The sequence below is a fragment of the Podarcis melisellensis genome (genome assembly GCF_964234715.1).
Source record: "Podarcis melisellensis genome assembly, chromosome: 8".
In the NCBI taxonomy this organism is placed as follows: domain Eukaryota; kingdom Metazoa; phylum Chordata; class Lepidosauria; order Squamata; family Lacertidae; genus Podarcis; species Podarcis melisellensis.
In genome coordinates this window covers 61906670-61967617 of record NC_138540.1, presented here as the reverse complement: position 1 = coordinate 61967617, position 60948 = coordinate 61906670, and the positions used below count along the sequence as shown (strand labels likewise).

General features: G+C 42.9%; 1 protein-coding gene across 13 annotated transcripts; it reads right to left on the bottom strand.

The window, feature by feature from the left end:
* Nucleotides 1-2656: 2656 nt before the first annotated feature.
* ZMYM4 (zinc finger MYM-type containing 4) lies at nucleotides 2657-52316 on the bottom strand. Of its 13 annotated transcripts, none has more exons than XM_081921172.1 (31): nucleotides 52036-52316; nucleotides 41604-41720; nucleotides 38419-38516; nucleotides 31907-31952; nucleotides 29882-30403; nucleotides 29149-29216; nucleotides 28487-28657; nucleotides 27740-27818; nucleotides 26712-26964; nucleotides 25654-25828; nucleotides 24407-24619; nucleotides 23530-23680; nucleotides 23299-23414; nucleotides 21888-22163; nucleotides 20711-20861; nucleotides 20106-20278; nucleotides 19220-19409; nucleotides 17844-17987; nucleotides 17595-17632; nucleotides 17208-17352; nucleotides 15989-16110; nucleotides 14934-15102; nucleotides 14062-14115; nucleotides 13328-13507; nucleotides 13048-13142; nucleotides 12293-12464; nucleotides 11071-11222; nucleotides 9784-9895; nucleotides 8524-8772; nucleotides 7760-7886; nucleotides 2657-4902 (listed from the first exon to the last, which is right to left on the bottom strand). In XM_081921172.1, exons 3-31 carry the CDS (start codon nucleotides 38485-38487, stop codon nucleotides 4695-4697), a joined length of 4620 nt encoding a protein of 1539 aa, XP_081777298.1. In that variant the 5' UTR covers nucleotides 38488-38516; nucleotides 41604-41720; nucleotides 52036-52316; the 3' UTR covers nucleotides 2657-4694. The 13 variants fall into 13 exon arrangements, with proteins under 13 accessions (XP_081777298.1, XP_081777305.1, XP_081777304.1 ...); XM_081921179.1 differs by lacking the exon at nucleotides 38419-38516 and adding an exon at nucleotides 33352-33469 and having other exon boundaries at nucleotides 52036-52315; XM_081921178.1 differs by having other exon boundaries at nucleotides 51940-52042.
* Nucleotides 52317-60948: the final 8632 nt, after the last annotated feature.

The window sequence follows — 60948 nt, the reverse complement described above, 5'->3', positions numbered from 1 at the left end:
CCCTTGCATGCATTGATGCAAAGAAGCACCTGGGAGGATCACAGAGCCATTTGCTAGCCTCTGACATCTGGGTACAGAGCAGGAAGGGGGGGTCATAAAGGGCCTTGTGAGCATCTCAACACCTCCCTTTTGCACCCTGGACATTGGCGGCACAAAGAAGAAATCCTTTGCAAACGTACTTGAAGCAGCTACCCACTTCCTCCATATTTTAACTGGGGTGGGGACTGCTGCTGCAGAGAATGCTCGTTAAAATGGAAGACTCGCAAAGCTGAACAAGGGATTTTGACAGCTGGGCAGCACCACCTTCAAGTTTTAGGTGTCTAAATATTAGGTAGGCAGCTGCTGCTGATTATGATGATGATAATAATGATATTTACTGTCAGTTTTTCACCATTGCTGCCTTTTCTGGTGGTAGCCTTTTTGGCATGTTCCAATTAAGTAGTACAGTATGTCCACCGTTTGCAGTGTTCCCCAACCTTGGGCCTCCAGCTGTTTTTGGACTACAACTCCCATCATCCTTGACCACTGGTCTTGCTAGTGAGGGATGATGGGAGTTGTAGTCCAAAAACAGCTGGAGGCCCAAGGTTGGGAAACACTGGTTTAGGGGACTGAAGCAGGGCTTGGGCTTCATCCACTCAGATTTGCAATTTCTAATCTCTTTTGTCTTGACTTCTTTTCATCCCAGGTGCTGCAGGGTCCCAGTAACACTGCAGCCACAATTGGAGTAGTAGTGCTAGATGCCTTACCTGAACCTGGGGTTTATTTTTTCTGCTAGTTGATGTGAAATGATAGCAACTCATGAACAGCCAGTTAAAAATTGAGATGTCCATAGCACATAGGATACACGCCAGGGGCAAGCAAGCTTTAATAGCAAAAAATATTTGCTTAATATGAATGTTGTTGGCCTGCCAGACAAACAGCCGGTTTTATCAGTTACCAGCCAAAAGGGCACAGTGATATCATATAATCCCAACAAATTACAGAACTTTTTTTATTGCAAAGCAGGAATCAGGCCATCCTGTAGTAACACTGCCAACCAAAATCATGTCACTAGACACCTATTTACTCATAGTCTTAATCAGTTGTTGCTTTCATGATGTCAGTAATGTTAACTATATGGACCACCTTGAGTGCTCAGCATCACAGAATAAGAGCTGCACGAGTGGTACCACCTACAGTCAAGTCTAGTCAGTGTCTCTTCTGGAACACCTTTTTAGCTCATCTTGGTTACTGTATTCAGCTGTTTTAATAAAACCTTCATTTATACCAGTGTATGGGTTGCTTTCAATGCATTAAGGAAGTTCATAATTGGTGAAGTACACAGTGACTATTCTCACCCACCCTTGATGGGCAGACACCAATGAGGTTTTGCGGAGTATTAACAAAAACCACACTGTTGAAGGGAGTATAAGTTGCGGCCCTCTTACATTCCCAACAGTATATTGCCTGCTGTGCGGTAAGCAGAGCCCTCCTTTGTGCTCCAAAACACAAAGCAGGCTTTTAACTTAACTGTTTTTCAAAAAGGCAGCCTGGAGGAATTTTGTCTGCTGTTGGTTTTGTAGGTGTCTTGAGAAAATTCAATCCCCTTCAAGTCTGCAATTACAGGATGAGAAGGGGACTGTCAGACTTGGGCTCCTGCCTACTCTCTCTGAGAGGACTTCAGCAGCTCTCCACACCAAGTTGCTGGCTTCTTAAAGCTCACCAGTTATGAATGATGGGGCCTGTACATGGGACCTTGCTGTCTCTTGTGAGCCCTGCTCTATGCTCTCACATGCTTTTGCCTGGCTAGAATGAACAGCCATAATGCCTCTTGTGTATATGGGTTTGTGAATGACTGTAAAAACAGTGTTCCTGCAAGGCTGGAATGTGGCCTGCTGCACAAAAGCAGTGTCACGGCTGCTGCACTACTATATCTGTCTCTGACCCCACATTTTGTCTGTCCCTCAAGTCTACTACTAGCAAACGTGGCCCTTTTTAACTGAAAAAATGGTTTTCCCATCCCTGTTTAAAAAGTGCACTCTCCGTGCCAGATAACATTAAATTCGAAGAGCTACCAAAGCCTTTCTCCCATCTGTAGACGGATCTCATTGTCTCTTCCTCCTGAAGCTTCTGCCTGGACAGAGACAGGGCTGTAGCTCTTAAAGAGGTCCAGGGTCCCCACAGCTCCAGTAGCCGAACTTCAAGGAGGGCCCTATGTTTTCCTTAAGAGTAAGAAACAAAAATTCCTCTGGGGAACTTTAGAGGCAGAAAGAAAACTTAAAACTCATCCATCGTATACAAATATACTGTTTTATTCTAGGGGAACCTTTGTGTTAAGTTTTACCAAGGGGAAAAACCGGGGAAAGATTTTTTTAAAAATTCAACAAGATGGTTTGGATATATTCCCTTGCTGCTTATTCCCTGCAGCAACAGAAAAACAAAGAAATCCACACAAATTTCTAAGGAGAACACAAAACAGTCTGACAGACAGATAATAGCTGCATGTCTGAGGGTCTTCCCACCTACTGTGGGCTTCTGAATTATAGACTCATAGGAGGACAATTTACATGCAACCAAGACACCACTTTAAAAAAAAAAATTCTTTTTTTTATAGCCACACAGTAAATTGATTGTACCTGTTTGTTTAAAAAAACAACAACCAAAAAAAGCTCTCATCTTTTTTTTAAAAAATGTGAGGGACTTTTATTTTTTTTTTTAAGTTCCAGAAAAACATATTTTGATGTTGTAATCCGTAACAGTGTATCTGCTATTCAACTACTTATTCATACAGCTACAAGGGGTAAAAAGGGATGGGTGGGTGGAGGAATTGGGGGGAAATTAGCGTTTTAAACACCTAGAAAAATTCATGTACTTCAAACTGTGGAAAGTTTACTGGAAAAAGGTCACAACCCAGTAACAACTTTTCCTCCCTTCCACTCTCCAAATTTTTACCTCAGGCTATACAGTGAAACATGGGATTTCTGTTCAGAAGCAACAAAAACATTCTGGGATGGGGAAGAGAGAGATAAAATCAGAATTATACAGAAATTGGGGGGAGGGGGCAGGTGCTTTTTTAAAAAAACCTTATTTCACACATTTTTCCGTATTTCAAAAATACACTAGTGAACCTCATTACAGGCAGGGGACAGGACTATCAAGTACACAACGGCAAAAGAGGACTACTTTCTGATCTTATTTTGTTGTTACCTTTGATACTGTTAAAAATAATAAACTCACACATACACACACACACACACACAAAAGGTGTTCAAACCTGGAGAGGTTTTCAACCAGAGGATTTCTTTTTTAAAAAAGGAAGGTGGTGGCTGGACAAAACTGCCAATAAAAACATACTATTTTCTGTTTTTAAAAAATAGGTTGGCTTTCCAACTGAACTGCAACACTTAGAAAATACAGTCTAACACATGAGGAGGGGACTGGTGAAATGTATTTGACCAAGCTTTGGAGAAGCACCCTGCATTTTTTATAATGCGGAAGGATTTTGACCGGGGTGGTGGTAAAAGCCTAACAGTCAGGATACCAGAAGTTCTCTTCTAAATTTGGGCCTCATGTCCTTTTTCACCGAAGGATCACCCAAGTATCATTTTGTAGCTGGGCTCCTTTTTTTAAGGGTGTGATAATTATAATAAAATAAAATTGCGAGGCCCACAAACCCTCATCCCTCCAGGAGGTATACAAAAAAAAAAAAAAATTGTCACAGAAGGGAGACAAAGAAGTGGAGAAGCTGCCACTAAGATGGGTTGGAGAAAAAACGAAAAGGGAGGAACAGAACAGGGAGCACAATTCCTCCAGAACCGTTGCTGTGTACCTTGGCATTTGATACCAGTATAATGGTCCGGTGTGGGGTGTGCGTGTTCCTGTGTCAACCCTGTTTGTTGTCGCTGGGAGTGCCTACATACACACACACACACACACACACAGGCATTTCCTGTCTCAACATAATTTGAAAGGATGCTGAGCTTTACTCTGCTGCTCAGTGAGGGATGCAACAGACCCACAGTTTCAAAAGGGAGGGAATTTCACAGCACCCCACTAAGCTTTGCCCCAGCTTCTGGCTGAAACCGTCTCTTTGATCATCCAATTTCTTTTTCCCTCTCTTGAAAAAAAAAAGAATATAAAAGTGGGGGGAGAACAATGATGGAAAATTGGTGTGTTTATCTTACAGACAGTATTTCCATTGGTTTCCACCTTACTACGTTCTGCTTCGCATCCTACAGTAAATGTTAGGAAAACCCCATACAGCTGTGGGCAGCAGCTACATTGCAAAAGCACCCAGGGGTTTAATCTAGCTTTCTTTGCTTCCATGGTTAGAAGGAAAGGATGTACACAACAGGATTCCCTCTAAGGGAAAAAAAAAATCCTTAATGGGTAACAACTGATACAAGCACCACTTTGTTTTGAGGAGGGGAGGAGGCGGGACAAGCATCAAGCTCATCTTAAGAAAGCGTTTTCAGGATCAAATGCAGCCCCTGAGCCCTCCGTTTTCTTGCGCTTTGGGCTGTTTTCTGTCCTTTGATTCTTATTTTCACTCTGTCACAGCTCGTGCTGCTCCTCCTGACGGTTTGTGTGATGTGACGGAGGAAGTCTTCCAAAGGATGGATGCGTTCACAGTTTGGTGCTTTTGCAAGGTGTATTGGAAAGGGAAAGAAACAAAAACAAACCCAAAAAGAGATAATGCCCCCCTTCGCCCAACTTTAGTCTGAAAGCTCAGGGTCAGAGTCCTCCGGTTTGACTTTGGCAAGTTCTTCGTGCACCTCCCTTACCATAAGGATACGCGTCAACATGATGTCCAAAGTCCCAGGATCTATTGGCATAGTGGAATACCACATGGGGCTATTGGGGACACACGAACGCTCTGGCTGGAGGTAAAAGACATCACTTCTCTGCTTCACGCTTTCAGAACTGTGGAAACAGAGGCTCATGTAAGAAGGCGGCGCTGAGACAGTCCACAGAAAACACAGGTTCAAGGAAGAATTCAGGGCAGAAAGCTAGGCAACAAAGGATGACTGAACGCAGAAGCTAGGAGTGGGAAGGACAACAGGAAGTGATGCAAGGATGGGAGGGCAGCCAATGAAATTAGCAGATTTTAAAGGGTATAAAGTATCTATTTCTCTTTCCCTACACAGCCAGTGCATGCAAGGCCTTCCATTATATTACGCTTTGGGGAATGTCTCAAATGCTTCCCATATTATTACCTCAGAAATCCTCCCCAAGGGCTTGCAAAGCAAGTGAGTATTAGCCCGGTTCATATGTAATGTAGAACATGTATATAGTTAATGCTTAGCTGTGTGCTTCTTTGGCAATTTTCAGTGCTGTTTTTTGCATTTTATTTCTTCACACATCCAGGCTGATGCAAGTAGGTTACGAGGTGGAATCCCAAACTACTCTAATCAAATGGGGGTGTGGTAGGAAATAGGGATGAAAGGGATACTGCAAAATGCCCACGACCAACAAGGCTAGGATGGTAGACACATTTCTACGTCATCTTTTTTCATGTTCAGAAGACAACTTAGTGCATAGAAACGCAGCTGTTTTGCATTCGTGAATTCACACCACAGAATGGGTGTGCAGTCAATACACATACAAATGAATGCAGAGATTGACACCCTGAATTTATTCAATAAACCCAGCCAAATGGGCGGAGAATGAATGAATGAATGAATGAATAAAGTCATCCTTATGACCACCTGTACATGTGCACAGCTCAGCATGAATGCACACGGGTGATATCTGATCAGGGTGTTTTGATCCCTTTACAGCATAATAATAATAATAATAATAATAATAATAATAATAATAATAATAATAATTTATTATTTGTACCCCGCCCATCTGGCTGGGTTTCCCCAGCCACTCTGGGCGGCTTCCAACAGAGATGAACAATACACTAAAATGTCACATATTAAAAACTTCCCTAAACAGGGCTGCCTTCAGATGTCTTCTGAATGTCAGGTAGTTGTTTATCGCTTTGACATCTGATGGGAGGGCATTCCACAGGGCGGGCGCCACTACCGAGAAGGCCCTCTGCCTGGTTCCCTGTAACTTGGCCTCTCGCAGTGAGGGAACCGCCAGGAGGCCCTCGGAGCTGGACCTCAGTGTCCGGGCAGAACGATGGGGGAGGAGACGCTCCTTCAGATATACTGGACCGAGGCCATTTAGGGCTTTAAAGGTCAGCACCAACACTTTGAATTGTGCTCGGAAACATACTGGGAGCCAATGTAGGTCTTTCAAGACTGGTGTTATATGGTCTCGGCGGCCGCTCCCAGTCACCAGTCTAGCTGCCGCATTCTGGATTAGTTGTAGTTTCCGGGTCACCTTCAAAGGTAGCCCCACATAGTGCGCATTGCAGTAGTCCAAGCGGGAGATAACCAGAGCATGTAACACTCTGGCGAGACAGTCTGCAGGCAGATAGGGTCTCAGCCTACATACCAGATGGAGCTGGTAAACAGCTGCCCTGGATACAGATTTGACCTGTGCCTCCATGGACAGCTGTGAGTCCAAAATGACTCCCAGGCTGCGCACCTGGTCCTTCAGGGGCACAGTTACCCCATTCAGGATCAGGGAATCCTCCACACCTGCCCGCCTCCTGTCCCCCAAAAACAGTACTTCTGTCTTGTCAGGATTCAACCTCAATCTGTTAGCCGCCATCCATCCTCCAACCGCTTCCAGACACTCACACAGGACCTTCACCGCCTTCACTGGTTCTGATTTAAAAGAGAGGTAGAGCTGGGTATCATCTGCATACTGATGAACACCCAGCCCAAACCTCCTGATGATCCCTCCCAGCGGCTGCATGTAGATGTTGAAAAGCATGGGGGAGAGGACAGAACCCTGAGGCACCCCACAAGTGAGAGCCCAGGGGTCTGAACACTCATCCCCCCCCCACCACTTTCTGAACACGGCCCAGGAGGAAGGAGCGGAACCACTGTATGACAGTGCCCCCAGCTCCCAGCCCCTCAAGACGGTCCAGAAGGATGTCATGGTCGATGGTATCAAACGCCGCTGAGAGATCCAGCAGAACTAGGAAACAGCTCTCACCTTTGTCCCTAGCCCGCCGGAGATCATCAACCAGTGCGACCAAGGCAGTTTCAGTCCCATGATGAGGCCTGAATCCCGACTGGAAGGGATCCAAATGGTCCGCTTCTTCACCACTTCTCCCTGCAGATGCAGGGAGGGGAGCGCTGACCCCATGAGATGATCGCTTGCCAAAGGATACCTGAAGCATTTACCTGAAGCATCTGGGGGAAGCTTTTAATGTTTAACAGACCATTGTATTTTAATATTTTATTGGAAGCTGCCCAGAGTGGCTGGGGAAACCCAGCCAGATGGGCGGGGTATAAATAATAAATTATTATTATTATTATTATTATTATTATTATTATTATTATTAGGCTACAGCCTAGGGTTACTGCCCAAGAGTTCAATTTGTCCTCCAAGGGCTTCCATTAAAAACTAAGAGAGCGCTGGCAAGGGCTGTAGAAACAAAAAGGCACAGGTTCCCTGACCTGTGCAGCTGACTGGGATCAGGGCAACGTGTAGTATTAGAGTGCACCTGCTCCCCTCCCGCTTACTGATTCAGCTTTGTTTGCAGTTGAGTTCCTGCAAGAGAAGGCTTGAATTTGCAGAGGTACATGACGGGAATTGATCCATTTCTTTGTAACCAACTCCCAACTCTCTCGCTGCAAGGGGAGCCTCTGAGCACTGATTTGCTGGAGGAGGAAAGAGAGGGAAGGCAGGAAAGAAAGGCAGCATCACTCACCACTTTGACAAGTAGAATTCATAGAGCCGAACTGGGCATCGCAAGGGGTTGTCAGTGTTCTCGACCATTTCCACCGCTGTTGGGACATCTTCGCCCTCGTGGCGTTTTCTTTTCCCTACTAATTTATCTAGAGATGGAGCAGGGAGGGAGAAGGGAGGAAAGAGGGCAATGGCACAAGAACAAAATCATTAGTTTTTGACACAGAAAACTAATTAGGAGTAGCAATTGCTTTCGTTACTCTTCCATGCAGGGTCGCCTTTGTAAGTGGCCAACGTTTTAAAAGGAGTACCGTATTTTTCGCTCTATAGGACGCACTGGACGATAAGACGCAACTAGTTTGGGGGGGAGGAAACAAGAAGAAAAAAATTCTGTACTCCAGAAGCCAGAACAGCAAGAGGGATCTGGCTTCTGGGATAGCCTCTTGCTGTTCTGGCTTCGGGGACAGCCTTTGAAGCCTTGCGGGGACAGCCTTGCGCAGCCATCCCCAAGCTAGAACAGCGAGATGGAGCGCTGCGCAGCACTATGTCTCACTGTTCGGCTTCGGGGAATGCAGCCTGCATTCGCTCCATAAGACGCACACACATTTTCCCTTACTTTTTAGAAGGGAAAAGGTGCGTCTTATAGAGTGAAAAATACGGTAAGCTGGGATTCTGTAAATTGTTGTGCTTGTACAGAATTTCAACGCGCCTGTGTGCAACACCCGGTAACCCAAGGAAGTCAAGCCATGCGCTGCAGGAAAAGAATGTCCACAACAGCTCACCCACCTGATTCTACCTCCTGCTTTTGGAAAGGAGGAAAGAAGCGTAAATAAGTCAGCTTGGTGTTGTACTTCAGGGTCCGTGTGCGTCGCATGACGTGGGCAAAGGACAACTTCATGTGCTCGCTGACATTCTTGAGCTGGAAGTATTTGGTGTTGAAGAAAAGCAGCGTGTTCAGGAGGACGATGGGGGAATAGGCACCCAGCTGCTTACACTCCCATAAGTGCTCCTCTTCAATTCTTGAGAACATGTAACCTGGAGATTAGATGATCAGGGACACACAACAGGAAGAAGAAACCTGGTCATTCCTTTACCACTGGCCAGTGGCTAGTGAACCACCAAGCACCTCCTGTGACTCTTGCACCAAAATGCTGGGCTAAAGGAAGTTGCTGCAATGAGAGCCGGGTACCAGTGCAGCCTTCCCCAACATGCTGAGCACCAGAGTTCTTGGAGTATTTGCCCCATGAACTGTCTAGGCCTGATGGGAGTTGTAGTCCAAAACCTTGAGAGAACACAAGGTTGGAGCAGAGTGCTCTAGAGAGGAGCAGGTAAGATTTTAGAGGGAAGCCCCCGCCCCCCCAGTGTATGCTCAATGGGCATAGCTCCTGCTTTCCCACCTGCTCCCAACAGAGAGGGGTATGAGATAAGCCTTTCAACTCTCTGCTTCTTTAATAATGTTTCCATTGTTACATTCTGCTCTGTACAGGCTCAGAAACCACACATGCACGGAGGCCACAACAAACAGGAAAAGCCAAAAACCCAGTAGAAATTAACTAAAATAGCACCAGCAGCCAACAGTCACACAGGCAAATGATCTATGATCCATCAAACGCTCTGGTGGGCAAAATGTAGAAAAAGATAACAAAGGTGGTGCCATGTGAATGTTCCTGAAATGAGGGTGTGCCACAAATAAGAGCATGGGCACAAGTAAGAGCATTTCTGCATCTCTGAAGGCAGGGGCAGCCTAGGCAGCCCTCAAGAGGTGCTCTTAAAAAGGAGAAAGGAAAAAAGAGGCATGTTCATATGGAAACAGTTTTGGCTTAATTGTTTTAAGAGATGCCAAGTTGGCATTCTTGCCTTATAAATACAGACTGTGACCGTGAATCAGAGGGACTGTAGTGAAAAAGAAAGAAAAAATACAATATAAGGCTAAAGACAGACCACCCCTCATTTATTAGAAGCCACCATCTCCCTCTCTGGAGTCTATGTTCTCCCTTCCGGTACATGCCCACATGACATTACAGACAAAACAAGTAACCTCCTTACCATTTGGAAGCGTTGTAGGCTCCCAGATTTTCAACAGTTTTGTAAGTTCGATCATAAACCTGGAGTAGGGCTCGGTAAAAATGTTATCTATTCTACCATTCTCAAATAGGTACTGCAAGAGAAGAAAAACGATGACAGAAAACTTGGGAGGTTTACATAGAAAGGTACAGACACAGCCTGCTGATTCAGTTCCATCCTCCTAACATTTTTTGGAGTGGGGTTCTGTATTCTTGGAGGTGATTCTCTTCTCCAGACTGGTTGGCTTTGGGCAACAGCCGGAAAATGGGACTGTTCTTGCAGACTTATGATACCACCTCCAGCCCTAAATTCCACCACAACTCTTGAAGACCATCCCACAATGCTCTCTTACATGCAACATTAATTTGACACATCAGGTATCTATATATGTGTGCAGAAGGGCAGTCTTAGAGACTGGCCCCCAACTTTATCTATCCCGGGAGACTGGTCAAAGCTTGAGGTTGGACAGCTTCCAGAAGTGCTGTAAGATGTTTTCATTCAAGCTGGCTTTGGTGCAAAGGGGGTTTGGTAGAATTATTAGCACACTATTTCCCTGAGTTCCCTGCTGCAAGTTCAATTAAATAAATCCACAGCATGCCTGCAACTCTCAGAAAGAACTATTGGCACCACAACCTCAGGAGAATGATGCTACGATAATAAATGTGAATTGTCTTACTCAGAGTCGAACTATCATTTCTTCCTATAATTTATATCCCAACCACCTATAACCATATATACTCAGGGCAGCTCACAAGAGCTTAAATCATAGCAACAAAACAAATCAAGCTGTAAAACAATGGGAATGATTTCAAAGAAGCAATCAATTTAGAAATGTACTGAGCCAGAACTAAAGAAAATAAGAAAATGCCTACTGAAATCAAAATGTTTTGAAAGCATGCCCAGAAACAGGCAGTGAAGGGACCATGTGCGCCTCTCTTCTGAGACCATTCCACAAACTCGGTGACATCGAAGAAGCCCACCCACTACACATCTATCAGATGAGAGTGAAGATCCTCAGATGTAGGTTGAAGTTCTCAGGAAGAGAAGAGGCAGAACCTAAGATATTTTGGTCCCAGAAATTTAGGTCTTTAAAAAGGTTAAAGACAACAGCTTGAATTAAACCTGGTAGCAGGCTGGCAATGAGGGAGGTTGACAAAGGACTGGTGTAGCATGAGCAAATCTGCCTAGGCTCAATAAACAATTCTTTTTGCTGGTCACTCTTTAAAAGAACAAATAAGGAAAGAAATATAACGCCAGAAGGACAATTACCTGCTGAATTCCAAGGCACAGGTATAAGATGCTGTCAGGGTCATACTTCTCACCATTTGGTCGTCGTACCTCCTGGATAAACTGGCATAAGCCAAAGCTCAGCTCCGAAAAAGAACAAGAAAGGATGTCCTCTTTGAGCTTCACAGGTCGAACTACAAGGAAAGCACCAAAAGAACATCAGCCTCTTTCACAAGCAGAAATATTTGAATACTCAACTCCATCAGAGTAATTGAGGGCACTGTCCACTCATAAGCAATTAAGGAATTCCCTTTCTTGTTTCCCAAGCTCCTGAACAGCAAGTTGGCAGTCTAAAAGGGAAGGAGGACTACTTTTCCAATAAGTAAATGAACCAATAAAAGAGCTGTTGATTCAAATACCTCCCCCTTCTGCAATATGGGGCCTATCTTAGAGGACTGTTGTCATGATAATCTATATGAAATGCTTCGAATCCTGAAAGTGCCAAATATTTTAACCAATAACTGCCTACACACTTTCAAACTTGTTTTTTAGAATGGGAATATTGATGGGAAACCTGCCTCCCACTCTCTGTAAATGATTTTTTAAAAAAAACCCAGATATTTGAGGGGTTTAGCTATCTGACCCTTATTGTGGGATGTGCAGTAGTACAGCTTTTAATTAGCTACAGCAGCTATGCACTAGCTGTGCAATAAAGGGGGGGAATGAATTCAATGCAAATAAAATCATATGCATGATCACTGCTGATGACATGTACTGACATCAGAGGGAGAGTCTGAGGAAATCTATTTCACTTCAAATGGTGGGTTTCAGAGGAAACTGGAACAGGAGAAAATTTGGAGGTGGCCTGTTGGTAGCTTGTGTGAATTAAACTTAGGTCTCAGGTTTGGGAACATAACAATCTTACCCAAACAAAGACCCAGAGTATTCTGCATAAGCATTCTTGTTGAGCCTATGAACCTCTATCCTGGAATCCCAAATCTCCAATACCCAATTAATTCATTGCAACTGAGCAGATTCCATTTAAATCAATAGGGCTTGTTTCCAAGTAGTGCATTTAAGGAGCAGTGTGTTAAAAGCCTTGTCTGGCACACTTCCAGGACCATGCAATACATACAATGAGATCTGATCCACCCATCCCATCCTTCCAGGATTACTCTGCTGAAAGACCCAGTTCAGCTCTTCAACCTCCATGGTTCAATGAAGCATAAAGAAAAGTATTAATTCTTACTTTAAAAAGCATTACCTCCAAATTTGAGGTCTCCTTGCTCTTCCTGTGTGTTTTTCCACTGGACCCAGTTCTTCCAGGCGTTCACCCCATACATATACTTGAGACTCATCCCGGAAACGGAACAGCCTGGGTATGAGCTCTGCACAAGCATCCGGGGCTCCACAGCTACTATGGACTTCTTCCTCCCCTGAAGGAAAACCAAAGTGTGTGCAAGGGCCCAACAAAGGCATTGCTTTGCTTAGTCACAAAGGGAGGTAAATGGTTTCTGGACCAAACACACCTCCGGTAAGCCATCTATATTCAGGATTGGCAAGCAGTGGCCAAATCAGGAGCATCATTTCTCCTCCTCAACATATGCTGATGAAATCAATGTCTATGGAACTTGATTATGTTTGGGGAATGAAGATCCTGGCCTGCCACTGTCCTTAAATCCTCCCCTGGAAGGGAGAAGGTGACCAAGAACCACATGACTGGGGATGGGGGAGCAAATGCATCAGAAGTTGCATTACCTGTTTCCTATTCCTGCTCTCAATTGAGACAGTTTTGTGGGCGAGAAACTAAAGAGACATATGCGATCTCCACACTCCTGACCTCAACTAGGGGCTTTTCTTTGAGAAGGGACAAATGAGGAAGGGAAACTTTGGGGTGGGATAGGAGAGAGTCAAGAAGCCTGGGGAAATGGAGGAAGGCCCTTCACCCTGAATACCTCACCCCAAAATGTCGTAGGCTTGTAACAAATAAGCAGCAAGAAAAGCAACGGCGCTCCTTACCCTCCTTTTTGGCTGTGGAAAACCGTCTCTGTGCCTCCGCCTTGCTCGCGCACGTGAGTGAAGACCCAGCCCTTTGCTGATCGGGTCAAAGGAGTCTAGTTTTTAAACAAAAGCAGAGATTTAGTAGGAAAGTTGCAGCAGCAAGAGCTGTGCTGCCAACTGGTATAGCAGGCTGCTCCCAGAACAGAGGGCGAGGGTTAAAAAGTTACCAGCAGCATGGGGGCAAAAGGCCCATAGCACATTCCACACCCAAGAGCCTTTTCTTCTGTGGCCGACAAACCTGAAGGGAAATCAGCCTCCAGATCCTGCTCCAGCTCTCCTTTGGAGAATTGCCTCGGCTCGGGCTCAGGCTCAGGCACCGTATTTGAGCGTAAGGCATAGTGGTTCAGCTCCTCCTCCCAGCTGTGAGGGGTCGACACTGCTTCGGACTCTAAGTCGCCACTGTATGTGCTGCCTTGGTCTGTAATTGAGAGGGGAGAGAGACAGGTGGTGCTCAGGAAGAGAAGCCCAGCAGGCAGAGACAGAGCACAGCCTATTAGGACATTCAAGGATGTGAGGAGTCACGAGCCCGGCTGCCTTTGGCAAGCAAGAGCCACAGAATTTTACAAGAGTCAAAAGGGAAGCATAGTCCACCCCCATGGCTCAATGTAGGAAAACTGACACCTAGAGGATCTCAAACAGGTGGCTGCCCAGTCTCTGCTTGAAGACCTCAAGCAAGGGAGAAGCCACCTTTGCCCCATGGTATTTCTTTTCATTGTGCTCTGCTTTCAAAGTGTCTCCCAAATGTTCAACCAAATATTTACCCAGCTGTAACTTAAGATAGGTTCAGTCTGCCATTTTGATTCAAAATAGTATCCAATTATATCCAAACATAGACAGAAGGCTGCTCCTCAATCTCAGGATCCATCATGCAAAATTTGGTTACAATACCTGTTCACATAGTGAACAAGCTACTTTCCAAAATTATACAGTAGATGTGAGTGTATTTGCTAAGTGGAGCAAGCAAGCACCAACCTTTTTCAAATATCTTAGGGTCGAGGAACAGCTCATGCTCAGATGTTTGAGAGCCTGAAACAAGTGAAGGAAAAAATACAGGTATACCAACACTGCCAGACCAAAAGCACCAACCACCGAAAACAGTGACTCCATATGCAACTACCATGTACTAAGACAGACCACTAGTACACCTATCCCACGACTGCCAACTTTGAATAGTAACAGCTTCCCAGGATCTCAGGCAGAGAAAGGTGCTCATGACCTTTATAGCTGGAGGTGGTGTGAACTGAACCTGGACTTTCCGCATGCAAAGCAGGTGTTCTAACACTGAGCTCAAGCCTGTTCAGGACTGAGTGTCAGTCAGGATGCCTAATCTTGCCTAATTTCCTTTATTTAAAACATTTATAAAGCAGCTTTCATACATTATTTCCAGGCATTTTACTTAAATGGGCTAGTGGTAGGCATGTAAAACTTCACGAGGGAGAACAGCTCCTACCTACCCCTCCCATAAAGCTATTTTTGTCCTCCTCCTTCCCCCACCTCAACACCCCCGACTCCAGATTCCCCTAGAATACGTGAGTTGTTGAAAACTGTTTAGTGACAGAATTGCTTCAATTCGCAAAACTGGAAGGGGGTAGATCACTCCATTTCAATGTGGCCTTCTCTTTGGGAGATTTATACAGAACCCTTCTGATAGAATCAAACAGAAAACCTAACACAGTCCAGGATAAGCCTATGAAATAGAAATCTGGATGTATAAATACAACTTCCCCAGGAAGGTTCCCTCCCCAACCCCTCCACTGCAGTCACTCTCCCCTCCTCTCTTTCTCCCACCCCCATTCACCAGTTCCTCAGGTTTCCTTTTTTAAAAAAAAAAAAAAGCCTTGCACCTCCTCTAGAGTGTTCTTTATCCTTCTCATCCTCTGCGATCATTTCTGCCATCTGGAGGAGATCTGCCTCAAATGCGTTGGCGGAGCTCTTCTCCTTGATGTCTGGAATGGTTTCTATTGCCTTGCCAGTATTCTCCGGGGCAGATGGAACCAACATAGGAACTGGGACCTGGGGGTGGGGGAGAGGTTTGATTTGTGCAGATGAAAATATCCTATAGCAGGGAACACACAACAACATTTTGTGGGTAGAACACACACAAAGAAGAAGTCTCCATGGGGAGGAGGGCAAGCTAGAGAAATATTCTCTGGGTGATGCATATCAGTAACAAATACACGCAACTCCCCTTGCATCCTACCAGCTTTCAAAGCTGTAATTGCCCATCTTGAGCCTCCTCAAACAAGGTCCTTGCCATCTCAAGAGAATCCTGTCTCTGATGGGTTATCAAGCAAAGGTAAACCTTTTTAAACTGTTGGCTTCAGTTAAGAGCCAGCCACTAACTGGGTGTAAGCAAGGCCTATCCCATGATCACTACTAGATGGAGGCCATGGTTTATTTTCCACCTCTCAGGCCCCTAAAGAAAAGGTGGGCAGAAGGTAATTCACAGTGCACCAACAAACCACTCACCAATTTCCAGATGACCTCTTAGTGCCTCTTGGTTACTGGGATTCCTTCAACTATGGAAACCCTGGCCTGATCCAGCAAGACAATTCTGATACTCTTTTGCTGGAGTACATAGCGTCACTTAACACAAATGATGCTTTTGGTGTTAGATTAGGAAGCTGCCTAATACTGAGTCAAGACCATTTGTCCTCTACTGTCTACACTGACTGGCAGTAGCTTTCCAAGCTTTCAGGTAGGTGTCTCTCCCACTGAGCTTTCCCCAAATCATGAGTGCAATGAACTGATTTGCACTGGACGTGGGGCTTACTTCAGCCCCACCACAGACACTCATGCTGAGACATTCGGCATTGTCCAGGCTGGCCACAAGCTGACCCAATGAGCTCAACCTTCAAAGCCACTGTCCGAAAGCCAAGGTGCCAAACACATCACTTACGGGTATTGGCATTCCCAGTGGAACTGGTGTGTATTGGGTGAAGAGGTGGAGAGGAACTGGCACAAACACTGGTACAGGAACAGGCACCATGATTATTTTGGGTGGAACTTCTTCTTCTTCTTCTGTTATGTTAAAAATAAAAGGCATGATCCTTGGAGAAGAGAAGCCTGTTCATTCATCTCTCTCAACAAGCTGTTAACTTTTCTTTGCTAACCACAACTGCTGCTCCTAACACACCACCCCTTTCTATGTGGATGCATCCACATATGTTCTCTGGGACTCTTCTGTCCATGCCATTCTTACGTAATTATTCCAAGCCAGAGAACGCAGCAGATGACCAGGCCAGCCTTTGTCAACCTAGTGTCCATCAGATGTTTTGGACTATAACTCCCATCAGTCCAAGGCAGCATGGTTGTAAAGCAAGTTGTAGTTCAAAACATCTAGAGGGTACGAAGTTGGCCAAGGCTGAAAGCCAGCTTGATTCTGTGCTGGAATTTTCACTTGTTCATGGGTTGCCATAAACAAAGGGGGAAGATGTGAGTCAAAATTCATTATGAGTTTGATTGCTGGGGCTGCCCTGTTCTCTACTACACTTATTCACACATACAGAAGATGGTTGTATCATACATAAGAAATGCATACATGGGATACAGAAGACCATTTACCACTAATGGTGGGTCTCTGCCTACAGAGGAAGATATGCCCTCCACGCACTGGCCAATGCCACCTAATTAGGCCTCTAAAATTAAGATACTACTTTCCTAATGTAAGGACCATGATGTTTCTCTTAACTTCTGCTTTCTGGCTTGCAAAGTTCCAGCATATTGCACTGGTAGAAATTCAGAGAATCCACTGAGAGAAATCCAAATAACTACTAGTTTTTACATTTCTAAAGGGAAATATATCATTGCTTCTTTCTCCCTGGAACCTTTAGTGCAAAAGAAAGCTCCAGTTCTAGACTGACTAATGCCTTGAACAGAAATACTCCCCTGGGTACTATACACTGCAATATGGTATTGAAGGTCTGTTATTTAAAACCATTGCTGAATGGAACTTTTTCATCTTCCACAGCTGCATCCAATACGCTCCCCTACTTGCTCACTACTTCGTGATATTTTAGCTGGTCACAACAAGAAGTGCTTACACAAGTTTTTACATTCACATCTCTCTGTCTCTGTCTCCCTCTCAAAACTGAACATGCCATTTCTGTATCACATACCTGTCTGGCATTCCTTGTGTTGCGTATGAGGCTTGCAAGAGGTGGCCTTGGTCTGTGTTATAGGCTTGCACAGTAAGGCTTTGTTCTTGAGAAGTCGGGGAGGCTGGGAAGGAGGAAGCTTCAAAGCATCCGTCTGAGTACTTGCCTGGTTCAGGGCAGAAAATGAGATACAATAACTCTTTGCTGCCTTTCGTAAATGTCATGCTAAGATCAGCTAGTCCTAGTTACCAGCCCACTAAGCCGCCACTTCTTTCACTTCCACTGCCTCTACACCTCCCCCCCTACATACAATGCAAAAGTGCCCAAAGACTTTGAGCAGTGAGTGTGTGGGTGTGGGTGTAATATATAAATAAATAGATGTCCCAGAAATTTTCTTGAAAAACTTACATCTCCAATAATTTTTGCTGTCACAGTAGGAACTGCACCTGTTAAAGGGGGAGGGAAAGCAGGAAATTTGTTTGCCGTTCTTCAGAATATCATGACTAGTTCTAGTTTCTGGGGATTACAAAAAGGGGGCATTAAGCAACTTTCTTAGGGCCATGCTTGTTGCTTTCCACAACAACAAAATGTAAGTTTGCATAGATGTGTAGCTGTGAGAGAGACACACACCAGGAAGTGTATTTATCGCTGCCTTACCTTGCAAAACATTATTGGAATTGGCTGTGGGCTGGGCAGCAGGAGCACTGGCCAGGGACACCACGTTTGCTATAACTGGAGTAGAATCCTTCCTGAGAGACGGAGGGGGCCCCACCGAGGACGTTGGTGCCATGGAAAGATTTGCTGGGTAGAGGAAGCAGAATGAGTTGAAGTAGTGTAATGTGAACGGCACAAGTAGACAATATTTATACGTCAATCACTCTATTTCTCTGCAGATGCAGCAGTTAGGTCATACGTACATTTGCACCCCTTAACTATACTTTACCCACTCTATCATACTGGCAATGAAAATAGTTAGAAATGAAATCTCATTGTTGCTAATTGTCAGTGACCTTCCCAATTTAGACCTATTTGAACCATATCACTGTGCATACTTGAGCTTTTTTAAAAATTAGCTTGTTTTGTCTGGTCACAAAATAACACACAATAGAAGGTTAATTAAATTGTAGACGTAGTGATAGTCAAACACCTTTTATCTGGAATTAATGGCAGCCTGCTAAGCACATTTCCTTGTGGAAAGTCAATTAAAATGTTTATCGGCCAAACCCTGTTATCTTTATAACTTTGAAAACTAAAATAGTGACTTGAGTTGGGGGAAAAGGAACTTTGAGCAGACATGACTTTATGCCAGGACTGGATGATTTTATCCAGGATGTGAGTCTCCTTTTTGTTCAGAAGAATACAAAATACCAATATGGCTGCAATCCTACACACACCTGCCTAGAAATAGCATACTGTCCCAATCAAGGGAAGTAATAGTCCTGCTTTTTAGACCACACCTGGAGTACTGTGTCCAGTTCTGGGAACCACAATTTAAGAAAGATATGGACAAGCTGGAACATGTGCAGAGAAGGGTTACCAAGATGATCAAAGGTCTGGAAACCAAGCTCTATAAGGAATGGTTAAGGGAATTGGGCATGTTTAGCCTGGTAAAGAGGAGACTGAGATGAGAGGTGATGGCCACCTTCAAATATATAAAGGGCTGTCAAATGGAAGATGGAGCAAGTTTGTTTTCTCCTGCTCCAGAAGCTAGGACCCAAACCAATGCTTTTAAGTTACAAGAAAGGAGATACCAACTAAACATCAGGAAGAGCTTTCTGACAGTAAAAGCTGTTCAACAGTGAAAAAGCCTCCCTTGGGAGGTGATGGATTCTCCTTCACTGGAGGAGTATTGGTTGCAATCTGTTCCTATCACCAGCCTAGTCCAGCTAGATTCATGTCCAGTCTGCTGTTCAGTTGAAAGAAACACAAAGGAAGCACCCCTAGGCATGCTTTTTCATTGATATGGGATTTGCCTGTAGCTGATGTCCCTACAGCTTCCCTGGCATCCATAATAGCAGTAGGCCTTCTTTTACCTGTATTGTTCTGAGGTGGGGGTAGGGGTGGCGGCGGTGGAGGAGGTGGAGGTGGCGGTGGATCTGATGCGCACTGCTGATTGCAAAACATCAAAATGCAAAGCAAGTTGCAAAAATGCTTAATTTCCCCCCGCCATTTCAAGGACTCGCCAAGTTTGCCCTGCCTTTTGCAGCTGTCACATTTGGACATCTACAAAGAAGAGAAAAAGAGAGTACAATGTGCATATTGTTATTTTTAAAAAGTTAAAAAAATATATTGTTCATACATGTCTGACTGTTTTTCTCAAATGACTTTCTTATTGTAGTTTGTTTGCATCCTGTGAACAATCCTGCTGACACAAATAATATATGGCCTCCATGCCACTGAGGTCACCTAAGCCTCAAGGGACAGCAAAGGATCCAAAAGTACCCTCAAGCTACATACCCACTCCTTCAGAGGGATCGTAGCCCCATCAAGAGCAGGCAGCCTCCCATCCATCCACTCTAGGAAACCACCCACTAACAGTGCTGCAACCTTATCTGGAATGAGCTTCAGTTTGTTGGCTCTTATCCAGTCCGTTACCAAGGCAAGACCATCGGTCCAGCACATCCACTGCCATCCCTGCAGATGTAAAGGAGTAGAGCTTTTGTGTCACCAGCATATTGCTGACAATGTACTCCAGAACTTTGGATAACTCCACTCAGAAGCTTCATGCGGAGGTTAAACAGCTTATGTAAGGAATTAAGGAACTGAAGATTGCTTTGAGGCCCACCAATAAGGCTGAAGCAAGCTCTGAAACCCCACATCCAAACTCAATACATCTGTACAACAGATCTCACATAGGAGACTTGCTTTCTATCTAGAATTTTAATTTTTAAGACATCTTTGAACTCCAGAGCAGCTTACCTGATAAAACAAAACTGTGAATTTTGACATGCAGTCTTCTGAACAGAACTCCTCCACCTTGCCCCCAAAATGATTCTGAACCAGCTTGGGAGATGTCTGCAAACAGTAGCTGCACATCTTACAGTGGTTCCCCCAACGTTTGGCTAAGTCGTGCTTATACAGCAGCTTGCAGCCTGGAACAGCATAAGAGAACAAACAGCAATCAATTAAGATTTCCCCTCTACTCCAGTTCTCAAAGTAGGACAATATACACAAATAACAGGCAGCACAGACATCCCTTGTGAACAAAGCAGCCACAAGCAGTAACATATGGCTACTGCCTAAACACTACTTTGTGACATATTGACTTAAAAATAAGCAACAGGTTATTTTGCCCTTGTAATTAACAGACTAGCTCCTCAATGAATTGGATAAATTTAGATCCCAAACCATGTGGTTTTACAACCCTTGTCAGAATGTAACCTCAAATTCACATTTCGGGATTGAGGATTGCTAAATCCTCAATAGAGCCCTGTTCCTGTGGCAATAGGAAGCTCCAAGGTCTTGGAACAAAATGCCTTAGGACTGAAGTTTGAAATACACACTCCAGATCTGTCCCTTCTTACCTTCACTACAGAATGACTTGTCAATGCCTGAGAATCGCACAGTCTCTTTGATAATCTTCTCAATCTTGCAGTATTCACACATCGACATGACACAATTAATCTTCTTATACTCATCGCAGCAGGTCTTGCCACAGAACTGGAACATTTTGCCCTGCAATTAAGCAAGAATACTTTGGTCAAACTGAATTCTCCAATGCCTGCCTGATTCAGGAGAGGACATGCCACCTCATCCTTCTTCAGTGGGAATGCAAATTTGCCCACTTCCATTAAATGCAAATCGGGGCTGAGTAAAAAGCCACCATCCCACAGAAGTGTGAGAAAACCCTAGAGTAGAATAGTGAGCAGGCCTGGCACCAGTGGCCAGTCAAGCTGGGCCCTGGCTGAGGCCTAAGAATTCACTGGCCCAACCTGCTGTCCATCTGCCATGAAACTTGGCTGGTGACCACTATGACTCTGCCTTTTCTGAGCTCTAAGAACCAAGGGGATCTTCTTTTCAGAGCCTAGCACTCTCAGGGCCAACATCTTAATGCCAGGCACTGCCTCTGTCATCACTGCAGTTTGTCAAAGCAACTACAAAGGCTTAAATTTATTTTATTTTTTTAAATCTACATTAAAAAAAATCTTTCTAGTGACTATGGTTGAGGCATGGGCGTTCTCTTGGCTACCTTGGTGATAGAGAAGCTGCTACTGCTGCTGCTGTCGTTTAAAGCCCATTTTTTCAAAAGTGGGGGACAGGGAGGAGTATCAAAATGTGCCAAGAGTCCCCTGAGGTCTAGTGCCAATGCTGGTAGTGAACGTAAATTCAAAAAATGCAGAAAATCTAGTTTCATATAAGAAAAATAACAACTTCCTACATCTTGTGGAGGTAAAGATATGCTCAAAAGTGTGTGGTCAATGTCTGCTGAAATCTCAGAATTCAAAGACATGGCTGAATCAATTTGCCCCAAAAAAGAATCATCAAAAAATTATACAAAAGGGGATACAGTGTGAATCAGCCCACTTTGCATTTTGTATACAAATGTCACCTTTCCTTGGCGCAGTGTATTTTAAAACTTATTATTAAGCATGGAATACACACAGCCTTGCCTGTCACTGGGCATCTGGTCCACAATTAGAGCACCCATGTGTCCGGCTTCAAGAGGTCTGTGAACAACAACAACTGGCAGGTGCCAATTACCCTGTAATCGAGCAGTTCAGGCTTGGTTGCAAACAGGCGGCTACAGTGTTGACACTTGAGTTTGACGACAGTGCGGGCAAAGGTAACTTGCTGGGACTGAGCGGCGAGTCTCTGGAGACCAGCTGCGGCTGAGCTGCTGACCGAGCTGGGGGAAACCGTGGAGGTAGTGCTGCCCGCTGCTGAAACCGTGGCTCCTGAGGGGATACTGACAATCACTTGGCCCTGTGACAAGGGCACCACTGACGAGTTCATTCCCGCAGGCTTGTTGAACAAGTTCTGTTAAAGCAACAGGGGGTGGAAAAACCTTGCATCAACAGGATTTTCTGCCAGGTTTGAGGGGTTCCTAGCAGAGGATCACCTTTTCAAATTTCCAGAGAGGAGCTAGCAATTTTAATAAGGATTGCAATAGCAGCCTGCTAATCTCTGGAGGTACACCCCACCACCCCAATTCCCTGCCCCACAGCCAACCTATCCCAAGTCTCCATGCTTTTCTTTCCTTTTAATTGTTCTCCATCTGTGGAAAACAGAACTCTTAATTCTTAGGAAACTGATCTCAGAAAAGAGAATCATGGAGAACAAATGAAGACATTGAAATCTGTGTTATATCAGAGAGCTTATACCAGTGTTATACCATCTCCATTGTCTTTTTGGTACCTTTTGAAGTTTTTCCTCTTTCAACAAACCTTCAAAGTGGAGAAGTTTTATCCTAGTTGGAATCCATGTTGGATTTGAAATTGTTTTTATAGAATGGTACCTCGGGTTAAGAACTTAATACGTTCTGGAGGTCTGTTCTTAACCTGAAATTGTTCTTAACCTGAAGCACCACTTTAGTTAATGGGGCCTTCTGCCGCTGCGCCACTGCTGCACGATTTCTGTTCTCATCCTGAAGCAAAGTTCTTAACCCAAGGTAATTTTTCTGGGTTAGCGGAGTCTGTAACCTGAAGCGCATGTAACCTGAAGTGTATGTAACCCAAGATACCACTGTATATGCAATTGTTTTTTCCCCAGATGCCCACCCCCTTTCTAATTTTTTTTTAAATGCCAAGTGCATAAAACTGAATGTGAACAAGTTAAATATGTGCAAGTTGAGAGCTTACTCTGTGTGTGCGTGCGCAGGTGTGCATATTATGAAACCGCTTCAAGATCCTTCATAGCAAGCAATTCTTACATTAAATATTATATTATTAATTATTATGATTATTATAATTTAACTGACACTTCTCTGTGCTACGTCTATTAAGTGTATTAGCACTCTTATCTGGATGAAATATAGCAACAGAGAAGCTAGTGGTCAAAATGAGAGGGAGTATGCCCAAGGAAAGATTGGCAATGGCCACAAGTCCAGGAAGGGGAATGAGACTAGCATATCTGACAAGCCAATTGAGTAACTAAACTGGAAAACAGGACATACCTGAAAAGCCACCACGCAGCTATAGCTGCAAAAATTGCGTATGCTGCCATCTGACATAGCGAGGTGATACTGAGGGATGGCTGAGGTCTTACAGCTGTTACACTGAACCTGGACACCTGCCAGACAGAAAAACAAACATAACAGAAAAATCATAATGTGAGAAATTGAATGTGCTTTAAGGTCTCTTGATTTCAGAAAATGTATATACGAAAAGGACAACACAACATTTACCTGAAGATGTGACCATTTTAACTCTGTGTGCTGACAAGCAGTTCACAGAACAAAAGAGCTCTGTTTTCCCCACATTATTTGTGCTTTCAATCATCTCAGCTGAAGATCTCAGAGATTTACACAGTGCGCAGGGAGTGATTTTTGCTGACTTCTGTAGAAAGAGAAACAACAGATTTTTCCCCCTTCTGAGAGCAGAAAGAGTTCACTTGCCCACATAGCTCACTTGCAGGTGAAAGAAATAGGTGTGTCACATACACAAAACAGAAGTGAGCTTAGTATTTATTTATTAAGTCAATTTACACACCGCTCACTAGACATAAAACATCTTCAAGTGGTTTCCAAAAAGGAGTCAAAGATGCCAAAGTAAAAAGTCACAGACTTGCAACAGTATCTTTTACAATAGGAAACAAGAATAGCCCCAATTTGCTTCAAGGGGCTGAACTACATGACTCTAAGACTCAGGTTTCCAGGTTTCTAAGACTTTCCCAGGAAAGTCACTTGGTGAGGGGATGTTCCTGCAGCAGGTTTAGAGTGCAAAATTCTCTCCCCTGTACCCAGAGCTGTTCGCCTGTGCAGCATGGCCAATACCCATCTGGCCCGGAGAAATAAAAACAACTGGTGGTAAGCTCCCCTTTCCTGCCCACTACAGGTTCTCTCAAATTTCCCCCTTGTCTCAATAGACAGGAAAGTAGAATTCTGGCCTTTATGTTGAAAGCACTCCCTCACCTCCCCTATCTGGCTGCTCTCCACAGACGCAACTATAAAACAAGTTTCATATTATTAGCAGTAGGGTTGAGGCTCCACACAAGCCTAGTGTGCATTAAAATAATGATTTAAAACAGTAACAGCAACACACACCAGGAACCAAAGCACAAACCTGTTTGTATGCAGTGACGCACGTTGAACTGCAAAACTTTTTGGACTGCCCCTCGATCTGAAGCATGTGGCACTGGCCTGAGGCACTATAACAGTAACCCCCACAGTTCTCACAGCAGTTCATGGTCAAGTTGTTTGCTGAGCGGAACTTGGAGAAGCAGGCATCACTGCAGAGTTTGTGCACAACATTCTGGTAATTCACTTCATGCCGAATCTGAGAGAGCAAAGAAAAACATTACATGGGAGTATTCCAAGGCATTCTTTCTCTCAAAATAATTATGCACTTTAAGAAATCTAGTGGATTAAAGCATTTCCCCCCTCCCACCTACCAACTCCCTTTGATTTTTTTTAATTAAACAAAATAAACTTACAGAAGTGTTTAAAAACTGGCAATCCAGGCAAGTAAATTTTGCATCTTGCAAATTTTGAATTTTCTTACAATTTACTTACTTAATTTGTATACTACCCTCCATCCATAGATCTCAGGGATCTATGGATGGAGAAATACTAGACAAGAGAAATACTAGGCATTGTGAGTGAATCATACTTACAATAGGCATCAGATTATCTGTCATGAAAATTAAAATCAATATTTTAAGATCCCCAAATGAAGTAACTTGTCAGACTTGCTACAAGTTTTGTTTCATCGTGAATTCTGATTAAAAATTAAGCAACCGAGCAAACCCATTTTTGCTTTTCTGAACCACAAAGGCAAAGAATTTCAGTGATTCAGGAGAATTCCACTGGAATGATGCAGTAGAAACTTGGGGGTAAGAGTGGGAAACAATACTATATCCAAGAAGTAGACTCTAGCACAGCCTTCCCCATCCCAGCTTGCTTGCTCACATCCTAACTCATTACTGATTCCAGACACTGGTTCAGAAATTCAATGGCCTCCTTGGTTTAAGATGCAAGTGATAAGAGGAGAATGCCATCTGCATACTGGTGACAGCAAACTCCAAAACTTCAGAAAATAGGACTCTTCTTTGGAACTGGATTCTATTGCATGGTGGCTATAACTGCCCTCACCCTCACAAGTGCAGATGTACAAAGTGCTCTTTATAATTTGCAACTTGGAAACCAAACAATGAAGTTAGACAAGCTAGTGACTTGATGAAAGCAATATGCAGAGCTTCATGGCTGAGCAAGCACTGAATGTGGCTTTTCCTGCACCCAAAGCTGATTCACTAATCACCTGGCATCCTGACCAACCAAACATTTAGAAAAAGGGTTTGCGATTTCAGTTACCACTGCATTCTTCTGGCACATGCTGCACTTGGTGGAAATACTGTTTGTGTGAATGGTGACGACAGGCTTCCTTTTCAGCTCGTACATGGATAGACACGACTGGCTGCAGAAGTCCTTGCTGGAGTTAGTGTTGTCAAACTGAGCGGTAATCACATCCTTTGGATTCAGAATTTCCCTAGGCAGTTTTGAAAGAGGAAGAAATCAGGTGTTCCAACTTTCACAAGCACAAATTTACATCCTCCACAGACCAGTGCGGTTCTCTACAATACCAAATGTCAGCATAGAGGTTGTGATCTGTCTAGCTAGCATGTTCCACTTTACAAATGGAGCAACTGGTACCAATGAGTGTGACCTGGCCTGACTACATCTGAATCACAGAAGTAAACCCAGGGCAAGCTTCAGTTACTTCGTGGGTACTTCCAGGGACACTCCCACAACCAGAACATGTCTGTGGCGCTCATCTCGCTTCAGGCCAAGGGAGCCGCCTTCCCGCTGCGGCGGTACCTATTTATTTACTTGCACTGGTGTGCTTTTGAACTGCTAGATTGGCAGAAGCTGGGACAGAGCAACAGGAGCTCACCACCATCACGCAAGTTCAAACCACTGACCTTCTGATCGAGAAGCCCAAGAGGCTCAGTGGTTTAGACCACAGCGCCACCCGCATCCCTTCAAATTACGTTCCCAGGGATGTTTACAAAATAATAATATTAGTGCTATGTTTCTTTCCCCTTTCACAAAAAAGAATGAAAAGCAAAATGGCTAAGATTTTTTCCATTTCTTCTGCTGATCATCAGTGTCAAAAGTCTGCTTTGAAAGCATTTGTTTCCTAGACCTGAGTACACTACCTTTGGGGTGGAATTCAATCACATACCAGCAAATCCAAGTTACAAAACTGAGTTGATGCTCTTATGCAACAAACCTCTCCGCACCCGCCCAAAGCGGACTTTCTGCAGCAAAGGGAAGTGTGGGATAACATGTACTTGACACAACACCTTCTAAACTCCCCACAAACGATTCAGAATTATTTGTAGCACATTTCAAAGCCTCAGAGCCCTTACTTTGAGCAGCTGGAACAGGTTTTCTTGGAAGAAGCTGGTGGTCGTGTGGCTGGTACAGTATATCCCGTGAGGCACAGTGTGGAGCAGAAGAGCTGAGTGGAGCCTTTCCTCTGATAGGCTGTTTGGCCCTTCTGTAGGATCTTCTTACAGCCTGAACAGGAAACCCGAACAGCCGTACTTGGGACTGAAGGAAGCAGTTTGTTCATGCCAGAGGATGGTGTGTTAGGTGGGAAATTGGAAGTCAGCTGTGGAGCTTACCAAGAAGAAGAGAGGAAAGAGATATGCTGCTAATGAGGTTATCTTCAGAGGCTCTCCTCTGTGTGCTCCATCTCCACCCGAGAAGCAGGTGGCAGCCGGAGGTGGGGAGGAGCTTCTTGGTTGTTGCACCTCATTTTTAGAAGTACCTCCCCAGAGAAGTTTGCCTGGAGCCAATGTTGCTATTTTTTTTTGTAATGTATTACTGACTTTTAATAACTGATAATACATAAAACATAAAAAAGAACTCTGCCTCCCTTCCTATATAAAATAAAAAAATCACTACTATTACCCTTCTGCTCATTTGCTCAAACAAAATACAGAACGCCATTTCTTCCAAGGTAATTAGTATATAGTATATAGTTAGTACATAACCAGACTTGTGAACAGGGAGAAGTCAAATTACTGGCCACCAATGCGCCATTAAATTATCAGTCTTCTGTCTCCCTTTCTGAGTCCTGATTTTCTGTGCTGAGTGACTTATCCATAATTAATAAATCCCAAACTGTCTGCACCCAATCCTCTTCTGCAGAGGATTCAATAGATTTCCATGTCTGTGCGATCACTAATCTGGCAGCTGTTAACAAATTATGAAATAATTTCTTTTGGCAAAGCCTTTTTAAAATGTCCCTAGGCTATTAATGCTATAATTTAAAAATTCTCTTTTGATTTCTGTTATTTATCTTGCTTTTGTAAATCTCCCTGGAAGCATTGCTGAAGGATGGCATAGCCTTATGAAGAACAGGAGGAGCAAGCGCAACCCTTTTCCTTACCAAGAGGGCTGCCACTGACTGAAAACACAGCACTGATCTTCAGTTCCCCTTCCTGAGTTTTTGGCTGCTGGCCATATTCCTGAAACAAAACAGCTACAGGTAAAATTCCAGCCACTGTGATCACCAGTACTCAATCTATCGTGTAAATCCTGGGTCACATTTGAAATAATTGTGCCCTAACTCCAGTACAACAGTAATAATAATTAACAATCACCTTTTGCAAAGCCCAGACTCACCAGCCCTAGAAAGAGGCTCCTCATCAGCCCGGAGGAACATCGTCCGGCTATTGTTTTATTGATTTCATATGCTGTAAACCCCTTTGAGATTTTTATTAAAAATTTAAAGCGGTATAGAAATTAAAATGAATAAAAATAAATAAACATCTCAAGGTGATGTATAATAAAATAATGCTCCATTGGGTTGGATGCCATGACAGATCACTTTTCCTATGCAGTGTGCTGGTGTCAGCCACATTTGATGGGAGTGGCTCACCAAACTCCATCCCTACTTTTACTCTCCTCCATGCCGCTGCACCACTTATACATGCATCCAAGATACTGCACTTTTCCATGAAAAGAGTTATTCTGAAGGCAGCTATAAAAGCATCCAAAGAGCTAAGAACAGAGATGCAACCCCATCCCTACTACCTCTCAATATCTTCACCATACAGCTTTAACCCAGCAGCCAATGCTGCACTTATAACACAGAGAGACAGGTCAAGGCTAGGCAGTTTATGTCCCATCTTACCTCAGTATTATCTGGTTCATCCTTAATTTTGTTCAGCAGCCCCTGCTGAGGTGCAATAGCTTTATCGTAGTCATTGTCCAAAGGCTCTTCTTTAATTCTAATATTTGGTGCATAGGAATTCCCCAGCTCTTGACCAACGGATTCCTTATTAGCAAACAGGTAGCTAGACTCCTAGCACACAAGAAGAGTAACTTCAGCAGCATACACATTTGGGAGACCATTTCCCATTTACCTCTGAATTTAGCTACAGTCCACTTTCCCAGTTTTTCTCTTCTCCGGTAGCTTTCCCCATGACCTATCCTCTTGTCCTTGTTACCCTGAGTTTCTAGGTCAGGAAACATCTTCTATGTTTCCTGACCTAGAAACTCCTCTCCCCCATTCCCTGGCCCACTTTCTCTCTCTTACACCTGCCTTTCCTTTCCTAGACCCTTGCTGCTTCTCTCTTTCCTAGGCTCTTCTACTTTGCCCCTATATAAGATCAGAGCAGCTCAGCGAATGACAGGCCAGGACCCTTCAACTAGCTCCACCGTTTTGTGACATTATGGCAGCTTAGCCAACTATTAGCAGAGGGTTCAACAGCAGCACAACAAAATCTCTACAATATTCCTATTCCAAGAAAAATGCACTTTGATATGCCAATCAAATAAAGGCCCACAACTTACCCTGAAGTTAGTTTCTGGTGTTTGTGGTGCCAACTGTGTCCGTAATGTTTCATCCACTTGATTAGTAACTAGGGAAAAATATATTCAATTAGCATCCCTTTGGAAAGTAATTCACTGCAACCTGTGGACTACTGCAGCAATGCAGGGGTGGGGAACTGCATTCGGCTGGCAGGCCTGATCCTGATCTTCTGATTTCTCCACCCACTTCACCCCCCGGATGGGAAATCAACCAACATCATGCAACAACTTCACTGACTGTCAGCACCAATCAGTTGAACAGCACTGTCAGTGAACCCCACTTGTCAAGGAACAATTGGGAGCACGTGTAAATTTTTTAAAAAAACATTCCTTTGCAGCAAAATACTTAGCTGCCCCACATTATGTCATCAGGTGTAAGACTGGTCAGCATGGTTTGGGGGAAATGGACTTAGGGGCCAAATTAGAACCCTTGCCAGGTCTAATTAAGTCTCCAGTCCAGAAGTCCCCATCACTGCTGTACTATTTTGTTCATCAGTTTTTTTCAAAAGTGGATGGAATTGAGTATGCCAACCAGATGCAGCCATCCATGAGGCAAAGTGAGTGCCATTAAGTGTGGCAGACAGATCTGTCCCATGGTGTGTAATCCACTGGGAATTTCTTTGAAGATGTTTCACTGAAATAAGCAGAAACTCCTTAAGTTTAACCTAAACCCTAAGGTTTGCTCTCTGCTTAACCTTAGCAAACAAAGTGATACCTGATTTATCGAGGAAACTGCTTTTCAATCTGGAATCCATTTCCTTCGGCATTTTTTCCAATCGTTTGTCATGCTCCTGAAAAGGTCCTTCTCTGGCTTTCTCCTTTGTCAAAAAAATATCTTTAGCATCATCTCTTCCTATGCTAAAATCTTTCCGAACAGACTTAAATACAGAGGGCCCTTTGTCAAAAGGGGAAGAGAGGTCTTTCTGAATCACATTTTGCATCTGTGTGTCTTTCTCATTGTCCACTGCATGATCCCGAACCCTCCTCATATCTCCCCGACTATCCTCAGGGCGCGAAGGGAGGCTATCCTTTGCCGGAAAAGTTTGCTCATCCTCATTGTCACTCCCAACAATAGGAATCCCTGTAAGATCCCCAGAGTTCAAGAAGTAATCACTGTCAACCAGCAAGGAGTTTGTAGATCCTGTTCGATTCTGCATTCTGTACGGTATGCTGTCGAAGGCAGGGCTTAGGTTGTGAACAGTTTTCTCAGACATTTCTGTAGGTACAAGCTCACCACCTGGAGAAGGAAGAAGAATAAGATGCTTTCCAAAACCAACATATTTACAATATGGAAGCAAATATAACGATGAGGATATTGTTTTGGGCTTTCAGCTGGGTATTACAGTTTGTAATTTTGATGTTTTGTATTTCAAAAGTTGCTTTTTGCAAGCTTGTGACCAGATGTGAAAGCGGGAAGGAGACTTAATAAAATAAAATATTTATGTGTGCCCCAATGTATTTACAGTGGTACCTCGGGTTAAGTACTTAATTCATTCCAGAGGTCTGTTCTTAACCTGAAACTGTTCTTAACCTGAAGCACCACTTTAGCTAATGGGGCCTCCTGCTGCCGCTGGAGCACAATTTCTGTTCTCATCCTAAAGCAAAGTTCTTAACCCAAGGTACTATTTCTGGATTAGCGGAGTCTGTAACCTGAAGCATATGTAACCTGAAGTGTATGTAACCCAAGGTACCACTGTATTATACTTTAGGGCAGTGGTGTCCAAGTTTTTTTCAGAGAGGGCCAGATTTGATGAAGTGAAGGGCCGTGGGAGCCGACCAAAGGGACAACCAAAGTTTTGACCTTTTTTTAGGATTGAAGTTGTTGAGGGTTTTTTTTTAGAATTTTACCCCAGGAAATGAGCTGCCACAGGGGCTGGATTAAACCGACCAGTGGGCCAGATTAGGCCCCCAAAACGGACTTTGGGCATGCCTGCTTTAGGGGATGGAATAATGTCCTTAATCTGTCATGAACACACTGCTGATCAACTTCTTTGGAGGACTCAAAGTTCCAGTATGCTAAGAAGAAACAATTAACAATGTTCTTACCATTCTAGAAAATTCCTGGTTCCAGTCTTCCTCCCCACCCTTGCCCCAACAATTTGTTGTTATGTCCAAAAAGTACAGACGGTAGTTAACATAAACTAAAGTTCATTGAAACAAGCCAGGATCAAACTATGATTTATGAGGCACCCTTAAGACTTGACCGTGAACTAGTATAACAACCAAAATGGGGCACTCGTTTCACCTTTAAGGCTGCACACTATTTGACAATTTTAGAAAGCTTTGTGCCATGACCTTAAGATAGCTTTCTTTGGTACATACAACCAGTTTAAACTCTATTAGCCTACATGTGGTCAGAGTGTGTTTGTGTCCCCCAATATGCAGCTACTTACACTGACTCACCAGTTCTCACTAATTTGCACTGTTCCGCAATTTTAGAGCTCTCTGTGGGGTTATCAGGAATTGCCACAATTACTGCAGATGGGTGGAGAATGCATCCCCCCCTCATTGATTTTGCAAAGTGTCAGTATCAGAGTTTTGAAATACATGTAGTAGCTACCAAACTGGGTTATTAGTTAATGATCTGGAATATTTTTTGTTACTTACAACCCCACCACTTTGTGACTGGACTTAAGCCATCTGGAATCTTTTAAGAAAGGGACAGAAACTTTTAACTCAAAAAGGAGTTTCTGAGGAGGAAGGAATCTTTTGTAAATAAACAAATAAAAGAAGCACTTACTTTTTTCTGCTATACTCCCAAAAACTGCATCAGCTTTGTCTTCATACTGCAAAGAGAAAAGGAAATATATAATTATTCTGGTTTAGTCACATAATTTTACATTTATTTATCTATTTATTAAATTTCTATGCCACTCCTTCATCCAAGAATCACAGGGCGGTTTACAATATAAAAACACAAAAATACATATGATAGGAGACAAGTATTTTCCTCTTCCATTTACCAAATTCCCAGCACAAAAACTCACAACTTCATAATGCAGTTATCTTACAATTCACAAATGAAAGAAACAGAATATCTATTCCTGTCTAATATCTAAGACTGTCTTCTTTTATACAGAAAGGCATAAAATGACCATTAAGGATTAACCAAACAAAATAGATTCATTCACAACATGAGAAGATTTAGCAACTGTTGATAATCCAATGATTTTTAAAAACCTAGTGAAGTTTGCAGATGCCCCACCCCATGCCCTGTGATTAGTAACAATGCGGAACTGTCACAAATTTTGTTTGCTTACAATTATCTATGCACCCACATTTTCCTATGGTTTTTCAGGTCCATATCCAAATGGGGAGAATGGGACCAGAGAGAATACCCACATTGACCTGGTCCTGTGACTCCAAATGAAGTTTCTGAACCTTAGTGTATTACTAGAGGAATCCTAGGAGTTGACAAATGCCAGTTTCTTGCTTCTTTCAGTAGCTGACAGGAGAGGTGGTTTCTCTGTTTAACAGTAGTTAAACAGTGAGAGATGGTTCTCCTCTGATCAGCTGTGTTTGATGGTATGGTGCAGGCAAAGTAGTGTTACAAACCTGGCTTTCCAATGCTGAGCACTACTGCTGTGTACCAAGAGGGAGAGGGTCAAGGCAAGGAGAGCTCAGTATGGAGCCAATCTGCTGTTCCTGTTGTTGCACCTGCACCAAGCTACGCACACACCTCATCCTCCCAGTAAGCAGAAGTGAGACTCACAGTTGGAAAGCCAGGTACACAACACCACCCTGCCTGCACTGCTGCCTCTAACGTGGTAGGGTTGAGAATGGTACTGTTACTAACATGGTGTGGTACATGTAGCTGTGCTTCCTAGTGCCATAACAATGGTTTCTGGTAATGAAAAAATGTCAATGCATTTTTTGAACATAATCTACCCAAAGAGGTACACTGGCAGGTGGGGAATGTAGCAGCCTAATTATTCACATTTCAGTGGATTTGTAGACCATTGCTTCTTCCCCTCTAAAAGGCACTCACAGGGTCTCATAGATATATCAAGTTAGACCAGCAGTATAAATGTTAGCAATACAAGTGTTAGCAAACTAGAACACACTGTAAAATGTACAAGTGATGAATGCAACTTACTATCTGTACAAGCAAAGTAGAAAATATTATAACAGAATAAGTTTAACCACACTTTCACTTGGCCCGTATTTTGATTGTATTAATCTTACCCGCTGAATCGGATCTGATCAGATTTGAAGAGATTCTGCTTAACCGAGCTTCAATTCAGTGGGTAAGATCAGATTTTCACAAGGCACAGCAGTTGAACAGCGAGAAAAGCTTTAGAGCCTAGGGAAATTAATTGGTACACATGATCAAAATATGACATTGTGAGAGGAAACTGTTTCCTCATAACGTGTGTTTCTCTCATTAATGAAAACTTAAGTCCTGCATATAATTTTGTGTTCTGGTATTTTAAAATTTGACTATTCTCTGCTCTGTCTGCTTTTAACAGATGCCATTAGTCAGGAAATACTCTGTCATACTGGTCAGGGAATTAATTTCTGATTCATTTTTTTTCAAAGTTATATTAAATACTAGGACTGTAAAGCATCTATTGCTGCTTTTTTAACTGTGTATTTTTTGTCTTAATATAATTTGATTGAATTTACCACATTCCTTCAAAGTTGTCATTAACACTGAGTAAAAGGATCATCATTTATTAATAAGACAAAAACTATCTCCTGTTCTCTTATGTCCGTACAAAAATCAAATCTCTGGTCTGATTCTGCTTTGTATTCCAAAGTCAATTTACCTACCCTCATGTACCTATTCAACAACCAAACATACTCATTCATCTTCACTCTGTCTGACAGATTTTGTTAATTCTTCAATCACAGATGAAGAAACATCAGATACTGAAGTCACTTGTCTTATGGCTCCACTTGTTAATGTTCAAAAGAAAGGACTGCTCCAAAAATGATACTATCCAATAAAACATTATTGGTCATCATTACAATGGCTAAGTTCACATTCGAGGCTAAGCAATAGCTGGGGAAACCAATCATGGTTTCTTCAGGAAATATGTCTCACAGATAAGTATACAATTTATGGCTTGTTTCCCCAGAGCTTGCTTTGTTTTCCAGCTGCTGATGTGTCTGTAGCTTAGCAAGCATATGGGGTGGGGTGTTCTAACAAACAACAGTTAAACAAGACCAGTGAATTCAGACAGAGCATTAAACCATAGTTTAAACAAGCCATGGTTTCTCATGCTTTGAGACTCCTGAAGGGGAGTGAAAGGCGGGATATCAAATCCAAACTCTTCTTCTTCTTCTTCTTCTTCTTCTTCTTCATGCTGGTTTGTTGCCAGAAAACAAACCATGATAAAACTGCAGGCCATATATGGACATTCCTTTTTTGTATTTGTATTTAGTTTTATTGGTTTTAATGTAAACAGTATAACAGGTAACAGAGGTTTAGCAGGCAGATTTACAATTAAAACAAGGGTGTGATGTATTGAAACGTAACACTGTGAGACATCTACCAAAACGAGATGAACATAAAATATCCATTCCAACATAAACCATGAGTCACTGGATACCAATAGCCAGCATTATATTTATTAATAAAGCTTATAAACAGAAACCAGATGACAAAGTTATCATGTTTTGCCAAACCCTTAATCACTGCATGATGATAACATGAGTGTTCTGAAAGAACAATATCCCATATTCTTGACCACCATCTCTCTTTGGAGGGCCCATCTGGGGCTTTCCAGTTTTGAGCAACTTCTAAGCGTACAGCAGCCAGTAATAAGGAGATTAAATCTTTGTGATACCTTGGGGTTTGTCAGACTTTCAGCTGTCAAAAATCTTTCAGAAAGACCAGGTGCATTCAGATGCAATATCAGAAATTCAGGGGAACCAGGCCAATTTCTTGTAATTGTAGATGAATAAAAGCAAACATATTAGACACAATGCTAATTTCATCTATGATTAAAAGTAGTAAAGGCTTAATGAGGCTCTGTAGAAAGGCAGCATCGTCAAGACCTAACTTTCAATACTTCATCCATGTGCTCCACTGGGAGCATAAAACAGTTTACGGGATAATCACACTACCAATGCTGCACTGAGTATAAGAAGAGCCTTGCTGGATCAGGACAAAGGCCTATCTGGACCAAATTGTTTTCACATTAGCCAACCAGATGCCTATGGGAAGGCCATAGGCAGGACAGTGATGCAATAGCACTCTCCTCACTTATGACATCCTGCAACAGGAATTCAGAGATGTACTGCCTCCAACAGTGGAAGTAGGACATGGCCATTGTGGCTAGTAGCCACTCATAGCATTCTCCTCCGTAAATTGTCTAATTCTCTTTTAATGAAACCCAAGTTGGGGACTGTCACTACCTTATGTGAAAACGAAATCAGGAGTTTATGCAATGTGTGAACAAGTCTGCTTTTATCTAACTGGAATCTTCCGATATTCAGCTTCACTAGATGAAGTAGGTTCTGCCATTATGAAGAAGAGAAGAAGAGTTTGGATTTGATATCCTGCTTTATCACTGCCCGAAGGAGTCTCAAAGCGGCTAACATTCTCCTTTTCCTTCCTCCCCCACAACAAACACTCTTTGAGGTGAGTGGGGCTGAGAGACTTCAAAGAAGTGTGACTAGCCCAAGGTCACCCAGCAGCTGCATGTGGAAGAGCAGAGACACGAACCTGGTTCCCCAGATTACGAGACTACCGCTCTTAACCACTACACCACAGTGGAAAAAACATTTCCCTATCCACTACCCATGCATGGGTGGTGTAGTGGTTAAGAGCGGTAGTCTCGTAATCTGGTGAACCGGGTTCGCGTCTCCGCTCCTCCACGTGCAGCTGCTGGGTGACCTTGGGCCAGTCATACTTCTTTGAAGTCTCTCAGCCCCACTCACCTCACAGAGTGTTTGTTGTGGGGGAGGAAGGGAAAGGAGAATGTTAGCCGTTTTGAGACTCCTTAAAGGGAGTGAAAGGCGGGATATCAAATCCAAACTACTCCTCCTCCTCCTCCTCCTCCTCCTCTTCTTCTTCTTCTTCTTCTTCTTCATACAACTCAATTGTGTCCCCACCCTCACCAATTTTCTTTAGTTAAAAAGCTACAAATGTAACCCATCTTCATAGCAGAGTTGCTCCATCCCCTTGCTTTACATCAGGGGTCAGCAAAGTTTTTGTGGCTTGGGCCAGTTCACGGTCCTACAGACACCACGGTGAGCCAGAGTGTGTGTGCATGCACACATGCGCAAACGCTATTTCCAGCATGGAGGAGGCGTGCACAGCTTCCCATTGGCTGAAGGAGCTTCCTGCAGCCAATGGGAAGTCGGCCAGCGTCACAGAAGGCGGTTCCCCACTCTGCTCCGTGCCGGTTTAGTATGGTGCACAGGAGCCGACCGAGCGTGCAGCGGGGGTGGCCCACGGGCCTTAGGTTGCTGACCCCTGCTCTACAGTTCACTTCTGTCTCTGGTACACCACATTTTGTACAACACATTGTGAGCATTATACTTTTCAAATTTGCTTGAATTATAGTCTTGTAACAGGGTGGGCTCCCATTGCTCGGTCCCTGCTCCTGCCAACCTAGCAGTTCGAAAGCATGTCAAAGTGCAAGTAGATAAATAGGTACTGCTCTGGCGGGAAGGTAAACGGCATTTCCATGCGTTGCTCTGGTTCACCAGAAGTGGCTGAGTCATGCTGGCCACATGACCCAGAAGCTGTCTGCAGACAAACGCCGGGTCCTTCGGCCAGTAAAACGAGATGAGCACCGCAACCCCCAGAGTCGTCCGCAACTGGAACTAACGGTCAGGGGTCCCTTTACCTTAACTTGATTAGATCCAATATTTTGTGAACACCAATTCCCACATAAGACTTAACATGTGAGAAATACTAGAGGATGGAGAACTAAACTCAACGGAACTCTGCATTTCTCACAAGCTTCTATGACTGAGAATATGAGCTTAGGTTTATCTTTGGGCTCAGCTCATATGTAATGAAGTCCTTAATTTTATCTCTCTTTCCTGTACTATTTACTGATCTTCTAGCGAATGTAAATAGTGTATGCTAAACATTCTTAAAAATATTTAACCAAATCACCTAAGATGGTTCACATGTAATGCTAAGCCAGACTATGTCTTAGTGCACATGTCTAAGTGTGACTGAGAGATCACAATCATGATGGCACTCCTTACCTAGTCCTCTTGCTGCTGCACTGCTAGAGTTTGTCTTATAGCATGTTGTGTAAACTTAGGCTCATAGTTTTTCTTCTCCAGAAAGCTGTAAAACTATGAACTTTGCTTACAGCTCACAATTTGTCTAGCATGAGGCAAACCAGGAGCCCAGGTTTGGACCTGCTAAGCCAAACCATAGCTTAGCTCACAGCAGAGCAGCAGCAGGACCAAAGGAGGAGCAAAGTGCTTACAATTTCCTCTCCAGGAGCCTGCATGCACATGCATTCACGCTAAACATAGTCTGGCTTAGCATTATGTGTGAGCCAGCTCAGAATCATCATGGAGTTTTGTGGCCTTTTGCACAATAAAGTACAAACTATATTTCTGTACACAAATCATTTTCTGTATTTTGATTGGTAATACATGAGCTCATCTGTATTCAGTTTTCTAGTAAAGCTACTGCTGTTTTTGTTACTGAGAACATGATTCATAAAAATAATTTACAGTGATGACAGTAATCACTATAAAGGACTATTCAATTGTTTAATTTCTTCTTTAAGATGAGACATTCTTGTAATTCTTTTGTATGGTTTTATGGCAGTTTATGTGTTATAGTATTTGCATATATTACTGTGATATTTTATGTGAGTGGGCAGTATATAAATTCTCTTTACAGTTTACAGTTTAGTCTTTCAGAATGCCTACCTTAAATTTATCTGTCTCTTGTCTAATCTGCGCTGCTGTCTGTATGAGTAACAAATTGTTTTAGATTTAACCTTATTTGGAATTTTGTTGTGACTGATTTTAGAGATCCAAAAGAATTCCTCATAACATTAGCTATACTGTAGTAAGGGACACAAAGTATAAGGCATTTTTAAAGAAAAGCTTTAAAATCTATCTCTCTGCTCGCCCTCCCGTGTCCCTTTTTTGTCTTTTGATCGTAGGTATTTTTTAGACTACACCTTATTTCCCCTCAGGACACATTTTGTCCCATTTCTTTTAGCAGCGTTAGCCTAATTTTAAAATTCAGGCTTTATATGTTATTTTTATTATCTTATGTATCTCTGATTTAAGTGTGGTCCCTGCAATATTTCTCCTCACCCCTTTTAGCTTTTTGAGGTGGTAGTATCTACGTCTCTTCTGTCGCTTTCTTTGTTGCTTCGATGGCATTTTTTCTTCTTTGTATTTTACTCCAGATGCTAAAAGAATAATATTCAAATCTGGTTAAAAATATTTAGTGTTGATTCTACTGAGGCAGCAAACTTAGTCATATTTAGCATATCTCTAAAACAGTTGCAGTATATTCTGAATTATGGTTGGGCCTTAAAATCATCCTTGTGATACACCACAGTACATTTGAGTCAAAAAAGTAACAATAAACTCAAGAAGCTGCTAAAAAACAAAAGAACATCAGAGCAGAATAAGACACAAAGTTCGAAATGCTTCAACACGAAGCATTTCGAACTCATCTAGCCTATATCTCACCTAAAATGAGCCCATGTATGTGTGGGTTTCATACTAAGTAGGCATCATTGGCAAAGAGGAGAGTTGACTTCTCTACCAAGGGTAATCTGGCTCCTGGCTTGTCTGCCAAGGGTAACAATGTAGTTTCATGATATACAAAATTATCTCCCAACACTAACAGTGATTTTTTTACACTTGAAGGGTAAAAAATTACTATGAAAATTGATACAAATTATCACTACTGACTGACAGTTCCCAACATCCTTCCTCCTAGATTCATAGAATCTGAGTTTGCACCTTAATTTTTAACAATGTTGTAACACAAAGTAAATTAAGAACAGAGGACCAAAATTCCCAACACCAGTATGTACATGAACCCAATATGACATAGTTATTACTTTTGCTGTTAGATGCTGCATGTTTAAGTAATCTTGAAATGTGGCTTTTTGTATGTTATTATATTTGCTATTGTTGTGCCATGTTACTATGAAATTGTTACTATGTCATTGCTTTGCTATGTTATTATAAAATTGTTTTTGTAGTGTTTGCTTGAAGTGCATTCCTGTTTTCTCTGTTGTAAGCTGCTTTGAGCATGATTTTGTGTGTGGAAAAGCAGCACACAAATAAAATGAATGAATGAATGTTGGGATGCAAATAAAATGGTTCCAGCAACATTTGCTTCTTGAAACTATTAATTTATTATACATTAAGATATTTAGAATGTGCAAATAAAGGAAAATTAAACAAAGTATTTTGTTTTAGAATTATTAATTTTTGAATATAATTGGTAGTTCTTAGCAATATGTATACTTTCATTCACAATAGAAGCTCTACACTTCACTACAAAGGTTGCATGTGGCAGAATGAAATGCAATTCACAGTGCTACATAAGACGTGTGCAGAAAGTTTGGTCCACATGATCTTAAAAATAATGCTTATTTTAAACCAGTAACCCCATGGCATCTGATTTACTGCTACTACTACTACTACTACTACAAAAGAAGATGGCTTTAAACTTCATTATGTTCAGTCAGCAGGCACAGACAAATCTGGTCTAGTTCTAGGAGTCATCTTCACACCGTAGCAACCAGGGCCAATAATTGACAACCACATGAACCTAAACTTTAGGCAACAGAAAGCAAAATAATTTCACCATTGAGAGGCAGCTCCAGAATCATGTCCAGAATTACCAGTAGGGCATACAAACATATGAATAATGTACTGGAGTTTATAGTTTCTGCAGCTGCAATCTCCCATCCATGTTTCCCAAGGTATAGTGCTGATTTCTGAGTAAAGTTTACATCAACTTGAATCCCCTTTCTTTTCCCCTTCCCTCTCATCCTTTCAGTGTTCTGTCATGTGCAAAGTCAATGGCCATTAACCATCTCTCTTGCTATGTAAACACATCTTGATTTTCTGTCTCAAAGATTTTTTGATTAATATAAACTCAGTTGCACAAAGTGGTGTAGCACAGCCTCCAACAACCTGGTGCCCTCTATGTGTTTTAGACTACAACTGTCACCCTATTATTGGGATTATAATTAGCTTTAAAAAGTTTTCAATGATGTATCTTAAATTGCTGTGATCTTAGGATAAAAAGCAAATTGTTGTTGTTGTTTGCTGCTGCTGCTGCATGTGTCTTAAAAAGAAATCATAACACTTTTATCCTACCCTTCCTCCAAGAAGCTCAGGCTGGTGTAAAAGATTTTCCGCCCATTTTATACTCTCAACCATCCTATGACCGAATGATAGTGACTGGCCCAAGGTCACCCAGCAGGCTTCATAGCTTGCAGAGAAGGGAAGATCTTTATTGCTACAAGGTGAAAAACAGCTTCTGAGACCTATTTATGCAGCATTCCTATAAAGAAGGATTCAATTCCTCTCCCAGCACCATGACTGCAACTGAAATAGGAGCCCCTTACACCTGCTTTTGAGTGTGATAAAAAGTGCAGAGGTCCGATCACAGATTTTCCACATCATGTCTGTTTTAGCCCTATCTTTAGACAATGGAGATGGGGGAAAAAATCAGAGGGGGACTGAAGAAAGTGGGTGAATGTGAGAATGTGTAGGTTTAATTTCAGAAGAGGAAAGAGACGCATGAGAGAAGCTAGGGTGGGGATGATGTAGAGATGTAGCATTAAGTTACCTGCTATAATTTACACAACGCGTGAAATCCAGGCTCTAGTGCAAAACCTGAATCCCCTCACCACAAAACAACTAGCAATCACCATCACAGGAGTGATACAACTTAAGATACAAGAGAACAACTGCTGGAAAAATGCAAGCAGACAGTACCCCCAGTATCCTATAACTGATTTTTAAAATGGCCTTGAAATCTGAAATGATTATTGGGTATGTGCATCTTTGATCACTCCAAAAATGCTGAAGCACTGTTATGATTGCTAAAGGTAATATTGTTACTACTAGAAAGTTAAAGGGTGTTCCATTAAACTGGCTGCAGCCCACGAGAACACAAATAATAATAATGTCCTAAAAATACTGTTTATATTAAGCCAGGGCAAAATGGAGTGGCTTGTTTCCTTAAGTGGGCTGGGTCATCGGTAGCAGTAATACCACTGCTCCAGCTTTCCTTTGTCTTCTGAGCACAATATGCAATGCTAGTCTTTAAAACCTTGGGTTCCACAATGAAAGATGGGATTAGCAATAGAAGACAGTAACAAAATAAAGTCTGTTTCACTCCAAAACAGGCCCCTTTTCCATAGCCCACAACAGCCATTCATTATCTACCCCTTTATTTAAAAAAATATCGGGTACCATATCCACACAACAAGGGCTCTCAACAATGTACTATTGGCAGTTACCTCACAACGATGGGAATTCGCTCCCCAAATGTTTCTCCAAGCCCAGGCTTGATCATTTTCTATGGCTAGGATAAGACTCTTTGAAAACTGAAGGTTAAGTCAGGTGGCTACCGTTGTCTGGCAGGAAAGAAAAGAAGAAGTTTTGTGTGTGAAACACTGGATTTAATTTACCTCAACCATCAAGTTACTAGCAAACCACTCTTATTTGCTCTTTAATACCCATCTGCAGTATGTGGGAAATTATAATGGCCTACCTTACAGGGCTTTTCGACTGATTTTATAGAACTCTGGAGGAATGCAAAGAGTTCTCAAATTGGGGAACAGTAAATAATTTTTTGAAACCTAAAAATAATACTAAGGACAATGGTATCTATACTTGGAAAGAGCAATATATAAATACTAAGAATATTATTAGTAAGCAAACATATTATTGACATGTTTCAATACAATATACAATTTTATTTCATTATATTATTTTCTGCTAGTTTTAAACACTACCTACTTTGAGCCCAAAAATATTTGACAGCATTTCAATTTTACAACTAACTGAAAAACATTTCTACAATATCAAGACATCACATATTCAATTAAATTTTCTATAAATATGAGCAGACAAGCTATCTGTTTGAGTTCATTAAGAAAAACTGACATGGTTCAACTTTATTTTTAATAACATCATCATCCAGTTGCTATCAACGTCCACCACAATTACAAGTTCTTAGATTCTTGAAATAATACTATGCCTTCCTGGATTTCTTTCTGCTCATTGTACTACAAGGTTTATTTACCGGGGGGGGGGGGGCACAGAGAGAAACTATAGAAATGTAACTTAAAAAAATATATATCAACTTTTGTACAGAATGCCTCCAAGCATACATTCCTGGGAGTGTAAGTAATAGATAAATATTGTTTTGTAATAGCATACAAAAGTCAGATATTCTTGAGTCGTGGCCAAATAAGATTAAAGAAATAGTCAGAAACACTGATGGGGGGGGTGTTCAACTAGCATGAAACCCACATTGTTTAGCATAAAATACAGTGGACATTCCATCTTCAAGCCCTTCCCAGGGTTGTGTTTGCAGAATCATAAAAGCAATTCATTGATTCCTACCTTCGAAGCATCTAGGGAGAGAGGAGTGCAGTGGGTAACAAAGAGCCAGCCTGCTGCATATACCTGCTGCAGGAAAAGAAGCACTTCCAACAGGAAGTGAACCCCTAGAGGTCAGGAGAGCCATAGAGAGCAGCTAAGGAGAGAGCTTGCATGAGTTGTGAACTCAGAAGAGCTTTGCCGGAACTGTAGAGCCCCCTAGCAGTGTCAGCCGCCTGTGTCTAACGTCTGGCACTGAGACTGCAAGGGGAGAATGGCTATGTTCATCCTAGCCTTTCTCAATAAAGTTGGACAGTCACATGTTCTTCAGGGTTTATTTTCAAACAACATTCCCTGCATGTTGGGAAACATGGCAAATGTAAAACTCTGCTCAAAACAAGAACCTAACCTGCAGCATTCATTAAAAAGAATTAAAAGCCATTTACCCATGTATTGCTCCCTAGTTAAAAATAAATAACACTGAAACAGCAAATAAATTATTTTAAGCGTAATGACTGAAAATGGCATTTTGAATATTTATGTAAATTTTACTGATTTCAAGTATAGGATGATGTGATTAAGGACAATGAGTGATAACCAAATACAACCAATGAAAGTTATGTAAGCCCATTGATTTTAGTTGGTCTACTCTGCATATGATTAACAGCTGCTATCAAGTTTGGGCAAATATTTTACAAATCCACTTAGATCAGATGTCATGGGGGAAAGCTACTTTCATAATTTCTCCCATTAAAAATGTTCTATATGAATACCAAATAAACAGACATTCAAGTGTGCCCTGCAAAAAGCATTGCAGTGTGGAATGCTTCTGTTCAGAGTTCCGGCCAGACATATTTTGCTCACTGCATATGCTCAGTTCTCATTAGGCTGTTTTCTCTTTCCCACCACCAGCACCTTTTCCCCTAAAGCTTTTTGGACTTCTGCAGTTTGCCCCTAGGCTTGCTGATACATTATTCATTGGCTGCAGCAGTTTTGGCTATACTGTATAAGAAGCACCACTCAGATAACTAAGTTTGCAATTAGAGGGGGGTCTGAAAGTGGGAGATATTAACACCATTCCCTTGGCATGGTAGAAACATTTCCTGTTGAGATCTAGGCTTTCAGCATCTTTTCCGCTTTGCCTATTAGGATGATCTGCCACTGGAGGCTAATGGACATAACTGGCTTCCAGAAGCACTGGTCCACCTGTGGAACATATGAATGGCTCAGGGAGCTGACACTATCACCCTTGAGATCCTTCCACCACTTCATAAAGCCCACTTTGCTCCTTGGTAGACCCCCCTCCTTCATGTCCACCCTCCTTGGTAGGTCTGGAGCATGGAAACATGAGAACAAGCCTTTTCAGTGGAGGCTCCCTACTTATGGAATGTTCATTCCAGGGGGGCTTGCCTGGTGCCATTATTATTTTAATCCTTCCTTTTAAAAATAGCACGGACTTTTAGATTTTTTTATGGCTGTATGTTTGTTTATATATTGTAAGCCACCTTATGCGAATAAATGCCAATAATAAAATACTGTAAGCCACTTTGTTACTTTGGTAAAAAAGCAATCAATAAATTCAATAAAAATGAGTATAAATGATTCTATTCTATTGGAGTGCTTTCCTCCCCCCCCCCCAAGTCACTGAGTCATATAATGTAATGCCCAAGAGTGGATTACAATCAACATTTGGGAAGTAGGAAGACTAGGGGATTTTCTGTGCCAACAAACACTTTTATGTATTTAATACTTCTGTTATTTTATTAATATTTTTTTCCACTTCCTCCAGTCATGCTCATTGCACCCCACAGAATTAGACACAAAAATATTAGCCAAGACCACAGGAGCTGTGGAAGTTGTCTTATAGCACATCAGACAATTGGTTCATGCAATTCAGTCAACACTAGGCATCCCCAGCCTGCAGCCCTCCAGAGGTTTTGGCCTACAACTCCCATGATCCCTAGCTAGCATGACCGGTGTTCAGGGAATTGTAGTCCAAAACATCTGGAGGCCCAAAGGTTGGGGATGCCTGGTCAACACTAACCAGTTCTCGTGTCATTTTAAACCAGGATTGGGAAACCTCAAGCATTGCCATTTAGCCCACGGTGCCATTTTGCAGATGATGTAAGGTGTGGCGTGCGTAAGGGTGGGGCTTCAAAAGAACACCAGGGCACTCCCAACCACTCATCTGCACACCTCGCTGAAGGACTGATGGTGACACATTTTCCATTCTATGGAAACCTCGCCCTCCCAGTGCTGCTTCCACAGGGGGTGGGTTGGGGGATAAGAAAAGGGGGGAAAGTCTCCCTTTGGTCTCCTTACCCCACCTCTCTGCTGCTGGCTCATCCAATGATGCTGCTATGGGGAGTGAGAGAAAAAAGCCTGCAATTTAATATGCAAGCTTTTCTCTCTCACTTTCCTCAGGAGCACTTGGCAACCCCACAAGCATTTTGACTGCTGGTCAGGACAACCCTCTTGTCAATTATGTCATGCCATAAATACATCATGTGGGCTATCCAACTGAGAAATCTTCACAAATGGAAGAGAAGGGGATTAATTTTTTGCCAATTCACCTTTTCCCATACAGTTCTCTGAAAAAGTGTTCCAAGGGGGTGGGGGAAACTTCAGAACAATGTGGAAGATGGTATAGAGCTGTGTGGGAGGGGAGAAGGCAGAAATGGCAAAAATTTCCTCTGCTCCTTTTCGGTTAGTGGAAGCTTCAGCTAGGCTAACCATTTGTCCATAAACAGAAGAGCACAGTAGATGCCGTCATTTCTTTCTTTCTTTCTTTGGTGTTAGGGAAGAAATCAGATATTTACACAGCATGTAAAAGTACACTTTACTACCTTCATTTACCAGACAAATGGGCTAAATTAGATCTCAATCCATTTAGGGAATTGTATACTTTTCTGTTTCAGTTTTCTTGAGACAACCCATACTAATATACACACTGCCCAATAAACAAATATTCTACAGTGATATCTGCACACGCATTCTGCAATTAATAAAATTCTGCAACTTCTATAAAATGTGTGAATAAAGAAAACTTGCACGTTTCCACAGTGAATAAAATGACAATTACATAATTGTATACTATTTTGCTATCATGGGGAGAAGGATGGAACCTGCAGAGAAATGACAGACTACCCAGTTCTTGTTATTTGCAATTACATTCCACCTTTTTCTCCAAAGAGCTCAAGGTGGTGTACATGGTTCTCCCCCTCATTTAATTCCCACAACAACCCTGTGAGGTAGGATAGGCTACCTAGTGAACATCACGGCTGAGAGGGGTCTTAGTCAGACGCTCTAACCACTACACCACACTGGTTCCTATTAGAGATTATGTACATTAACAGAGCACTTCTAAGAACAAGTCTACTTCTATGTAAGCTCCATAAGTTCAATGGGACATACTCACAGCTAAATGGGTATGGTACTGCAGCCTAAATGTTCTGTGTAGCCAGATATTAAAATGACACCTACATTTTCACTGTAAAGAACAATATCCAAGCACTGAGGCACTTCTGAATGACTCCCAGTTCCCACTGGATCTTTTGCCTTTCACTTCACAGATATATTGTGAGCTCTCACATTTGCACTTTGAAAACATTAACTCTCTCCACTTATCTGGGTGATAAGACGTCAGCATTTATTATGTTTTCAAACTTTTTAAATTTCTTGGCCCACTCCAGTTCTAGATTTTAAGCAGCTAAAATTATTATTTTGAGCATACAGGTTGACCAGCCTCTTGACCACTCTAGCTGGCGAGAGCACTCAGTTGATAAAATAGGATTTGTTCACTGTGCAAATTATGTCAACCAGATAACTTATATAGCCTTAGTTCTCCTACTAAGGATGGAAGGCTACAACTAATCTGATGTGGTCCTTGGTCTTGAAAAAGTTATGTACCCTTGCAACAGCATGTCCCAGATATGAAACTACCAGCATCAGAAGTGGATTCCCTGGCTACAATAAACTTGCAGAAATAAAAGATTGTGAAACAGGAGTTACCACCACAACAATCACTGTCATAATTATTCATTTCTATGGTGATTTTAGTATGTAACAGTCTTTACAATCCTCATTATTTCATTCTTCACAGAGCAACTAACTGTCAGATGAATAATTAAAATGATAAGTCTACAGATGAAGGACAACAGCTTTCTAGAACAGATTTGGAAAACATCTTTCAAATTGGGCACCAAAACCTATTTAAGGAACTAGAATTTAATTTTTCAACATAAATTAAGGACAGGGACAGAAAACAAGATGACACAATTCTCATGCTTTGACAAATCTACATGGCTATGGAGCTGACTTTCCCCCCACCCCCCCAAAAAAAGAGATTCACCAAATTGGCCATTTGTGACAGGCTCCATAAGGAGTGCTGCTGCTGCTGCTGGGCAGAGAGGGCTCAGTTTTTGTTTTGTTTTTGTTTTTTAAATTGCTTTTATTTTTTATCTATGTCATTTTAAATTGTGATTGATATTAATGCTGTATTCTTAGTTTTAGATTTTATGATTTATGTGGAAATTGTTTTCCATCTGGTTGTGTACTTTTTGATGTGTTTTACGGTGGTACCTCAGGTTAAGTATTTAATTCGTTCCGGAGGTCTGTTCTTAACCTGAAACTGTTCTTAACCTGAAGCACCACTTTAGCCAATGGGGCCTCTTGCTGCTGCCGCGCCACTGGAGCCCGATTTCTGTTCTTATCCTGAAGCAAAGTTCTTAACCTGAAGCACTATTTCTGGGTTAGCGGAGTGTGTAAACTGAAGCGTATGTAACCTGAGGTACCACTATATTTATTATTTATGACTTTGTTATGTGGGTAATTAAATCTTGTCATGTTGTAAGCCGCCTTGATCGTTATTTTAACTATGAAAAGGCGGCATACAAATAAAATAATGAATTTATGAGCACTACTTCACTAGGTTAGTTCAGAAATGAGAAGCGAAATCTGGATGTGCAAGGGGAGAGAGAAACACCAGGAACATGCTTCATTCACTTAGTGCCAAGATCAGCCAAACCATGATCTAGCACTAAGTGAATGAAGTTTGTGATGTTTCTACTCTTAAGTCATCCCAAGAATGTATTTGAAGAGTGGTGTATAAATTTAATTAAAACTGCTACATAAACAAGCTTCAAACTGATATACTGCTCCATCCCCTCTCCTCCTCCAACATGGATACAGTTTGTTACTTCATTTGAGCTGGGAGAAAATGTACTTACTCTAAACTTTTAAGTTTATGGTTTGTCCAAACAACCCAACTTCAGATATTTCCACCCACTCACTGCATTACAATGCTCAACTTTTACTAGCTACTGGGATAAACTTTTCAGATATTTATATTGCTTATAAAACAAATATATTTTTAAAGCTTTGTTTACTAAATAGAAATCAAGCAAACATGTTACAGGGAACCCACAACTTAAGCGGAGTGGGGGTTATGTTCCACAGATTGTTCCTAAAGCAAAAACCATGTACTGTATAGTCAAAACCCACTGGGTTAAATGGTGGATGGGTCTGCCAATATGATTTTTCCTGGTACCCCACCTCCTTTCTACTCTTGTTATTTTTTTGCCACTGAATGCCCACAAGTTAAATGCGTATAGGACAATGGAAAAAATCTCATTCAAATTTTCCCAGAAAACCCCCATTATTCATGGGGAAATGGGCTGAAGGCTGGAACCTAAATCCCTATACAGTGACTGCATCTTACGTGATGGATAGGTTCTGGACAGAGCGAACATACACAAAATTGAATATAGTCAAGAGCCTTGGACTCCTCAGAATCACCACATTCCATTCCAGGTAGGGCCCTGGAAAATCACCTCCCTCTTTTCTTAGCTCTAATTGCTCACTGCAGGGTTGGTTCTGACACCACTTTCCTCACTGCTAGTACGTCAGCTGGCAGCACGGCCTCTTGAGTAGAGAGCAACTGCAACAATGCCGCCGCTTCTCCACTCCGCTCAGTAATGTTCCTTGCAGAAAAATGGCAGGACACTGTTTTAAAAGAAGAACTTTTTTCCTTGGTTCCCTACTTGAGAGGTCTTTTCCCCATAAACCCAGAGGCTGAAGCCAAGAATATGAAGCTGAATCTGCATAAGTAAAATGTGTGTAAGATGTAGAGGAATTTCAGTTCTCACCAAGTCTATTATGAAAGTTCATTTATAGTAGAAAAATAAACCTGCACAATTTATATCCATTTGAACTTACAACCCATATCCTAAACATAATGCATAAAAGTTGCAGTTATACTGTAATTTACATCCATAGTAAAGTGGTTAGAATTACAGCCAAGAACACCCCAATCTAATCCTGACCTCTTTATACACAGGGTCACAAGCAAAATTTGTAATAATTAAAAGAAATTTTCCATTTTAAGTAGTTGCTTCTATCCAGACATGCTATCATCCCAATAAAGTACTGTAAGTTTTTCCCGCCTTGAGAACACGTACATGGGAGCTGACAAAATATTAAACTGCATCTGGAAAATATTTATTATGTGCTGCATTAATTAAAAGATATGCCATTCAACAGTTAGTGATACAAAACATCTAAGTGTGTTTTTAAATTTAAGTAAACTTTTGGTGCTGTGTAGATAGGCAAGACTTCTGCACAGCACTCAACCTCCTAGAATAGAAGTTAGCCCAACTAGACTGCAATATAACAGTTACCTGGGAATAAATATAATTCAGTCAGACTAAGTTCCAATCAGAAATGCACAAGATGTGACTGTAAATATATTGACTTGGATATTAAGGTTGCAGTTCTTTACTCATTTATCTGAAAGTAAGTGTCCTTGAACTCAACTTCTGATTAGGCACCACAGAATTTTAAAACAAGTTGTTTTTCTGCTTTTATTAGGGAATGAAATTTCCATTGATTTCTCCTTCAGTTTGCAGCCCCCTGCATTATTTCCATGGGTCCCCAACAGTCAGGAACAGACTTGGGGGGGAGCTAAGGAAAGCCCCATTCATGGAACTCTATTCCATTTGTTAGAGAAGTTAGGATCTAATCCATTATGGCCCCATCAGAAATTGCATGGGAAAAAAGCAACTCACAAACATAACCAGCATACTCTCCTTCATCCAAGATGCACATCAGCAGACATGCCATCTGTTCTATATAGCAAATGCCACCCATTCTATGTCATGACATCATAAAACATGAGTGAGGCCGCAGCAAAATTCTGGTTAAAAAAACATGCAGCTTGACCAGCAAGAGGGAAAATTTAAAACAGGTTGCTCATCTATAAGATATAGAGTTGCTTGCATATTAGCCCATTTCTCTGCAATTACTATCCTTCATTTGCTGCAGAGAATCCAGTGATCATTGCCAAACCATATCATTCTGCTGTTTTCTGATGGGTTTGGGGATATCCCATCTTTCTGTATGAGTTTTCCTACGTATCCTGGGCCCAGTGCTACAGATGCTCCACTATACAGTTCCTTCCTCCTTAGCTGAACTTTGGGATTAAAAAAAATAAAGTACAAGAGCAATAAAGTACAACACTTTCATTATTTTGATACAAGCAAAAATATTTGAATAAAAAACAAATGAATGAGCCAACAACAGGCCTGCTCAAACCGCAAGCAGGAAACAGCTAACTGGATAGCAAACGGAGGAGAAAGGCTAATCAAAAGGCCAGTTCATAATGCCCATGACCAGAATGCAGCCCCTCAAAAAATCCCAACTGAAGAGCCAGGATGAGGAGAAGCAAGATTTTTGATGAATGAGACTTACTTATGAATAAATGAGTTAGGATCCTGTTTGTGGGGATGCGTACTGGAGAACTGTGAAAATAATCTTTTTCTATATTCATTGGTGGTACCAATCTTCCAAAGCAACTTTGTAGGAAGCAAGTAGTTTTGGGTTAAGAAGATTCACAATTATGAATAACTTTACTACTGACAACAATGATACTGATGCCCTTGACCACTACTGAATTTTCATTTTCTTCTAAACTAATTTTAAGATAATTTGCCATTGTTGTGTATCAGACTTGTGTTTGACCCTTCCAGATGCATATTTTGACATTTTCTTTCAGTTTCTCTATAAAACTTAAAAGATGCATGCAATTTCTAAAATACCAATTACAGCTACAACCATGGCTTTGAATCAAAACTGGAAAACATTTGAATTCCTAGTAGCCTCCATATAATATTTTGTGATCAGCCCTTAGAAAGCATTTAAATATGTAGCCTCCAGCATCAGATTATTAAGCATTTGAATGAACGGCCTAGGGTTTTTTGGTCTCTTACTTAGAATATAATAAATATAGCAGCATCCTAGACCCAATTGATAAGCTTTCATATCAAACTGAATGCAAACCACCAAATACATGATAAACCTTCTGTTTTTCTATCTAAAAGCCTGGGAAAACCATGGTTGTCAAGCATTCAGTAAGTCTTAATGTAAGTTGGTTGGCTGTGTTCAGGTCACACATTACAAAGGCTTGCTCTCAAGGCTATTTAATTTATGGGTCACAAAGGAGAAGTGAAAACACTAGTGATCAAGCTTGTTCCGAATGACACTGATAAAGCTTCTAAAGGTTACTGGAACTAATACAACCTTACATCTGAAGCATCTTTCCACACAAGAAAAGTTGCCTTATCCAGTTTACAAAACTTTATCCTTTATGAAACCCTAGCATTAACCACTAGTACAAAATCCCCACCATCAGGATTACTTTGCCATTTGTAATCCACATCTTGACTAACAACCCCCAAAGCCACCATCTTGGTGCCTAAATTTCATCTTTTTCACCCTTATAACCATGATCCTCCAGTTCCCTAACCCACCTATTACACTTTATTCATGCTTTCCCTCACCCTCCCAACAGACATATACCATTACCAGCCTTGACACCCATTAATAATCCAAAGATTCAAGAAGTACCCATCCATCCCCTTTCCACAGTACTGTATTCACCCCAGGTGCCTCACCCTTGACACCCTAATCTTTCAACTCACAATCTCCCGCTCACTGTAGTCATCAATGGACCAGTTAACTCCCCAACATTTATTAGCCCCCCCCAAAAAAATATGTCCCATCATCCCAACAGCCACTTCAAACTCATAACTCCCCGTACAACCAACTTGACTCCCTCCCACCATTTCTAAGACCATGCACCCCCACCCCCAACATCCTTGGCAACCGTTATCTTTCCGGCTCCCCAACAGGTGCGCTTATCTGACTCCTCCTGGGTCCCGCCCACTGCAGCCTAAGCCCCGCCCATTCACTCACGGGCGCGCGGTCCTGGCTCCTCCTCTTTGGCCGCCGCCATATTGAGGGGGGGGCTGCCTCAGAGGAGGGGAGGAGAAGTTGTTGTTTTTTCCTCACCCCTTGGCTGAGGTGGTTGGGGGCAGGCGCTGTAACCTCAGGGGGCGCTCCAAGGGATGGATATCCAGCGGCCGTGAGGAGGCGAGCAAAGGCGGAGAGTAAGAAGCGCCTCCCTCTGGAACTCACGGAAGGGGGGTCCTTCTCCGTCAAAATAATAATAGTAATAACAATAATTAAAAAAAACACACAATTGTGGTGACGGCGGGACTCAACCCTCCAGGCCCCGCGAGCCCCTTAAAGCTGCAAAGACCTGCCCAACCAGCGAGGGGTGGGGAGAACTTCACTGCGCATGCGTCCAGCGCACGCGCACGCCTGCCGGCCTGAAGCCCTGCCTTCTTTTTCCCCTTCTCCTCCTCCTTTTCCCCACCCCTTTGCGCATGTGCGTTGGGGAGTCTCTCTGCTCGCTCGTAGGGAGAAATGGAATTAGGACGGGTCCAGGAATGGCGCCCTCTTAAAGGGCAATGCATCAATTTCGGGTCGGGAGCGGTTGAGATAGATCAAAACTAAGCAAAAGGGATAATAAGAAAACGTGTGCAAAAGGAAGAAAGGTTAAAAAAAAAAATTAAAATATGAGGTGAGCTGCTTGGGGAACTCTTAGAAGAAGCAGTGCTCCATTTCCACAGCACATAAGGTCCCCAATGCCTCAGTGCTCAGACCTCAAAGTGTGCAAAGGTGTAGCTCATGCTATGGTTGCTTCTACAGCCATTATTTTTGAGCACAGTTTTCTTTTTTGGTAAAATACTTTTTTCAAACTATTTTAAAAATAGTTCTGCTAAATTTATTCTAAGATTCAAAAACCTTAGATGTGAATCATGTGCTCACATAGTTCCATTGTACGTAGAAAACCGTTATCAAACACCAATAAAAAAGAATGCTGGAAACTATTTTTAAATCTGTCATGGTGTAAGCTGCCTTAAAGGTGGGATAGAAATATTTTTAATAAAATATTAAGAAAAATAAGGCAACTCAAGGATGGATAAATGACTGACAAGATCACATCATTAACCAATCAGACAAATGCCACATACTGAAGTTACAAAATCCATTGTCTTTCAAAGGGTAAATTTAACAAAATAAAAGCACTTAAGTAAATATAAAGTTATTGGTCAGTATTCAACTAAATTTTACTCCAAGCAGATCCATTAACCCACAACCCTGAGATTGAGATTAAGAGTCTTATGCTCAACCAAGTCATCCCAACTGCAGTGAAGACACCAACCCAGTATGTGGCAGCTGTAGAAAAGGCAAATTCTATGCTGGTGATTATAAACATAAAATACATTATAGGGTTAGCAAGACAGCCATAGCGGAGAGAGAGAGAAATAATATACATGTGCACAATTTTTAAATGAAAATGTAATAAAATCCAAAAACAATCAGAAATAGACCATTTGATTCAGAACTCATATCTCCCTTTAATAATCATGACCTAGTTTTGAGGGCTATCACAAGGAACTTGGATATATTTTTAGTTACCTTAGGGTTGGAATCGGCTGTTAAAATTTAAACATAGAATTCAAATGCCTTACACATAAATGAAATATGCTGGGGGGAAAGAACAGGCCAATCATATGCATACTTATTTGGAAGTATGCCCTCCTTACAAATTCACAGGACTTACTTTTAAGTAAGTGTCCATAGGATAGAAACTTAAGATCCAATTTCTCCATAAAAGTACATCAGGGCAGAAAATAGCACATTGTTGCTATGGCATCTTGTCTATCTCTTTTTGTACCTACTGTATAACCGACTCTAAGGAATTAGGACAGTTGTCAACAATTGCATATAAACTTAAACAACAATTATTCCTGGGTTTGAAAAGCTAATGTAAAGCACTTAAGGATCTATCAAAGTGCATTTAAGCATTAAAAATTGTGGTAACGTTTAGATCAGAAGCAGGGAAGCTGTGGCCCCTTGACCAAACCTGGCCCATCAGGAGGTTCATGTTGGTCCACAAGCATATTTTCCCACAAACCTTGCTCACCTGTCCATCAGCTGGCACTACTGTGTGTGATTCAATCTCCACCCATCCCCAAAAATCAACTTTGACAGATGGGCACAACCACTCACCTAATATCAGTAGGATATCAGATATTGACAGGTGAGTGGCCCCATCCACTATATCAAAGTTGATCTGCAGTGGAAGGTAAATACCTGCCCCAATGGGGCAAAATATTTCCCCACACCTATTTATATACATTGCCTGAGGTGTCAAATAACTGCTTAGGTTTGCATGAGGTGCTTCTGCTTATGAAATCTTCTATATGCCCCTGAAAAGGCAGAGATACATTGTGAATTCAGGGCTTATTCATTTTATGTTTTGTTTATATTTACATTTTAAGTGCTTAAATTCAGCCTGGGAATATGATTGGGGATGGCAGTAATAGAAATATATGTAATAAATAATTACCCTTGAGGCAACCTCCATCAGTTCAGGTAGAGAGAATCTCAGCACACCAACATTTCTTGCAATCTCTCCCTAACATCAAAACATCAGGTTAAAAACAGATTTTATTGCTGTCCATAGACACACACGACTGAACGCTAAACGGGACATCTGTTAAATATTCAGATTTCTTTTCTATATTTACAAAGAGCAGTTGGTAAGTATGAAAAAAAGCTGCAACAATATTACAAAATAAAGAATCCTACAAAATAAATAAGGTGTCTTTAAGAAGACCAACTTCTGCTGGACAAGGGCTACGCCAGTTTCCTCTTTGGTTCAATGTGACAGATTGCTGGGGGGGGGAGGAAGGGGGATGAGTTGCTGCCACAGCCATTGGGAATGTGTGTGGTGGGGGCGAGGAGCACTTTCCTGATGGCCTAGAAAGAGCAATCCGTTCAGCCATGTATCATTCCACATCCTCTGTGCAGAGCCCAGTGAGGAAGGGAATTGAAGCAGGGAGAGGCAAGAGTTCAGTCTGCAGGGGAGGGGGCAATTCCCATTACCATGGCACTGGTGATGTCATTGGGATGCACTCTGTAGAGGACAAAAGGCTCACACGGGAGCTGAAATCACACTGATTCTTTCGCTCATTTGGATCTTTCCTTATGCTGAAGCCAGTGTGCCTTGCATCATCTGTGCCTCTGAATCTTTCTCTCTCCCCTGCCTGCCCCCAACTTACACACAGGCCTGACTGTAAAACAATGTCACTCATGTTCAATTTGCATGCATTCAGCAGCCTCAGATGTGCACTCACTGGAGAATTTCTAGGAACACACCATAAAACACCTTAATTTATTTAAAAATATGTATATGCCACCTATTTTGAAACACCTTGAGGCAGTTTGCAATAAAATCAATTTTAAATAATACGACACCAATGAAACAAACCCAGCAGCATTAACAGCAACAGTGCTGACAACAGTGGCTGGCATACAGAACTGGGGAAGGAGTCATTAAAAAGGTACGGTTTCAGTGTACATTGAATTCACTTGGCATCCAGCATGTTAGTGTGCTTCTAGATGGAAGAGTTTTCAGAAGTCAGGATATCTTTAGCAACCCACCAGCCACCTGAATAATGTTGTTGTTGTTGTTAAGTCCTTCATCAAAAGGCGTAAATAAATAGTTAAAGTATAAACAACAAAACAATATTATATGAGCTAGGCGCAGAATAGAACCATATAAAAATAATGGCTCTGTACTTATAGGAATAATCTGCCTGAAGAAATTCAAATAAGGAGGACCCCCCCCCCATTATTTTTTTACATTATTTTAATTAGATTTTCAATTATGCATTGTGTGTGTGTGTGTGTGTGTGTGTGTGTACACACACACACACACACACACATACATACATACATACACACATACAGACAAAGGAAAGAGTGCAAATATCACCCAAACATGGGATGGATATTGTTACGGGAAAGTCCGGGTGCGGGGTTGCCCTTGCCACCCGGCTCGTCGGACGGAGTCCGCGGGTCCTAGCGGAGGAAAATGAGCTCAGCCGGAGACAGGAGCAATAAGCGGAGATCCAAGTTTATTGCGCAACAGGTTCAAAATGCTATTGAACCCCGAGAATGGGGCGACATAAACTTTTAAAAGTTCCCTCCAAGTCCCAGAATACAACACGGTAAAACGTCATGAATGCATTAAGAGAGGGTTGGGTTTTGCAAGTTGCGTCATGAATATATCACGGAGAGGTGGAGTTACATACATTAACATTTCAGGAAGGGAGGGGGGAATATGCAGAGTGAAGAATATACATAGATAAACGTTTCCTGAGTATAGGTGATGATAGAACAATGGCCCAGATATGCATCGTCTGCCACCTGGCATTTGCCCGGAGGAAGGGTTTGGCAGAGCGATCTGGCAGGATTAAGATCTTCCTGTGTACGTGACCTGTCGCCCTGGGGATTATGGAAGTGGAGACAGCATCATGGAGTCTGAAGGGAACTAAGCAAAATGACAGCGGAATGGAGAAAATCGGAGCTTCGGTCGATTTTATATCATTTTCTGAAGTTCTAGTCCTTTGCCGGTCAAGTGTATCAAAGGCGGAAACAAATGGATACATTGTAACCAGATTTTGACAGTTTTACGAGGCCCCAGGTTTCGGTTCCATTGTTCTCGCAGCGGGGGGCTGTCAGCAGCTTGTCAGTAGGTTCAATGAGGCGTGCAAGAGCTCCCTGAGCCAGCTCCTGCAGGATGAATGCACGGCTGTGATTGGCTGAGGCGCAGCTCGTTTTTGTGAATGGGGATACAATGTAATCCGGTCGATTCACGTTGGAAATAGGAAGGAGAAAAGGTATAGAAAGATGGGGCTTATTTCGCCCGCGTGAAGACAAGAGAGAGAGAGAGAGAGAGAGAGCCTTTTATTTACAAGGCAAGGCAGGGGTATAGTGTGGTGCTTGTGCAACGGTGTGGGGGCTGAAGGTTCGAGGCCAGGCTGGTCACTATAGAGGTCATCGCCTCGGGCCCGTTCAGGGAGCGCTGCGGGAGGATGGGTACCCCCCCCCTGCTCCTTCCGTATCAGTCCCCCATTCGGAGATAGATTTGCATTAAAGTTCTGTAAGAACTTGCAAATCCTTTCTCCGCACTCTATACCCCTGTAATTTCATACTCTCCTTCCCCCAGGTGTCTCATCTGTACATATTCTGGGAAAACGGGATGGTTGTTAGAGCGAGAGTAGGCTCGAAGAGAAAGTGAGGTGGACTGAGTAGGACAGCGGAGAAGAGAGCAGCAAGGGGAAACGCAGTGTATAGCGCAGCAGAATATTGAAAGGCAGAGGACAACTATAAGGGCAGTAAGCAACATCACCTTAAGCAACTGCCGGAGCCATCCAAGCTTGGGTAACCATCCCCATAAGTCCATATCGGATAGTCCTTCATGTCGGATTTCATCTAGTTTCCCAGCCAACTCGTGTATATTGTTTAAATGTCCGGTGATATTCAGAGTTCGATCTGTCACATAGGTACAGCACTCAGTACCTATTAATGCGCACGTCCCTCCTTGGCTGGAGAGGAGGAAATCCGTCGCGATCCTGGTCTGCAAACTCAGTTGTCTCACCTCTGACAGCTCTGACATTAGGGAATCGGTGATTTGGGTTGCTTCTTGCATAAATTTCAGAAGGATGTCTGTAAGGCGGAGGATGTCCACATGATTGGAGCCAGCCCCATAGGCAGGGAAGAGCGCCCGACCGACAGTTTCTCCGTTGGCAACGACATCGGACAAGTCTGATAATCCCTTTTGTTCTCTCCTATTCCTTTGCCTCCCGGGAGGCAGATGTGGGACTACCCTTATGCCGGGAACGATGTAGCCCACGAAGCAAGATCCCGACATATGTGGGCTCACCCAAGTGTATGCGCGATGGCCACACACCCAAAACAGGCCGCTCAGGTAGGATTCCATTCTCCCGGAGGCGAAAGCTTGTAGTAACATGACATCGGCTGGTTGAGGCTGCCAGGTCGGAGGGTGCCCGACGACGGTGGCCCAGGCAAGGGTGAGGTTCAGGAAAGTCCGGGACCCGGTCATGTCAGTGACAGTGACATGGCCTGCGGGTAAAAGTTCCAAGTTGGAGGTACAGGTGCTGGATCCAATGAAGGTCCCCTCGCCAGTGAAGATGCGGCAAAGGGGTCCCTTAGTGGGGCCGGTGAGGTAGAGATATTGGTGGGTCAGGTTCAAGGCCGTTAAGTTCCAAGAGGCGACGTCTCCGGACCGGAACTGTTCGGTGGTCACAGGCACGGGGACAAGGGGGAGGCTTTGTTGTAGGTGGCTAGGTGCATGAGCGCAAATCCAACACTCGGGATAGGGCGCCTCCTTAGCTACCTGGCCGAGAAGTTTGATGTACGAGTTTTGTTCCCACGAGGAGAGGAGGTCCTCTCCTTGGAGGGAGGAGTCCGTGCCAAGTTGGCGGGGTGCTGTACCGAGTGGATGAAGTGGGTCGGTAGTATTGAGGAGTCGCCTGTCTTTGGCTATGCCTCCGCACCTCAATGGTCCAACATTGTCCCAAGTAGGGGGGCGAGAGGGATGTGCTGGATGATACCACCCCTCTAAATATTCCGCTCCTCTCCAATCGTGGGTGACCCCGAGGTTCCAGAGGCAGCAAAATCCTCTCAGACAAAGTCCTTGCAGTTGGGGTTTTCGGGGCTCTGGAGTCATGAGGAGACATTGGAATCCGAAAATCAAGTTGTCAGAGGGGTTTGTTGCGTCAGTGTAAGACGATGTGACCCCCCCTTTCTCGACTTCGGTCCAATTTGGCTTCGTCAAGAGTTCCCCATTGCCGTAAAGGATATGAGTCCCGTTCACACAGCTAAGGCGGTAGTAGGACTGGTCAAGGGTAACTGCTGCCGACCCAATGCGGTGTAGGCGTTCGTCCCGGATGAAAAGTTCCCAGTACGCACTGTCCGTTAGTTGGGGTATGAGGGAATGGCGTAACAATGTTCGAGATTCAGGGAGGCAAAAGTCAAAGTCCCCCATTCGGTCAGGATTTGACTTCCCGCCGGCTTCAACTCGATGGTAATCCAAGAAATGGTAGTCCGTGGTTAATCCGGTGCATTGATCCGTTGGTGTGGTTGAGGATTGGGTTAGAGCCCCGTGAGTGAGGAAGATAAAGAGAAGGTGCATGATAAGAGTCCGAGGGCAGCAAGGCATTGTCGGAAAGGCGCGCTGTCAACGGGGCTGTCAAAGGAGCTGTCAAAAGCGCACTGTCAGAGAGCTGTCAAAGGCGCGCTGTCAAAGGCGCGCTGTCAGAGAGCTGTCAAAGAAGCTGTCAAAGGCGCGCTGTCAGAGAGCTGTCAAAGGAGCTGCCAAAGGCGCGCTGTCAGAGAGCTGTCAAAGGCGCGCTGTCAAAGAGCTGCCAAAGGCGCGCTGTCAGAGGAGCTGTCAAAAGGCGCGCTGTCAGAGAGCTGTCAAAGGCGCTTCAGGCGGAGTTTGATAGCGTCGGGATCCTGGACAATCTCAGATGTCCAGTTGGGTTGAACTGTGTCTGGTCCGGTCTGTTGGGCCCGATTCTGACCCCGATCTGGTCCGGTCTGTTGGGCCCGATTCTGACCCCGATCTGGTCCGGTCTGTTGGGCCCGATTCTGACCCCGATCTGGTCCGGTCTGTTGGGCCCGATTCTGACCCCGATCTGGTCCGGTCTGTTGGTCGTCGTCGTCGACGTATGTGGTCGGTGGGGTGGGTGGAGTCGAAAAGGTGAAGTCCTCACCGTAGCTCTCTTCGGTCTCTGGAGGAGGAGGAGAGGACTTGCACCTTGTGTGGTGTAACCAAGAGTTTTTCTCACCTATTTTCACGGCGGTTGGTGATGTGAGGAGTATTTGGTATGGTCCTTCCCACGCGGGCTGGAGCGGTTCCTTTTGGTAGACTTTGACGAGAATCCAGTCACCGGGGTGAAAGGAGTGGGCGTGGACGTCGATGGGGAGGTTCTGCCCTTCAATGGCGGCGTACTGGTGGAGGCGTTGTAACTGTGTCTGGAGCTGAATAACATAATTAGTAAGTTCTGCTTCTCCCAGTTCAAGCTCTGAGAGTGGGTATAAGGTGTTGTAGACTGGAGGAGGTCTCCCAAATAGAAGTTCGAACGGGGAGAGTTTTAGGCGTTCAGTTGGGGCACTACGTATGTTGTGGAGAACTAGCGGGAGTGCATTGACCCATTTCAGACCTGTAAGGCTGCAGAGTTTTCCCAACTGTATTTTTATTTCCTGGTTCATCCGTTCTACGTGGCCAGATGATTGTGGGTGATATGGTGTATGGAGGTCCCATTTAATTTGGAGGGTCTTGGCCACTAGTTGCACAATTTCGGCGGTAAAGTGAGTTCCCCTGTCGCTGTCTAAGCGGCGGGGTATTCCATATCGGGGAATAATATCTTGTAAGAGGGCCCTAGCGACTACGGATGCGGTAGCTTTTCGGCAGGGGAATCCCTCTACCCATGAGGAAAATTGGTCCACTATAACCAGAACGTGCTTAAACCCTTGGCACTGGGGCAGATCGATAAAGTCGAGTTGTAAGCTCTCGAAAGGGACAAAGGTCCAGGGTCTAGCTCCTGGTGGTCTCCTGGGTTCGCGTTTGGGGTTGAAGCGCTGACAAGTTATGCAGTTTTTTGGTGCTGCTGCTGCTGCCGCAGCTATCCCTGGAGCATAGCAAGATCTAGTGACGTGTTCTATTAATCTGCCTTTTCCCCAATGTGTTCGTTGGTGGAGAATCCTCACTAATTTTGGAGTCCAGGCCCTTGGAAGGACGGTTCTTCCATCGGGGAGGACCCAGATCCCGTTTTGCTCTGTGGCTCCTATAGATTCCCACTTAGCCCTTTCATCCGCTGGGGCAGATTTGTAGATTTCTGCTAAATCTAGGTCGGCTGGCAGTTGCAGGGCTTGGAATTCTGACTCATTGTTTGGGTTACGAAGGGCAGCTATTTGTGCGGCTTTGTCAGCCCGTCTGTTTCCTTTAGAGACCTGATCTCTGCCTTTGGTGTGGGC

Bases quoted from the DNA above. Each gene is read 5' to 3' on its own strand.
- ZMYM4 (XM_081921172.1), bottom strand. From the start codon at position 38,487: ATGCCATCGAAGCAACAAAGAAAGCGACAGAAGAGACGTAGATACTAC. The intron at 27,819-28,486 runs GTAAGATGGGAC...GTTTTGTTTCAG, and splicing joins ATGAACCAGATAATACTGAG to GAATATGGCCAGCAGCCAAA. The intron at 7,887-8,523 runs GTGGGTGAGCTG...CTCCATCTCTAG, and splicing joins AAAGCAGGAGGTAGAATCAG to ATAAATTAGTAGGGAAAAGA.